This window comes from Atractosteus spatula (genome assembly GCF_055471065.1).
Source record: "Atractosteus spatula isolate fAtrSpa1 chromosome 10 unlocalized genomic scaffold, fAtrSpa1.hap1 SUPER_10_unloc_3, whole genome shotgun sequence".
Lineage (NCBI taxonomy): Eukaryota > Metazoa > Chordata > Actinopteri > Semionotiformes > Lepisosteidae > Atractosteus > Atractosteus spatula.
This window is the reverse complement of record NW_028296623.1, coordinates 100,379-161,326: the sequence shown is the minus strand read 5'-3', so window position 1 is coordinate 161,326 and position 60,948 is coordinate 100,379. Positions and strand designations below refer to the sequence as shown.

General features: G+C 38.4%; 1 protein-coding gene and 1 non-coding gene across 2 annotated transcripts; one reads left to right on the top strand and one right to left on the bottom strand.

Annotated features, from left to right (window-relative positions):
* Positions 1 to 10,874: 10,874 nt before the first annotated feature.
* trnaa-agc (transfer RNA alanine (anticodon AGC)) lies at positions 10,875 to 10,947 on the bottom strand. Its single transcript has one exon. It is a non-coding gene; the product is annotated as a tRNA-Ala (tRNA).
* Positions 10,948 to 14,113: 3,166 nt separating this feature from the next.
* Positions 14,114 to 45,447, top strand: LOC148812183 (guanylate-binding protein 5-like). The gene is made up of 8 exons (XM_088908643.1): positions 14,114 to 14,185; positions 25,647 to 26,069; positions 27,052 to 27,300; positions 27,941 to 28,071; positions 29,936 to 30,228; positions 31,279 to 31,450; positions 39,489 to 39,568; positions 44,636 to 45,447. Exons 2-8 carry the CDS (start codon positions 25,660 to 25,662, stop codon positions 45,389 to 45,391), a joined length of 2,091 nt encoding a protein of 696 aa, XP_088764769.1. The 5' UTR covers positions 14,114 to 14,185; positions 25,647 to 25,659; the 3' UTR covers positions 45,392 to 45,447.
* The last annotated feature ends 15,501 nt before the right edge of the window (positions 45,448 to 60,948 follow it).

Here is a 60,948-nt window from a genome sequence, read left to right as displayed (position 1 = left end):
GGATCCATTTCTAAGAATGGTGACTCACATATCCCCATGCTCACCTTTGGCTCAACCACACAAACTATGACGTTAATCATCTGCTTTTGCTCCAAGGGTTTATGTTACTAGGCTCTCTCCTGGGGATCCTTGTGTTCAAACATTGCCCTTTCTGTGGATGATCCGTGACAAACAGAATTCTAATAACTCACAGCTCAGATTCTGACTGGGCAGACTGTCATTGCCTGGTGTGAATGTGTGCATATCTGTTTCTGTACATGTTCTGTGGCCTGCTGTACAGTACATCACAAATGAAAGGGAAATGGAAAACTAAAATAAGACTCAAGTGTTTTATCTTTCATTAACAGTTTTTCATTAGTATCTGTGCTAGATCCTGTCATCGACTGCTTACCACGACAGGCTCTAGCACAGGATAGTAGCTAATACTGCACAATGTTGTTTATTCAAGGGCTGATCTTCTGTACTTTTTCTTTCACTTTTCATTTCCTAGAAACTCAGTGCTGCCAGGAATATTCTGAGAACAAAATCAATCTGAGTGAAAATCTAAGCAGAGGAAGATTGTTTTACAATCAATTGTTTGTCATGCCCTCTGTAGCCAGAGGGTTCTCCTTCTCTGTCCTGTCCCTAGTTTCCTGTGCTTTGCTCTCCTTCCGCTGTCTCTCTTTCTGGGGCTATATATTTCCGGGTCACTTATTCTGCTTCGCTCAGCATTGACCTTCGGATGTTCTGAGACCTGCCTAGCACCAGGTCGCCGCTCCGTCCATGACCTGAGGGCATAGGTTTCTTTACGGCACTCCAGAACTCTTTGCACGGCTGACCCCGGCTAACCCCCGTTCCGCCGCTTCACATGGGGTCTTTTTCGCTCTCCTGCCTCTCCACGGTTTGTCCCTTCTGACTTCTGTGACAATAGTTAATTTAAATAACAAATATGTTTAGAAACAGCTGGGTGAGACTAAAGTGTTACTGTTATTCCTCTTAAACTTCATTTAATAATACAATTAGTCAGCATGTGTAGGCTGCAAAGGAACAAGTAAAGGTTTATTCCAATGCTGAAAAGAGAAGAAACTAAACACAAAGTTTCAGCTGTGGAGCCTTCTTCGGGTGTAAGAAAGATAGGGCAGACAGCCAAAACATTGTGTTTCCACAGCCGGCGTTGTGTTTGCTTTCTTTTGAGTATGGAATAAAACTTTACATGCTTGGTTAATAATTTTTGTTTTTTTCTTGAACAACCTAATTTGGAGTCAATTTGCCTGTGAAAATGTTCTAGATTTATTTTGAACCATTCACTTCCTGCACTTTGTTTCTGTGCTCCAAACTTACTTACTGACAGACTTAGACTAGCAGACAAACAGGTTGCTGCTTCTAAAATTCAAAAAACTTTTCATCTAAAGCAACTTCCAATATCTGAGTAATCCGAGTACAGTACCTTACTCATTAATACAACAGCAATGACTGTTCTGTAAATTGATCATTTGTGGTTACTGTCTAACTTTCATAATCAAAGGACTGCTGCAAATAAGAAATAATTTTCTAGCACAGTTACAGTGACATTTTGCTACCAAGGCATACATTGGCACAAATCTACCAGACCACAGACAAAGAAAAAGAGTTGCTTATTTTTAATCATTCCCACACAAAGTTCCAAACAAATCTATTTTCCTATCCTCATCTAGTTAATATAGTAGCACTTTTAACCCTTAACCCTTCAATATGATTCACTTGTTTAAATGAGGCTCACAAAGTGTCCTGGAACACCACCCCTGTCCATGTTACCTTAACATGGATTAAATGCTTAAATTCTGTGGTAAAAATGCTAAATATACAGTGCTAATGAACTAGCACAGCATCTGTGCTAGTGGGCAGTAGCACTGCCCACTAGCACATCATCCAATCAGTTTTAGTGAGATTAAATAACCTTTTTTGGTTAGCATTGGCATTACCTCCTCCTCTTCTTTCTTCTTTCTTTCACTTTGTTTTTATCTGCCCTACTCTGCACAGTATAAAACATGGGACATTCCCACAGATGAATAATTCATGAGTTTCTCAGTTTCCGGTTGTCAGTTTCACTTTCTTTTTGTCATGTATCCATCCTCAAAAAACATGATACAGACTGTATTTTGCTCTTTAAGATAATCAATGTAACGGTCATTTTAAGTAACATACTGTACTGCTGTTGACAAGAACAACAAACATCAACCAAAACACAAAAGAAAACCCTGCATATTCTGTCTCAGTTTAGCTAATAGACTTTCGGGACTGCTGTCCAATCACCAACAATTTCTAAGGTGAGCTTTAGCTACAGTAATGTCCAATAGGCCTCTGTTTTATAGTTTTTGTAGGATTCAGTTATAAAATCTTATTTCCTGTGGCAAACTATATCCTGTGGTGGTTCCCTGTGGTGTGTGTGACTTTGTCAAGAAAGTCACACATTTCATCCCATGTCATTTTAAAAAAAAATCTTTAAAATATATGAAAAATGGGTGAATACCTCTTCTCTAACTCAAGTGTTTTCCTGACAGAATCCTTTTTTTCTCAGGTAAGAAATAATGGGATTAAACCACTTAAGAGACATTCCAGGAGAAATTTCTATTAGATGTTACGAAGACACAGATCCTCTTCTCCACTCAGTCTGCCTGAGCTGTTAAATCGCCATTGCCGCATAAATAGCAAGAAGTAATCGGAGCAGAATGATGGCAGGGCCACTCATAATAGGAGAAAGAAAGATACAACTGCTCTATTAAACAACTACATCTCTCTTTCCCTTAAATGTTGCGCGAGAAAACAATTAGAAAAAAAAAGGAAGAAAAACATGCTTGTGAAAAGCTTCCAACTGAAAATGTTGTTTTTATTGACCAGAGCAAAATGTATTTTCTCTTTTGGTTTTGTTTTGCTCATGCGTGCATATTTACCATTTTCGATATATAATGCTGTAAAGGTTTATACTGTATGTGTTTGTTCTGTATTTGAACTTAAAAGTTGGAAAAAAAATTCTCACTGCTCAATCCAGGAATGAGAAAATCTCTGAATCTCAGGGAACATTTAGGGCACAAGAAGTGACCATTTCATAGACAATAACAATGGGAAACAACCCCTTTAGATAATAGACAGTGTATATCTGGAAAAACAAAAATTTACATAACATTTTTTTTACAGCTAAGAAAGACTGGAATAACACCTGTGTGATAGCAATGTGGAACAATTGTACAGTGTTTCATCAGTACTGCAGAAAGTGCATCTCTATCTCTGCTTCTCCTGCTGGCAGTGGGAGCACAATTTGTGCTCTCTGGACAGTCAGGTCTGTCTGTGACCAGTTTCTGTGTCCAGACTGTGGTCACTGAGCCTGTCCTGTCTGAGCAGTCAGGTTTGTGTGTGTCCAGTTTCCATGGCTAGGCTGTGGTCACTGGTTCTGTGTTCTCTGGGTAGCCTGGTCTGCCCAAATACATGTCAATCATCATATTTTATTTTTTTGCAGACATTTTCTATAGCATATCTTAAGTTCAGATATTAAGTTTAATAACATTTCGGAATATTAATATTAAGTGTCCAAATAGTTTTGCAAGGCACCATACTCACAAAATTTCCTACACAACCTAATAAATGTCTGCTACAGTACATTTTTTCAGTCCTTTGTAAAGCAACTCTTCAGGTCTCCTATCGCAAATGATAGACAATTAGCAGCAAAGGGGAAATTTTACTTTCACTTTCCATTTCCTGTAAGCAATGTGTTGTCAGCAATATTCTGAGAACAAAATGAACTGGAGTGAAAAGGTCTGTATTTACATGTTACAGGTTGCAATTATGGAAGGAAGATTCTTTTACAGAGTGAAAACAGACTAATCCAAGGTTATTAGCACTATCAAAATTCTTTCTGGAGACAGATGAGAAGAAAACTGGAAGTCTGTATATTGTTATATAACAGCAGAAATTATCAGGTAAGTCATAATGAGAGAGGTGAATCCCCCCTAACTGACTATCAAGGCGGCCAGCTGCTGTGCATTTTCACTTGTAAAGTGTCACCTCTAAAGTGTCCCATTTGGTCCCCACAGATCAATACTAGCAGACAGCCTGATTCCAGCCGGGATTCAGTCACTGTCTCCCAGACATGCTCCCTCATTGTTTCCACCAGCAATGGATTTAATTACTTCAGCAAATCATCAGCAACTCAGCAAGAAATCCCAGCAGTGGATTTCACTGCTTCAGCAAATCATTTTCACTAGTAAATAACTCAATTCATTGGGGTTTACTGGGAGAGTCTTACACTGGGAAATGCTATATATTGATGATTAATATCTATCACTATGGAAGTGTAGGGGTTTTGTGCATTTACCGAGACAATTAATAATTGTAGCAGTAAGTCACAAAATGATTCTTTGATGGCTATTAGAAAACTGACCTTGCGGAAGAACTCGGCAACGCACATGTAACGAAAGCGTTCTTTCAGTTGCCCTATGCAGACAACACGATCCGGGGTGGAGTGAAGAGAACACAGGAAAAAAAGGCAGGCAGGAGACGGGAATGAAAACGGGGGGCGTGTCCAAAGTGCGCAGGTGTCCAGGGGGGGTGAGTCCGGGGCAAACAATCCAAAACAGATTCAAAATGGGAAAATCCAAGACGAAGGCAAAAGGTCCAAAGCCGGGCGGTACAAACGAGACTGACGATTAAAACCAGAGCCGGGGTCAGGACCGGCAGGGGAAATGGGAACGGGAACAGGAACAGGAACTTAAAACCATAACGGAGCCAGGCGCATCCAGATCCCGGGCTCGCACGATGCGGGAATCAATGCAGAGCCCCGAACTGAGTGGGCATCTGGCTTTTAAGGGGGGCTGGAAGGAAGCTGAAACGGGGCAGGTCCACAAAATCAAGTCCGAAGTGAAAGAACCGGAGCGCCCTTCAGGGGGAGGGACTACAATCGTGACAGCACACACATGAACACTAATAAACAACAATACTTTTATTAATACATAAAATGTGCATATAAACATAACAGATCTTATAGTGAGGGTTAGCAGAATACAAAAGGTGTATATTCAATAACGAAGAGTTACAAACCAAGAGGGACATACATTCAGTATACCATTCTTTTAGACTGTTTCGTAAATGAGCTTTGATTACAACTTTTACACTAGATACTCGCAAGGAAGTACGTCACTCATAGGAATTAAATTGATATCAACTCAGGTTGAGGTAACAATTGAATTCTCGAGCTGTAATGCAGAATGTTGAATACTCATCCAGTCTGTGTGGATTCAGATCTCCAGCAGACACAAGGGAACAGCGACAGGCTGTTGCTGCATCCAATTGGCGTCCTCCGGCCCTGTGCCAGGCAGTCCTGGTTCGGCGTGAGGTGTGGAAGAAGGAAGGGGAGATTCTTGCTGCTGCGCGCAGGCAGTGGGCTCTCTGAAGACCAGCTAGTTAGTCCCGGCTGAACTAGCAGAGCTTGTGCACATAGAAAGTGACTGTGGGTCCAAGCAAGTCACATTCTTTAGACGGGAAGAAGACCAGTTTGTTCCCGATGTAGCGCTAGTCCTGAATCCTGAGATTCAGTTGTCGACAGTTCTGATCGTTCTGATTGAGGTGGAGGATGAGTAACAATGACCTCTGACCTTAGGGTTGTAAACCTTGGGATGTGACTCTCCCATGGAATCTCCCAGACAGTAAGGTGCCAGAGATGACCATTTATTAGGGTGGCTGGTGAATCTCAGCCTTGGGAGCTGTTCCTTATCAGGAAACTCTATCAGCTAGAAAAGCACCTCAAATGTGAACCAGATGGAATGGCCTCTCTGTATCCAGCTGCACTGAGATGAGGGAGAGAGGGACTGGCAAGGGAGCAGCAAACTTAATTCCTGTATTTTAAATAAGCCTTGTCGCTACAGAAGTATCCTTAGAAGAAAAACATCTTCTATGATAGTGGTACAGTCCATCACGCCCCTCCTATAGCCTTTCAAAGAGAAAAAAAACTGACAACAAAGTATGTCTATTTGTGGTAATCAACCAGGTCTTACAAACGTTCTAAACCCTTCAACCTCCTTTCATTGCAAATGATTTCTACATGTTAGAAGGTTAATTTTGGCTTCTGATATTATGGTGGATTAAGAGTCCTGGAATCTTTGTAGAAGGACAAAGATGAAAGAAAGGGCAGTGTAATCATGGCCGAGAGAAGGCAAATGTTGGACTATCTGCTTGGAGTGAATGGAGCAAGACGTAGACAACTCCTTGAGCAGAACCTGCTTCATCCTTCAGACTGGGGTTTCTGAAGATTCACAATCCAATGGGACAACGACCCCAAGCATATAGCCAAGACAGTACTGGAGTAGCTTCAGAACAAGTGAGTAAATGTTCTTCAGTGGTCCAGCCATAGACAAGACTTGAATTCCATTGACAATCTGTAGAAGTACTTGATTCCAGTTCACCCATCCAACCTGACAGAGCTCGAGCAAAACTGCAAGTAAGACTGGCCGAGCATTCTGAACTCTAGATGTGCAAGACTGACACAGGAAGACTAAAAGTTGTCATTGCTGCAAAAGGTGCAAAGCACAGAGTATCAACTGAATGACAAGAATGACAGGTGGATACTTCAGTAAGCCAAATATTTGTTTGTCTTTTCTTACACAAATGAAAACTTTTTGCTCCCTTTAAAATGTTGCAGCTGTCGTGTGCATCACCAGAAAATCAATTTCTAAGCATTAAAAATCTTGCTATCCTTCTGATCATTAAAGTGTCATTGCCCCAGCACTGTATAGTCTTACTTTGGACGCCTGTCTGAAGTTGGATCCATTTCTAAGAATGGTGACTCACATATCCCCATGCTCACCTTTGGCTCAACCACACAAACTATGACGTTAATCATCTGCTTTTGCTCCAAGGGTTTATGTTACTAGGCTCTCTCCTGGGGATCCTTGTGTTCAAACATTGCCCTTTCTGTGGATGATCCGTGACAAACAGAATTCTAATAACTCACAGCTCAGATTCTGACTGGGCAGACTGTCATTGCCTGGTGTGAATGTGTGCATATCTGTTTCTGTACATGTTCTGTGGCCTGCTGTACAGTACATCACAAATGAAAGGGAAATGGAAAACTAAAATAAGACTCAAGTGTTTTATCTTTCATTAACAGTTTTTCATTAGTATCTGTGCTAGATCCTGTCATCGACTGCTTACCACGACAGGCTCTAGCACAGGATAGTAGCTAATACTGCACAATGTTGTTTATTCAAGGGCTGATCTTCTGTACTTTTTCTTTCACTTTTCATTTCCTAGAAACTCAGTGCTGCCAGGAATATTCTGAGAACAAAATCAATCTGAGTGAAAATCTAAGCAGAGGAAGATTGTTTTACAGAGTCAACAAGGTCTAATTCAAGGTCATCAGCACTAACAACATTCTCTCTGGAGACAGGTGAGAAGAAAGTTGAAAGTGTGTATTGTTACACAACAGCAGAGACTCTGAGTTATGCTATCATGAGAGTGGTGATGGATTTTTTTCATTGCTTATTTTTGCAGGTTCTGTACATTTGAACTTTCAAAGTGACTAAAGTAAAGGAGTTTTCCCTTTTTACCACATAATTCCCACACACTAACAGAGAGTCTAATTCCAGCCAGGTTTCAATCACTGTCTCTCAGGCATCCCAGCAGTGGATTTCATGACTTCAGAAAGCCATCTTCACCAGTGGAGAACTCAATGCTCTGAGGTTTACTGGCAGAGTCTCACACTGGGTAATGTTATATGTTGATAAATAATGTCCTATGGAATTCTACTATTGATAAATTCTACTATGGTACTGCGATGTGTCCTGAAAAAATCTTCTATGATAGTGGTACAGTCCATCACACCCCACCTACAGCCTTTAAAAGAGAAAAAAAAACTGACAACAACAAAGTAAGTCTGTGGTGTAATCAACTAGGTCTTGCAAACATACTTAACCTCTTCCAGCTACCAACATTACAAATGCTGTTTACACATTAGATGGTTATTTTTGGCTTCTGATATTATGGTGGAAAAAGAGCCCTGGAATCTTTGTAGAAGGACAAAAGATGGAAAGAAAGGGCAGTGCAACCATGGCCAAGAGAAGGGAAATGTTGGGGAGAGCTTTTTTCATACACTTTTTATCAGTTTTTCCAGCCCAACAAAGATCAACATATATGAGCATCTGCCTTCCTTCCAAGCATACAGAAATTTCAGTGAATTAAATATTGGCATATGAAAATACACAAAAATATGCAATCACACATATGCAGTTTGAGCAAACATAAGACAATAACCAAGTACCACAAACTACTAGGCATCTAGTATTATTAGCAGTTCAGGTGGGGAGCTGTGTCAGCATGTTTTAGGCTGCAAAGGAACAAGTAATAGGTCTATTCCATGCTTAAAAGAGAAGAAAGAAAACACAACATTTCAGCCGTGGAGCCCTCAAACCTGAAGAAGGCTCCACGGCCGAAACATTGTGTTTTCTTTCTTCTCTTTTCATCTAGTGTCATTAGCCTTTTAACAGTTCCTATCAAAATAAAATAGAAATGGATAACATTCTAGGGAGAGTTTGAAATACCAAGGTACAATTTAAACCATATTTCTTCCTCTACAACCACAATATTTTGGAGAGATCGCTGAACCTCACTGTTCTGGCATGTCCGTTAGCCTCCGTCCTGCTTCAGCAATGAATGCAGCGGGGCACATTCTGAGGGAGATGAGGTCAATCAGGTTGCAGGAAAACCACGCTATGCTTTTTTTTTTTTAGATCCTGAAAAGGACAGAGGGGCCATGTATATGTGTGCAGCTGGATATGTAATTGCAGGTGGCGTAGCAAATTCTGCTGAAGCCCCACTGCCTGGTGTGGACGGTAGCTGTGCATGTTGCAGCAGAATTGTGCATGTGAGATCAAGGGGGCATGTCATGTGTTTCAGCACTTCACTCCCTTCAGTAGCACATGATTCCCTGAGTCCAAAAAATTTGTAAGTTCTTTAGATGACCTGTGGACCGATCTTTCACGATGAAGAATTCCTTAAGAAGAATAGATCTCGGCCCACCATCCCAATGCCTCCATCTCACAACAGCAACCTCCCACTGCCCTTAGTCTGCAAGGCCGTCCTTTCAAGTGCGATGACGATGCCGGGACCTTCGTTGCCTATTGTACGAGCTGAACTTTTGTGCTCATCAATTCAATGCTCTTTCCATCAACTCATCTTGTCTTTTGATGCTTCGTGTTTTGCGCTCCTTTGACCATCGGCATATCGGGTGACTGCAAACACTGAAGTTCTTGCTTACGGAGTGTGGAGCATTGTTTTGAAGTGATCGCTGTTCTGTCATGCTGACGCCGAGTGAATCTTTCTTTGGCAACATGGGCAGGCTGACAGCAGCGCGAGCGAAAGTAATGGCAAATTTCTTGACTTATTTCTGAATGTGAATGTTCTTTAGTCACGCATTCCAGACGTGGTTATGAGCGACCAGTTGCCGCAAGTGTTTGTCTCACCAATACATTTTTGGTCTGTTTCTGTTGCGAGTCCGTCTTTCAGAACTCACCTAGCACAAGTCTCTCTGGCTGAAGTGGCCTCTCTGCTTCAGCATCGTGCCCTCACTCAGCCATTAAAAACGTCACTCGGACTTCTGACATGCTGACATGAAACGTCAGGAGAGAATGGCGGAGACGCTTAAGCCAGAGAGAAGATGAAAAGGGGGCGTGGCTGCGAAACGCTTGACAGCTGCACGACGCTCTCCATGCAAGGCGTGACCACAGGCTAAAGGACACCTTTCGGCACATTAAGCTCTAAGCACACACCTGGAGGATGCGGGAATCAATCCCGCTACCTCTCGCATGCAAAGCGAGCGCTGTACCACGCAAGCTAACCCCCCTCGCTGGGGCTCATGCCTCGGTGTCGCCTAGTGCCGCTTGTTCCCCTCTTACCGGGCGCAGTTCACTGCCCTTCGTCTGCAAGGCAGTCGTGTAATTGCGGCATTCTTGACTAATTGATGAAGGTCTGACTGGACGAGCGAATGACGCCTCTCCCCCGTCCTCAAGTTTGCTGACAGATTGAAATGACAAGTGCTGCTGTGGCTCATTGGTCTAGTGATATGATTCTTGCTTAGGGTATGAGAGGTCCCGGGTTCAACTCCCGGGCGCGCCCTTGTGTGCTCCTTTCCTCCTCGTCCACAAATCTGGGAACTGATATCCACATCACTTCGCAGTGTCTGCTTATGGCAAACAATGGAATGTGACTAATGACTGAACGAGCCTGGTGAATTCTCATCACGTGGCACAATGAGAGTGTGCAGTCAGCCGTCCAAGGCGGCAACCTCATTGCTCGTTCAAAAGAACACGTCCTGAGAACTCATCACCACTATGTCGTAGATGAGGACCGCGATTGCTTGTTGTCATGCGTCCTTACTTGGGAAATGCAGAAGCAAAAACTGCCCTCTCTCAGCCACCGAAACGTGTGCGGCTCGCCTTGCGCTCTCTGCGCCTCGCATATTTGTGGAGCTGTCTGCTCTTCTTTCTGTTGAAGTACTCAAGTTACGGGGTGTCCTGCAGCCTATGATGTTCTCACTGAGAGCTTTCAAGATTTGAAGGAAAACTACGAGCTTGATGGCTCAAGTCGAACGAATGTGATTGTTAAGCAATCGATGATCAAAAGCACGTCTTCTAACAATCTGTGAGAGTATTATCAGCACTGTTTTCACTCGGATATACTTTTCACTTGCTAAGCTGACAAATTGGACGAGAAAATGCTGGAGACACACTCAGTGCAGACTGAGGTTGGGAAGGAGGTGTGGCCCTTCAACGCTTGACAACTGAAGCACATTCTCTCCGCAACGGAGGAGCACCTGTCAGAAGTTGCAGAGGCTAAACGAGAGCACCGGGCTCCTGGAGCTCCAAACTCAGACCTGGAGGATGCGGGAATCAATCCCGCTACCTCTCGCATGCTAAGCGAGCGCTCTACCATTTGAGCTAATCCCCCTCGCTTCATGCTTCTCGGCATCATGTCTTACCGCCTCTGCCCCTCTTGCCGGGCACCGCCCACTGCCCTTGGTCTTGTAGTGGTTTGATGGGTTTACTGAGACAATTATTAATTGTAGCAGTAATCACGAGGTTGTTCGTTGGGGCTTTTAGAAAATCAATCGTCAGAACAACTAACAACGCACACACACGGGTTCAATACACGAGATACATTTATTAATATAAACTGTGCACCAAACATATACTAGTCTGCCTGGATACGAGCGGCAGACCTTACTGTGAGGGTTATCAATATACAAGGTATATAATCTCGAAGAGATGCCAACACAAAGAGATACACAACAGAGAATATATGTCAATATATATCGTTCGGTTACCAAATCGCTAATCAGTGTTATTACCCACTGTTACTCTAAACTCGGAAGTAAATACATTACTCATGAATTAAATTGATAACAACTTGTGTTGAGGTACAATTGAATTCTCGAGACGCAATGTAGAACATGGGGTTTACTTATCCACTGTGTATGGATGTGGAATCTCCCGGCACGAACACCAAACCAGCTGACAGGCTCTGTTGCAGCCTCTGTTGCAGCGGTTGTCCAATGGGCGTTGTCCTGGCGTCCTCTGGCTACCGGCCAACCAGTCGAGGAGCAGCTTGGAGTAGGACGGGCAGAGGAATCTGACTGCGGCGTGCAGGGCAGTCGTTGCTCCGAGGGGATCTACCAGCAGTCCGGCTGGCTAGTAGAAAGTCTCTATGCACAGAGTGTGACCGCGAGTCCTCACAAGTCACTCTTTTGCCTGGGAAGAAGCTGGTTCGTTCCCGGTCCAGCGCTGCTTCTGAATAAGCTATTCCGGTTGTCGACGAGGGTCCAACTGTAGGCTGCCGTTGATCAAGCGGAGCATTCCCGTTGGTAGAATTCTGAGTACGTACGGGATCCTCGGCCTCGCGCTTAGAACAAAGTCCAAGTCCCTTTGCAGACAACAGCAGTTGTCACGTGATTGTCTCTGAGGATGCGCGAAAATGGCCAAGGAGAGCCCCGATCTGAGCTTGCGCTCCCTTTTTGACCAAGACCCAGATGTGTGCTGATTGGTTGAGAGTTTGGCGGGCATTGGAGACCCACGTGGTATTACCACACCCTGCCAGTCCCTGATTGGTTGGTCAAGGTGAGATATAAGTCACTTACTCTTGACACTTAAGAATGCAGTCCAGATGTCCATTTGGCACTCCCTAGACTGATAGGTGCCAATGGATGACCATTGATCATGATAGCCAGGCTTAGCTAAGTGCATCCCCGTCTGGGAGCTTGTTCCTTATCAATAGAAAACATCCTAAATCAGCCTGCATGAATACTTTCTCTGTGGCTGCACCACAGAGATGGAGGGTGAGATGGGGCCTCCCTTAGGACAGCATACCAACACTTAATTCTGTCTTATTAACAAGCATTGCCGCTACACCTCCATAGTGGGTTTTTATCACTTCAGTTAGCAGTGACCATGACAATAAGGCTGAGCTTCACCTCTGTAATTATTACAGTAGTACTGAGGTGTTAACTATTTTAATTAGCAGTCCAGGACAGCTTAAACTTTCACTTTATCCTGTCTGTCCGTTATTTCTAACGGCCCAGGTCTCAGCTCAGATAGCTTAGCTTACCCAGCACCTGAGACCCCAGAGTCTCCTCTCCATTACAGATGAGTCAGAGCGGTTCTCAGGTGAGACTCACTACAGCACCAACACCCACCTGAACAATCCAGTCACACTGAAAACCTGCAGGCATTAATATGTGGACCTACACAATTCACAGGAATAGGAGACTCACTTGCTGAAAGAAAACTCCATACTGTTATGCCACGGCCCCGGAGGACTCATCATTCCACCTCACATTCCAACACAGTTCCCAATTTGCCCATTTACCCCTGCCTACTTAATGCTTCTTCACACTCTCCCCTGGGCTCATATGAGGGTTTTTCCTGGTTAGAGCTACTTCTATTTTTACTACGACTTACTACTTGGTTTTTGGCTTCCTGACCCTGGTTTGTTCTCTGACTACGTCTCCTGGTTTTGGTTTTTGTACGTTTTGTTGGGTACAAAAAAAAACCATTCTGGTTTCTACTCTCGGCTTCCTCATGGCTCCACATCTGGTTTTGTACTTTTGCACCAGCTTGTTTAATACGGCTTTCGGACCTCGGATTGTTATATCGACTACATCTCTGGAGATCGTTATGGTTTTCTGCATAGGGCTCTGCTATTTCGTAACAAGCAGTGGTTTAGAGGACGCACTGTGAAATTATTTGCAGGGCCTTTTCCATTCTTAGCTAGGGTCCTCCCTATGTCCTGCTGTCAACTGTGTGGTTATCCTTGATGCTACAGGAAAGGACCTTTCTGAGGCGGCTTGGCTGCGTTTAGTCAGGGTCTCTAGGAGTCAGGGCTCTGACGGGAGTTAGCTGATTGCAATTGTAATTTAAGTATTTTTCTGTGTAAAGAAATGTACGGTACACAGGGTTAAAACAATTACATCATGTCAGACAGGAGGTATGCTAGAGGTCACAGAAGAGACGAGACTGGCTGTTGCTGATACAGTATGTCTCCAGCTACAGATAAAGACTTGACTTGTTCAGACATTGTCCTCATTGGTGGTTATAGAGCACTGTGTGGTTAGTTTCTGAGAATAAAATAATCTTGTCTGTATGGACAGGATAAAGTCAAAGTAAACTGACATATTTTGTGTACTGCACATTTCTACGGGGCCTATCTCTATAGACATTTCCACAGTATCTCCAAACTTCCTCCTCACCACTGGGCAAGAGCGCTACACTAGTTTAACCCATCAATCCCAATCCAACAATATTTAGACAGGTTTATGAACTGCACCTTAGACCCTTTAATATAACCAGATTATGTGAGTTGTTTCAATTGCAGGTGCTTTATGGAAACAATTCAATTAACATACAAAGTAGTCTAAAACCTGTTATGATTAACTGTTTAGTGCTTATATTTCAAAGTTTTATATTAGAAAAATGTAGTAGTCTCTATAGGAAGTTTTCTTTCTCTGGGATTTCCGCGAGTAGTTTATCAGTATGAAAAGTTGAAAGTGAAAGGAGGGATAGTTACTTACTCCCTGTTCTAGTCATGATAAAACTCGAAAGTGAAAGGAAATGTGTGTCTATAAAACTCCAGCGCGGTAATCTCCTTCACCACCTTACAGATTCGCACCACAGAGGAGGACCGGAGGATACAGGTGAGATGATCATTTGTTTCGATCAGTCACAATCTCAAACTCAGCACAGCCTTCAGACAAGGAGGTATCGTGTGGCGCAGATTGCTGGCATGTTAGATTTCTGCTTTAAATACATCTGAACTAATAATAGTTTTGAAACTAATAGAAAGATCTCCCACTCTGGACCTGTTTCAAGTACAAGAAATGAGATTAGTTTGGAGTCTAGGCTTTTTTTGTTACTGACAGGAGATTTAAACGTAACTATCGAAAACTCCAGGGTAAAGGGCGCCGGACAGGATAGAGCTGTACAGCTTGGAACTGTCTCCTCCTCCTGTTCAGATACAGCTGTAGGAACGGTTTTAAACAGAATCGCATTATACAGAACGCTGAGTTCACCGTGTTTAACAATATGCAGCGATCGAATGGATTAACCCAAGTGTCTCCAACCTACGGTATCTTTATCCGGCCCGAGAACAGAGGAAAGCATCACCACTGCATGCTTACGCGCAAGTGTTAAATTAAATAACCTTTACCTCAGGTTCACGTTTGTTGTGCGTGAGTTTTCTTGCATTGTTTATTTTACATCGAAATGTCACGAGCTAAGTGGAGAAACGTTGACGAAGAGTGCCGTATTATTAATAAGAAAACTATTTCGTGATTGAAAGCAATAACAAAGCGTTGTGCTTAATACGCAGAGAAACCGTCGCTGTTCTCAAGGAATATAATATCCGAAGGCATTACGATACGAAGCACAGAAATACTCAGATGTGATTGGCAAAATGCTTTCAGATAAAGTAGAAGCACTGAAGAAAAACTTAATTTATCAGCGTGAAATATTTAAAAAAGCGATCACAACAATCAGAATCCATTGTAAGGGCGAGTTTCAAAATAGCACGTCATAGCTAAGGCAGGGAAACTATTTACTGATGGGCAGCATATACAAAGAAAAAGTTGCTTTGCTCGAACAAATATGCCTGTCATCTAATACAACTGCTCGTCGCACAGAAGACCCGGGAAAAAACGATTATTTTGCACTGTATTCATCATCATTCATCAGCAGGCTTTGTGCGGTAAAAAATTACAATTATCTGAAGTAATGGATAGTGACAGTGAATTTTATATGACAGTCCTCCCTTAATCGTCGTCAGTTTAAAAACGTCCTATCTGAAATCGAGAGTGAATATCTGGACGTTCCGTACCACTGAGGGGTTCGCTGGATCAGCAAAGCCAAGTACTAGAGATTTAGTGAATTACGCACAGAATTCGATATTTTCATGACTCAAAGGACACGACCTATTCTATAATTTCAGATTTGTTTCAGATTCTATAATTTCAGATTTGTTTTCACTCGTAAAATCCTTCAGACAAAAATTCTTCAGACAATAATTCTTTTTGGACAAACAAGTGGCAGCAAACAATTTTGTTCAGTTCGCAACTTGTGAAAAGTAAATGAAAGAAATGAATGTGCCGAACCTTTTCCGATTCCGTTCGCTTTACATGTGATTTCACATTTGAAGCAGCAATTTCAGGACCGTTTTCAAGATTTTAACAGTATCTCACAGAACCTAAGATTGTTCAAGAACCCTTTTGCAAGTGAAGTTGAAGATCTTCAGCCTGAGTTGCCGCTCGAAGTAATTGACTTTGCTGCGAATAACTTGTATAGGGATCTGTTTAAGGAAAATGATTTGTTAAACATATAAATCACTGCCTGAAAGGTGTTTTAAGAACATTCCACGAGCAACTTTTCTAACGTTTTCTGTCTTCTGCCTCCACATTTTGTGTGAACAAACATTTACAAAGATGAAATATGTAAAATCCAAATGTTGAACATAACTTTCTGATGAGCACCTTAAGCAGATTTTGATTCGGGGGCGACTAAGTTTGAACCAGAATTTGAGGACATTCTGTCACTGAAGCAATTCCAAATATCGCATTAAATTTGCACACATGTATGTGAATATTTCTTCTAGTTCTATTTGTTCATTTGAATATTACAATATAAGGGGTTTCATTTAATTTATTATAAGTGTAAATTGTGTTGTTTATTACGTATTCCTCCATCATAAAATACCTACCCTCCCAGTGTCTGGCCATCTGGCCTTTCTTCCGAAGCAAATGTGGCCCTCGAGGAAATTAAAATCTGATTAGGACTGAAAATCTTTTTTTCCAGTCAGTCACCACATATCTGACAGCAACAAGCATTTTGAAATAAAGTCACGATTTATCCTTGTTTTGATGATCAAGCGTGTTTACATCGGATAACAAGTTAAAGAGAATCGCAGACAGGATCCGCCACCGCGCAAGACCATGCTGTCACTGCATGATACAGGTGTGAGAGGAGTGAGCAATCGAGTGAAAATCTAGAACCCAACTCAGAGAGCCTCTGTACCGCAGAGGTGCTTTGGTCTGAAAACAAATAGTTTCCCCCTTCAAATTGGCTTAGCTGAGCTTAATTAAGTGTAAAAGGGGAAAAATACGCGTTGTAGTACTTTAAGGTAGTGCAAAGGGGTAGTAAAAACTGTGCAAAGGGGTCTTCTCAGTTAGTAAAGCACACATTTCCACTGAACTCATCTTTTAAATTGTCGAGGATCTAAAGACTTCCTTAAACCAATTTTAAAGACATAGATGGATGAAAATCGTCATTTATAGTGAAATTTAGATAATCATTTTTTTAATGACTTCCCTGAATGTGTAATAAACATCACTCTATGAAGAACAATAGTGCAGAATGTTCACAAAATGGCACAAGCAGAGCATCGTTAAACATCGTTCAACCTTTTAATCTTAATGTTTTAAGCATAAAAGAATCTCTTCCTGCACCTTTTACATTATAGAGAAAGCGAGATTATTCGTTAAACAGATTCAAGAACTCCCGTTCTAATTTCATTTTCAAATACTTTGAAACAATACAAAATCCATAGAAGTGTCTCCACCCACATTTACGTTAGAGAAATGGGTATCTGTTTGCTTTAAATTAGACATTTTATCATTTCTGATTTCTCCTCTTATCGGAGAAGCTACAGATATAAAAATATTTAACCTAACTGACTAACACAAATGCATTTTTTTGTGGTTAAAAGCAACATATAATATAGCTGATTTATTGTGCACACCAGATCATCGTTGTAGAACTGAGCTGTGGTCAGGACCAGAGGGGAACCGCACAGAAATTGAATCGTACTGACCGATTCCGGCACAAAGGTGAGCGAAGGAAATCACTCCTAATACCGATTGCAGAGGACTTGGCAGCTGAAATTAGTCGCTATCTCTGCACTAAAATATATCCTCTGTTGCAACAAACACAAACAGCTGCTGCCGTCTAGAGGTTACTACACTAACCAAGTTAGTACAGTGCTAAGCGGATCGCAAGGGAAAGTTCTGAATGACGGAGAAACGCATTACTGAAATAATATCGTTAATATGAACTTAATTTAAACATTAGTGGCTGTTAATATACTGTATTGAAATATAAAACTGAAATTGTATTCCAGTCTTGAAGCAAGTGTCATCATTTTGATAATTTGTGATAGATTTCTGGGAGACATACTGTGACGTAGATTAATATTCTATGGAGTGAAGTGAACTAAAATCTAGGCAAATACACCTTAGTAAATGGGACTCCTATAATGTTTTTGCTTTCTTCTAGTTCTGCTTCTAATAGTCCCACTAATCCTATGTTTGCCTTTGTATTTCATATACATAAATGTAGCTGTCAAAATCTCGACATTGAATAGTTTGGAAGCACAGATAGAATAGATTAGTAACGATGGCACAAGTGCCCAGAAATGCAAAGGTGTTTATTGTGAGGATGTATCTTTCGACCTTTTCGGCTCATGATTACAAGACAGGCCGCTGTGTCAAGATCATTCAATTTCAACGAACTTTCAGATTTAGCACGCTCTGCTTAAGCTCCGGAGTACTTAATGCGGTACTATCAGGAGATCATTTCCAGCTCTGAGTTCAGATGCAACGAAAACTGCTGGGGACCAAAAAAAGCTGGGGACCAAATGAACTTGTGTTTAGTACGGTGCTGAGGGTTCAGCATCGTTGTTGTTCAAATTAGCAAGAACTGCCGGTGCTCTGAATCAGAGCTTTTCAATTAGTCTGTTCAGTGCGTTAATATGTCAGCCATAATTATTCATTTATCTATCTTGTGTTAGTATATAACTGAATGTTCTTGGCAATTTAATGTTAATTTGAATTTAAGAACGGCATTTATATTGAAATAAACCAGAGAAGGTAACTGCTTATGAGATACTCAATTGCATTTAATCACAAACGAACAAACTATAATAGCAGCTGCGTGTTAAGCTTGAACATGTTTTATAGCAGTTTTTATTTCCATTGATAAGTTATACTGATTCATACAGAGATCCTTCAGACAAATAAAGCAAACACATTGCTATTTCGGTGTTATAATAGGCATAAGCTACTTTTGTGTCTGCAATAATTTTAACGTAAATGTTATGCAACTTCAGGGGCTGCATTTGTTGTAATGTTTGTTGTACAACTCATCTACATTAAGAGTTTTTAATTAAAATAAAGGCGCGTAGTGCATTTTCCTTACAGCTGAGTGAAAACAAATGTTACACAAAGCATCATCTAATGTCGAACAGCGTTAGTCATTTTATTTTTTAAATAGAATTAACATCAATATGTGGATTTGATCTACAAAAACAAGTTACATTTACAGCTCTAAAAAGAAAAACTTAGAGCTCTGTAACAGATCTTTTCAGTTAATTGCTGTTCCTCTGATCTTGAAATTTTAAAACCACCTTTTCCTTGCCTTTCATGTGGTCTGTGTGTGTACTATTCCATTAACAGCACCGTCACTGAGGCATGTGCGGTCTTGCTCAACCCTGTTACCGACTGGATGGGTCTCCTGTTCGTCTCCAAATCTTTCCGCACATTTCAACACCATTATTGTTGGACCACAGCCACAGATACGAGAAAGGACACTGTTCCAAAGAATTGTCTTAGATTATCACTTTTAATAATATGTTTTTTTTCTTTAACTTACCCATACCTTTGCCTATACAGTACAACTTATTCTTTGCATCCCCAATATCCCTGCTTTCCCTGAGAAACACAAGTGAAGACTCAAATCGCAAAGAAAAATACAACAAATCTATTCAATTAACTCCCAGATGTAACAGAACACATGTAAGAATTACACTACATTTCAATTTGTATTTCCTTGATTTCAGTTCTCTTCCCTCCCCTGGTTATCTGAAAAATTAACTATCACATACAAAAGGGTTAGTGTTAGGTTAAACATGCATTATCTGTAGTACAGCTACTGATAAAGATAGATATTAAACTTCATTATTAACAGATTACACTTTTATTAATAAATACTTGTATTGATAAATAATTGTTGTGTCTGGAAAGCAATTTTAGGTAAATTTTACAATAAATGTCAAGCTAAAGATGCTAAGTTCATCATTTAGTGAAGGTATCATTTCCACTATGTTCAGGAAAGTTCTAATGGGATCCAGTGCTTAGTCCGCTACTGAGTTGCTTAAAACCTGTGAAGAGGTGGTTTAAATTAATCTACTACTACAATAATATCTAGAGGGCAGCAGTTGTTACTTTGGGTTCATTGCAATTCAGGACAGGTTCAGAATGGAGCTGTGGACAAATTTCAGCCATGTTCATTGCATTTGATCTTAAGTTTGCTCACTAGTTTTGCACAGGCTGAACTCCAGTTGGTTCGCTGCTTTGGGGTCGATGCAATTGGTCCCTTGAGTTATGCCACCAGGAGAAATTATTTCCAGATTTGTGTTTCTTTTGTAAAACCCAAAGCACTGGAAACATTTTGCTGAGATTAAGTTAAAAATAAGGATATTAAATTATCAAAACATTAAACAAGTGAGATCCCATGTAAGTAGATAAAGTCTCAAAACCGTCCTGTTTTATTGTTAATTACAGTTAAACCAGTAAATCTGAGATACTGAAGTTTGGAAATATGCAGTACATACTACAATGTTGACAGATAAAATTGTATTATTCAAAGTTTAAGGCTGTTTTAAATGCACAGTGGAAACAAACGTAATGAGACTGAAACAGAGCCCTTTCTGTATTTGTGACAGTGTGTCCCTTACTATGAAAATTAAAACAAGCAGCTATGCAGTTGTTGGACATGTTAATATATCTTGTTGAATGGAGAGTGCAATTCTTATATTGAATTTCTCTGTGCAACTGTCTGGTGCTACAGCTGCCTGTCAGTTCCCAGGTGAGTGAGTCACTGTTCATATGTCCTGAGCTTTTGAAGGAGGAGAAGTCTTTAGGAAAAATCCTCCTGCTGAGTTTTATTCATATTGATAAACTGCGAGTCTCTGCAGTGCTGGGTTTGAGAAGTCGTCTGTTACAGGCAGAAATGACCTCTGGGGGGCTAGGCCTTTAACTGGTTTTACACATAGACTGTTGATTCACATGGTTTAAGTTCCATTCACACAAGCCTGACAAGCAGCTTTGCCACTTCCACAGCCCTGGGCCTTCAGCACTCCTTCAGAATGAGTCCCCAGTCTCACTCACTTCCTTCTCTCCCCTTCCGACTTGTACTTGAACTTGAACTTGAACTTTATTGCCATATGTAACCGGTACTGATACAATGGAATTCTTACTTACAGAAAGTCTCTCGATTGTAAAACAAGTGTAAAAAACAAAACAAAGTGCAAACAGTGCATCAAGACAATATACAAACAAACAATAGACAATGTGCAAGTAAACATGTAGACAGTTTGAATGTACACAATACAGACGTTTAAACAATGCCTGGAGATGTGCAATAGATAAGAAATCATAAAGAGGTAGATGGTGATAGTGTAGGTGTGGTCCGAGGGGGATGGCTAAATGTGTTCGCCAGTCTCACTGCTTGTGGGTAGAAGCTATTGAGGAATCTGGTGGTCAGTGTCCGTATGCTCTTATATCTCTTGCCTGAGGGCAGTGGGGTGAAGAGCTCATGCCCAGGGTGGTGACTGTCCTCTGTGATGGCCAGAATTCTACCACAGCAGCGGTCCTCATAGAGCTGTTTAATCTCGGTGAGACCGCAGCCGATGATCTTCTGGGCCATATTGACCATTCTCTGCAGTGCCTAAGCAGCTGTACAACTTTATCCCTGTAAGTGGACTCGTCATCATCACTGATCAGTCCTATTATAGTGGTGGTATCTGCAAACTTAATGATGCGGTTGTCGCTGTGTCTTGCTGTGCAGTCGTGAGTGGACAGGGAGTACAACCTTGGACTCAGACAGCAGCCTTGTGGGGTTCCAGTGCTCAGGGTGAGTGGTGTTGATGTTTTATTGCCTATCCGCACCACCTGTGGTCTCTTGATAAGAAAGTCCAGCAGCCAGTTGCAGACAGAGTTGCACAGACCTAATCCCCTGAGCTTTGTCACCAGTTGACTGGGTATGATGGAATTGAATGCTTGAGGCACTGCAGACATTTCTCCAGGAGAAATGTCAACCTCCTTTGTGGTCTGGGGAACTCACACACATAGCCACCAGCTTTCACAACCTTCACACTATACCCCTTAGTCCACTACAGTGGATTCCTCCTACTCTACACACTATTTCTTTACTTACTATCAAAAGAATCCGTGGGGTCAGAGTGCAGGGTCAGTCATTTATATAGCACCACTGGAGCAGCTGGGGTTAAGGGCCTTGCTTAGGGGCCCAACAGAGCAGGAATCCTCTTCCTGCCACCGGATACGAACGGGCAACCTTCCAGCCATAGGTGCAGATCCTTAGCCACAGAGACACCACACTACCCAAATTAATTAACATTCCTACATGGCAGAGTCACAGTGGAGCCTGTGTAACATATTTTCTTGAGAAGAGGAAGGTAGGCAGTCCTTTTCCTCACAGTGAGGATAGTTTTACATGGGTCAGCTTTGCTGTTATTATCAGGAAAAGACAGGTGTGGAAACATGCTCACAAGCGAGTCATGAACATGCAATGTATACACATTGGATAATATGAGCACATATCTTCTAGACAATTGCTGGAAATAATAAAAACATTAAGAAAGAAACGCAAAACAAAATGTTAGATTATACATCTATTAGAGCAGAATGCAAATCAGGGAATGTTATATTAGTTTCAATTTAAGCTGTCAACCAGGCCTCAACTGTCTGAACTTACAAAATTAATACAGAATGTTTCAGGGGACATTATTCCATCTGGAAATGGCCTCTGGACATATGACAAACAGGAGTACTAAAAGGTTAAAATCACACAATATAGTAATAGTAAGGCCTCATTTGGTATACTGTGTACACTTTTGGTCACCACACTAAAACAACAACAATATATATATATATTTCTGTTAGAATTAGGTCTGATAACTACCAGATACAGTTTGGGACTCAGGAGAATGTCCTACACTGACAGACTGAAGGACCAAAGCCTTTATGTCTTGAACAGAGAAGATCAAGGGGATTTGATAAAGTATTCAATATCCTCAAAGGCACTGACAAATTCATCACAATTAAATACAAATTAGAAGACACAAGTGAGGACTACATGGAACTATATGTAAAGCTGAGAACAGGAAGCTGTGCATCAGATGGTTTTGGAGGGTTGCCTGAATCTTCAGTAAATCATGTACAGCACATGTGACCAAAGCTTAGGCACTGCTGTAAGCACTTTCCAGCACAAGTCCAAAACCATGTGTCCTAGGTTACTGAAACACCAATAGAAGGATAAAACAGGTCTTGTGATCTGGTGTTTATCACCACACCAACCCTTAGATGACCATATCCTCTGAAAACACAGCCAGTTTAATGTGATAATTAACACTGTGCTGAACATTCCAAATTCAAGATAAAGGTGAGGTTGATCTGTGTGAATTCAAATCCAGATTCCTTCAGTTTATTAAAACAGATGAGTTTATTAGAAATACAATTAATACAACAAAGGCCTTTGGAAAGTAAAGTGGAAATGGTTGGAAATAGAGAATTTGAAAAGTGCAAGTTGCTAAGTTATAGAGTAGTGTTAACAAAGTCAAATTCTAATTTGAGGCAGAAGGCATCATGTTACATTAAGTCTTTATCAAGATAAACCAAACACAAAGTTAATAAATATATATATTAAGGAACAGTGCAAACTAAAAAAGCTTTGCGTCTGTATTGCTTATGTCTTGGATAGCGGGGAAGTAGGCATCATCTGGTGCGGATTTGTTAAGTAGAAGACTGCTGTGACTCTGCTCAGAAGCTGATCCAGAGTTGCTGTGGAGCTCAAGTAGATGGGCTGCTGGCTGGAGAGGGTGGAGCAGCGGATCAGACTTTACTCCTCTTGTCTAGCTGAGCTCTTTGTTACTTCTTCTCCCTTGTCTGTTGACTTCCTTTAGACTTGACATCCACTAGTAGGACCTAACGTCTTCTAAAACTTCCAGACTTCCAAAGTGTGGCCCTTGGCTTGCTCTATTGATTAGCCTCAGACAAAGACATACCAGAGTCTTTTCTTCCAGGGTTCTGGTTGGCCAGTTCAAACCTGTGATTTGCATATCTCTCCTTCAGAAATTTTTATTGCTTCTAACAGGAAAGACAGGATAAAATATCCAATAATTGAGAAAACTCAAAACTTCTTCTGAGTAAAACTTACAAATTTAATATTAGATTATTAGATTTCTGACCTACTCATGCTTTGCCCATTCATTTGATACCAAACAAGTACAGCCTGTTTATTTCTGAAATGATAATGATGAATTATATTGTATTTTAATTTAATAATTTAGGTTTAAGCTTTCGTAAGGGAATGAAACATGTGGCAACACATCCAGTACTTAATATAGTCTTTTATCAATACAGAATGAAGGATGCAATTTTAATAGGTCAAAATTCTGACTTGCTTTACAAGCAATTGGAGAGGATTGTATCCTCATGTATTCACTAGACTCAAACCTGGACCCTCAATCGATGTTGATGGATCAGAATAATCTGAAAAATCCTTTCAGTAATGCTTGTTGTAACCAGGATTCCGATTGTTCCATCTATTTAATTATAAATTGCCCTTTAATTTAAGACCATACAAGTGATACAGTAGTTACAGGCATTTGCTCAGATATCCATTGTTTCTCTTAGTTTAATGCAGTTGGTTCTGTTTCTTTTAAATGTGATAAATAAAATATCTATTTATGGATGATTTTAAGGTATGTTTGGGCAGTTCCTTTAAAATGAATCTTAAAAAAAGTTCTTCTTGCATTTCTTACTAAGTAGTGGCCCTTAAATTATGGCCTCGTGTCAGGTGTTGGGAAATCACCTCTCTTGACTTGAGAATCACTAGCCCTGTTTTGTTTATGGCTAAATGGTTTTATGTCTGTTTCAGTACAATTCTTATCTCTCCTTGAGAGAGGTTCACAGTCCTTCTAGCCTTTGTAGAAACACAAAGTATAATATAATAACCCCATTATTCAGAGATGCAGGCATGCAGACTTGTTAGCAAAGTTTGGAACAAGCTAGACAGTAATATGGTTAAATTTAACAGCCTGTGTGACATTGTGTGGGTTTTAGCGACACCTTTCACCGGTTTCAGGCTCAATATCCCAGACAGAAGTAGAAAGTCAGCGTGTAGTCGCTCCATATTTAGCTTTTCGGAAGGTTTTTAGGGCAAATGTTAAAACTCAGTTAAGGATTTTATTTCTCTGAAGTAGAGAAGAGAGGATTTTCTGAGCTGAGGGCTCATGGTCCTGGCATGAATGCTTAAGTAGCCACTTGAGCCTTTAATATAATGCTCCTAATTAAAGGTGATGATGATTAGAGAGATATTCACTTGGCTGTTAGGGAAGAGTGATATTGGTTTTCTCGTGTGGGGCCCTCTGGTGGTGATTAGAGATTTGGGAGGTGATTTGGGAGGTGAATTTATTTTGTTTTCTATGTGACACCTGTCTTTATTTTTCAAGAAACAGCTGAATGAGTCCCCAGATCAATTAACTAACTACCAAATGGGAAAATTAGCCAAATGGCATTTTTCATATTTATATTGCTCTAATCGAGTATAACCATAGGCAAACCAGTTTTCCCACAGGTCACATTTTTATGCCATCCAGTCAGAGCTGACTTCATGGTTTCAAATAATCTTGCATAAATCAGAACTCTGTCTACTCCCTTAAGTTATTTGTGATCACAAAATAATGAATGTTGCCTAGCTGCTGTTGAATCAGGAGTTAGTCCCCAACTTATAACACTGTTCCATTATATAATCACTTCCAAGTTATGACTTTGACTTATAATGCAAATTTCAGAATCAATTTGTATTGCTGGTTCAAGGAATTGTGATAATGTGTAAGACTAATCAATATACATTAACTGTTGACAGCTATAGTACGTATATATGTTTTTACAGTCAATTTGTTGTGGCACAGGTATCCTGAATGAATTAATAAGAATCAGAACCTATAGAATTTTTACAAAATTCACATAGTATAAAATAGTGAAAAATGAGTTAATGTATTCTTAAGTTAGTTTTCTCTTATTTTACCAGGAGCAGAATAGGCATGATGGCAACTCCACAGATATTCATTGAGATCCAGAATGATAAAGTTGTACTCAATGAGAGGGCAGCTGAAGTTCTGTCAGGAATGACAGGTGTTGCAGAGGTGATTGGCATTGTGGGTAAGCACAGGACTGGAAAGTCTTACCTGCTGTCTCGGTTCTTTAACCAAGACCAAGGATTCAAAGTTGGACATGGAGTGGAAGGATGTACCAAAGGCATTTGGATGTGGTCCAGACCACACCCTTTCCACACAAATGCCTGTCTCCTGCTTCTGGATACTGAGGGATTGGATGACTGTGAAAATAGGCTCATAACTGATAAGACTATATTTTTACTGACAACACTGCTGTCCAGCAGTATAATCTTCAACATCAAAGGATGTATAGACAGAAGCGCTATTGAAGAAATTCTGTATCCTTGGGAAGAAAACATTTTAAACTATACAACAATATAAATTACTAAAAAAGAAATCTTGAGCTTTACATAATCCTCCAATTTCATGAGCAGATTTAGTTTTCAGTTTAAAGTGAATTCTGGGGTGAGCTGTGGTGATCTTTGTTTATGCTGATTTGTGTCACCCATGATGCCCAGTACTGTTACTGTACCAGCTGTGTGGAGTTGTCTAATTGGAGAATTAGTTAATATCATTGCTGGGTCACTTCACTTCACCCCTTTCAGTACTGAACCACAAGTACATATGTGCAGTCAGAGTGTTAATGAAGTCTGCTGTAAAATATTTTTTATAATCTTATGACAGCTTCTAATCATATGAAACTGAAACTGAAACAATCTAATTATCTAGAACTGTAAAAGTCCAACAAAAGCCAAAATAAAAGCCAAAATCAGATTTCTGGAGCATTTCAACAGGACATTACAGGAAAAAAAGGACAATGAAGACTTATATTGGAATTTAAAACAAATATCAAAATTATTGTTTCTGACTAACAAAGAGATTATAAATAAGAAAATATTATTATCCATGTTAAAACCAGGTGGTGCATTGGCACTGTGATTATCATTGCAGCCTTGCAGCACTGGGCCCTTGGTGTAATTCTTGGGGTGCTCTCTGCATACTCTTTGCATGGGTTTCCTCCAGGTGCTTAACCAAGTGGTTTGGTAGAGTTGGCCCTGGTGTGAGTGTGTGCCCTGCGATGGATTGATGTCCTGTCCAGGGTGTATCCTGCCTTTTGCACATTGATTCCTGGGTAGGATCCAGCTCCCCTGGGACTCTGAAATGGACAAGTGCTTATTGTAAGTGATGCAGTGTTAAGAATTTTTCAAATAGGAACTGTTCAGTGATTTAAAAATATCAGCAATGTTAAACTCTATTTTTTAATTAAAGGCCATTATCAATGTGACGTCATAGATTTTTTTTTCCTGAAACCCAGTACAGCTGCCTCTTACAGGTTGTACATCAGATGTCTTTCGTCAGTGAGGAGAAAAATAAGTCACTTAAAGATTACCTTCCGAACTTGTTCTATATGCTGATAAGAGATTTCCAGTTTGAAGAATTTGATCATGATAAGTTTAAGGACAAGTTTCTGAATGCCTTGGATAAAGAAACAAAGACAAAATATAAGGAAGTCTTTGACAAAACAGAAATTCATATTCTGCCACAACCAGCTCTTGGGAAAGCGCTCAAGTAAGTATACTTTTTATTTATATATAATAATATAATAAACTATTCAGGAATTGCCAAGCACTTAAACATTCTGTTCTTGTTATTGAAAGTTTGCTGTGCTTTATATAATTTCTCCTTTCCAGTGTGTGTACAGTATTTGAAAGGAAGGGTCAAATATCATCTGTACTCAACAGACTCTGCTTACTTCTGTCTGTAATTTCCTCTCAAACTCAAACCTTCTGTTTTTGTTGTCCCCTCACATCCTTGCTAATGTATTAGGATTTGTTTTGGTGAGGAAAAAACAAATGAGGCACAATCTATTCATAGATCATCTTTTCTTCCTTATTTGGTTTTCACCTCTGCTAAACAGTTTTGTTTTCTGTCACTTAGTCTTACCCCTGTACCCCTATTATTTTGATTTGCCTGACATCATAATATGATATTAATTATCACTCTAATTATTATAATAATTATAACATTCTACTGTTCCTAAAATCCTATTCTATCTTACCTGATGGATCCACATTTTAAGAAGTAAACTATAATTTATAAATTTAAGTAAACTATAATTTCTATTTACATTTCTTTATTATATGTAAGTTTGGTAATAAGAGCATGCTTACTTAAGTGTTTTTAACATATGTACTTGATTCCTCTTCAGAAACCTCCCGGAAATGAAAGATGAAGATTTAGACCATGACTTTCTAACATCACTCAACACCTTTGTGACCACTGTTCGTGATAAACAGTCTGCTCCCAAGGCAGTGAAAAGTCACGTCTGCACACCAGGAGGTAAAGCCTTCACAAGCAGCTCTGTTAAATGACAGTGGATATTCAGTTATGCGACTGTTGTCAATTACATCTCTTGATTTTCTTGTTCAAATTCTAAAAATGGAATGAGCTGACGTAAAAAAGCACTTTTTTAGCACTTTGGCTTTACACTTTGGACAGTACACCTGGCTGAGGAACTGACAGTGCTGGTCGGAGATTAGTGTTGCCACCTTACTGAAGAAGGATGAGCCAGGGGACCTGCTGCAAAGGATGTTGGGGTGGAGGGAGGGGTCTGTTACATTGGCACATTGAAAATGTCTCCATTTTCATCCTTTGTTTTAGCATATTTATGGGACAAATTAACCTCTTTTATACTGGGAGGTAATAAAATATCATACATGGTTTTGGTTCCCCAGAATTATATAGTGTATTCAAGAGTGATCATTAAATGAGTAAACTAAGATGTCAATGCATAGAGAGACTTGGCTGAAGCCATGTTCCCAGGCTATAGGGCGAGGAAACTTTAAGCCCAGTTCAGAGAAGAGTGAGGGGCTGGTGCAGAGGTGGAGACAGGGGGAGGAATGAATTCATGAGCAAGGAGGAGAAAACCTTTACGTTTACAGTATATACACTGATATACACTGATCATTGTGTCAGTGCTGGTGCACATTAAATAAATAATAGTAAGGAAAAATCGTCACATTTTGTAGCAATAATGTTTTGTGATTGTATGTATGATTCTTCTTCTTATATTACCTTGAAGAAACTAGAATTTAAAATGCTGTCCTCATCAGAATTCAAAGAACAAATAATTAAATTGCAGATTTCTAATTGCAGTTTCATTTTTATTCCTCAGTTTCTGGTGAAAGATGTGATATTTTCCCTGAAAATACTTATTTGCTTTGTTACATTTTCGTGCAGAAATGTGTTTTTTTTTTAAATAGGGACAACCAATGAATTTTTACGTCATTAATGTTTCAAATAATTCTGAATGTTATCACTGCAATTGTTGCAACACTAATGTGTTTCATTACTGTATATTGATAGTAATAATATGAAAAGTGTGTTAATGAAAGAATGTGTATTTTTTAATTAAGGAAATTACTTCAGGAATGCTCACAAATTAGAGCAGCTGAGGGAAAATCCATCTTTGTTTTTAATGTTGTAAACGACATTAAAAACTAATTTTATTAATTTCTGAAAAATCAGTTAACCAAATGTAAAAACTTGTCTCAGCACTTATTTTACTGCTGAGAAATATAAGAATATTAGATATATTCTTATATATATAAGATATAAGAAGAATATAATATATATAAGATATAAGAAGTGAGATATAAGCAATCTTCTGGGAAGAAGTCAAAATGTAATCTCACCCCCTTCACCAGGTGGAAGAAGATTTCCCAGAGAGAAAGAAATGCTTCTGTAATATCAAAAAAGTCCATGTGGCCACTGACAGCAGCACCTGGAGGACACAAAGATTCTCCAGTATTGGACTCATTCAGTGAAGAAAGGAAACTCAGCCCCTTGGTCTTTAATTTCTTTTGACATGTTGCCCCAACTTTATGTCTGGGAATGTCAATCAGATGTGTCTCTTAATGCCTCAAAGTGCAAATATGGATCTCACACAAAGCATTATAAATATTAATGTTTACTGCCCTGTAATATTATTAAATATTTTTAAAATCCAGGAAATATTACAAAGAACTTTTCATTATTTTATTAAGTGTTTGAGGCATTAAAAGCATTACAGGTGCTGTCAGTTCCAGTAATTACTGGTTGTATTTTTATGGTTTTTTAGTATAAATATACACATTTTGTTTGTTCTCATTTGCTTAATCTCAACATATCACCACCTGACATTACTCTTTTCCCCTCTGTGAAGCTGTTGTGGAGCTGGCTCGCTCCTACATCAACATGCTGAACAAACAAGACAATGTCTGTCTGACAGTAGCTGCTCTGGAAATGAATGAGGCCTGGATAAACAAAACATTTCTATTAGCAAAAGATAACATGGAAAATATTGTAACAGAGATGGAAGTTCACCTTCCACACAATGAAGATGCACTGTGCAAAGACTACAATGAAAAATGTGACAAAGTAATTGAGGAGTTCATGAAAAAGCTGGAATATACCAGTGGCATGAATCAAAAGGAAGAAAAGAAGAAGGAGTTACAGGTAAATCTAAAAAATAAAGTTTGTCAGTAAATACTAAATACTAAATTAAAATATCAGTAGAGAATGAATACTGTACTTGATTTCATTGTTAAATAGTTCTAACTTGTTTACTTTGTTTATAAAAAGCATACACATTTGCTACATATAAATATCAATAAGGCTGAAATGCTAATATTTTCTGAAAACCTGAATATCTCCCATCTTCCTAAATAATTTTTTAATCTAGTGAAAATAATTACACTGTTTATTGAAGAGCAATGAAAGTATAAGTGTCTAGGTTTTACATTAATAGCTCCTTCATTGCATACATGAATATTAATTAGTCAGCAGATAGGTGTGTTATATGTTCTTTGGGATAGCAAAATACTGAGCTCAAAGCACAGATGACCGATGTTAACGAGTTCCTTAAAAATCTGTATAAAAAGCCAAAATACATGGGTTTTTTATGCAAGAATGGTGAAGGTTTGCCCTGCTTGAGTAAAACAAATTGCCTGGTTAACAACAAGACTCATTCATGCCATCAGTAGTCCAGGAAAAAAAAACAGACAACCACAGAGGTATTTACTGATCTTTAGGAAGTGATGTAATAGAGAATTAGAGTACCAGAGGTGAAGGAGACATTGGTTGCTCCATTTTAAAATCAACTGTGTCACATTAAGGAACAGCAATGCATTGCAACACATTCACCAATATTTCCCAAGTAACATTCGCCTCCTAAATTAATTTTCATCATGCCATGCTGTGTGTTGTATCACATTTCACAAAAGTTTTTCAAATTGTTTTATCATTAACAGAAAAAGAATACATAGATGCACAAGTTTGATAATAAAATAAAGGGAAAAGTGACATTATGGTTTTGTATGCCTTAGTAGATATGGTCTAGTGCAGAAAAAGGAAAGAACAAAGTGTATATCTTCATTGAAGCAGCAAACATATTGTTAATTGAAACTTTAGGAAAAGCACTTTAGGAAACCTGTAATTATTGTTTATATTCCCTTTTCTTTGCTTATTAAAACATGAATTTCCATCAAATTTTACCATTCCACTTAGAAACTGAAAGACCAATGGCTGAATGAACTTTGTAAAAAGAATTGCATGAAAAGATTTACGAATCTAAAGGATAAATACACTAGAGGTCTTCAGAATCACAAAGACAAAGAAATATTTAATGAAACAATGAAGAGCATAAAGAAGATCAGAGAAGAATACTTCAGGTTTCACAGTAAGTTAAATTGTCGGCTCAATTTAATTGAAAACAATACTTTTAAAGTTGTTTTATCAATTGTTACAGTTTACTTCTGTTTTTTTAAGAACATTTCAGTACACAAAGAATGAGCTCCCATGGTGCTCTTAGTTTTTGGCCTGACGTGCTTTGTGCACTTGAGTGTTTAAACTCAGTGTTTAAACTTGTTTCCACAAGGCTGTACCTTTAAACTGTTGCTTGGTATGACTGCGGACCAGCAATTGACTTTAAGTTGTCTTGTGTCTTCCACAAACGCAGCAGAAAGTTAATTCTCTGCTCAAGGATCGTGGTATATTTATATGATACAGTATACAGTATATACAGAAGCAGCCATTCAAGGTTCACAGTACAAACCCGTACCGCACGCAACTAACCACAAGCATATGCCGCGGTAAGTGATTGGCTGTCCAAAAATACAGACAGGGGCACTCGTGGTGCATTGGTCAGTAGTGAAAAGATTTAATCATTTAATCTCTTTACTGTGCACATTTTAATCTGCTTAGTATTGAATATTTATATGGAATTTTACCACTAAAGGGAAATTTTAGTAGCTGAGCATAAAAAGAAGAGGAACATAACGCATCTGAAGGTCATAAACGATATTAATTTAGGAACATAAACATATTACTGTATGCAAACTGTACTGTATATGGCTGGTCTTGGTATTTTAAAGAAAAAATACACACCAGTATTCCATTTCTCCCTAAACATTTTAAGCATCAAAGTCTTACAGTACATGTGGTTATTTTGAAACGTTTTTACTTGCTCCTTCTGACCATATTACTGTACATTTATATACTTTGTGAAAAATTGATCTTTTTAACCTTTGCTAATACGCTCGTTATCGAATAAACAAAAGCATACTTTTAGAATTGGATAAATAGGGAATAAAAAATGGATTTGTGTATCTAAATAAATTAATAACGGTATAACTATAGTTCTATATTGATATGTGTATTGCTGTTTCAGTGGATGTCTTATGATTCGCCTTGGTGGCGTAACAGCTTAAGTGACTGATGTATAAGCATGAGGTTGGATGTTTCAATCCAGCAAACTCTGTGAGTTTTCTTTTAACAAATAAACATTTCTTTGAAAAACTTAAATAGCAAATATTATGGACACTACAGTATATTGACATTTTTTATATTGCTAAATATCACATGTTCGTACTGTATGTACACAGCGGTACCACAGGTTGTAGGGCGTAAATCCACATGAGCCCGAAAGCCCTACATTAACGTTGTGCATTTGCCTGGCGCTGCGCGGTTTACATCTCTCTCTGCAGGAGTGCTGGCTGTGCCGAATTAAACCGGTTTCACTGTTTTTTTCAAAGTAGGATAGGACGAGTCTTCCAGCAAAAGACACTCCACCTTCCCCCACGGACACATGTTTTCTTAGTAAAACAGGTTCACAGTGCGAAGCTGTGTCAGTCTTATGTGTAAAGAAAATCGGTTTGAACACCATGGGGGCTGTTTTTAATAAGCTGCTGAGTAAAGAATAGGAATTTTCCTGCTGTCAGCAGTATTGTGTATATAGTTTTTTTGTACAGGCTGTGAAAAGTTTCACAAAAAGAGGTCTTTAAAATTAGGCTGGTCAAATGATTATTTTAATTCTTAAAAAATAAATAAAAAACAAGATATAATGATGTGTTCCTACTTAGACATTGCACGACTTTAAAAGCTTAAAAAACAGGTTTCGATAGTTAATAACCACTTGATTTTTCTTCCTCGTGATCAGCTTAGAATCTCTGTTTACACTGTAAGGTTTTTACTACTTAATTAAACGTTTAAAATACACGAATTTCATAAAAACAACACACGTATCGAATAAAAAAAAATATTCTGTTATCTTCCTGGTATGTAGAACAGATCAGCAGGTTTTTTTCCCCCTATCAGAGGCTCTGAAAACAGTGTTCTGCCCACTGCACTGTGTCAGAGGGAGAGGTAGCATTGGAAAGGAGAAAGCGCGGAGCTCAATAATGCACAATGGCTGTGAAGCACCAATTGCGTTCATAACTTAGTGTTTAAAATTAAACAACGTAAATAATTTTCTTTGACTTCTAAGTCCCTTTATTATCATCAAGCACAGGTTTCTTCTTCGATACCATCGTTAGACAAAGCAGGAACTTATTGTACATTACATGTGGAAAGATTACAGATTACAGATTTTAATCGTCTTTAATTTTGTTATACATTTTAGAAAAGTTTCATCTACGCATACACCACAAAACTATTTTCGATTGTATTTCTGAATGCTATGTATAAAAAACTTTTGAATGGCTGCATCTGTATTACAGACATTTACAACAAAGACATATCATAAAACATTTACATATATTGTTAAGTTATTACTTTAAATATATACTTTAAATTACTGTAAATATATTACTTTATTTTATATAACACCTTTACAACTGGCATCTCAAAGCAATACAGGATTCTGGCTATCAAATTCTGAACATATTGGAGATTGCTCAGTGTGGAGTTAAATAACCTAGTGAACAGGTTGTGCATCTATTAATTGTATTGAAAAAAGCCTTTCTTGATTTCTCTAGTTCCTAGTTTCTCTATGTTCCCTTTAAAATAAACGATTATCCCACAATGCTGTGTACTACATGGCCGGTAGGGAAACTAAAGGGAAACTTTAGTAGCTGAGCATAAAAAGAAGAGAAGCATAAAGCGTGTGATGGTCATAAACTATATTAATTTAGGAACTGCATCAGAGATATTTTTTTAACTGCACTACATTGGGGAGAATCAGTATAGCTTACATTTATATAGAATGTATAGAAATACATTTTTCCTGCATCAAAGTTTAACTCGTTCAGAGTGCCCTACATTACAGACCCAGTGCTGCAAGGTAGCAATGCTAACCACTTCACCACCGTTAAAAATGGATGGATATCTTAGTTATCTTTCTAATTCACAGGTTTGCATGCATAATTTAATTTTGAGAGCCACTGAGACATCTGGTACTACTGTTGTATTTATGAAAAAAAACATACAAAAAGCATACTAACAACTGTGCCATCCTATTCCTTAGTTAACAAATTTTATTTTTATAAACAGTTAACATTTTTAGCAAAATATTTTGAATTATATTTACCCTATTTTTTCTTTAATTTTGTATTTAACTTATTTTATGATAGAAAGATTAAATGTATATTTGAACAATAAAAATATGGTATTACAAGATGTGGGGAAAAGTGCAACAATTTATTACAGTGCTAAATTTAATATTATTGATTACTAATAGTTTATGCTAACACCTAACTTTCTTAAGTAGATGTATTAAAAACAGGTGGGTAGCTGCGTCAGCATGCGTAGGCTGCAAAGGAACAAGTAATAGGTTTATTCCATGCTGAAAAAAAGAAGAAAGAGAACACAACGTTTCGGCCGTGGAGCCTTCTTCAGGTATTAAAAACAGGTTTGCCCAGCCTAAGAGGTGGGGTCAGCTGACACTCCTCCATACACTCAAGTGAAAAATTAATAATGCCAATGTAAACGTCAAATTCTCTCTCGCTTTGGCGAATGAGAATTCTGTCTGGCATTGCCAGATTTTGAAAAAATAAAAGTATTTTAATCAAGATGGGGGCAAGGAAGTCTTATCTATGACACCCTCCCTTATAAAATTAATGTGAAACAAACAAAAACTAAAAATAAGATACAATCTACAGACATTCACAACATAGACATATCATAAAACATTTACATATATTGTTAAATTATTACTTTAAATATATACATTGAGTTACTGAAACAGCTCGTTAATAAAATGGTCGCAATTTTGTTCTTATTTGGAGGCAGGGATATTCTGACAACAATTGATTTAAAGACGATCTGTCAAAGTGCAATGAAATACAATGTTGTTGTTGTTGTTATTGCTGTTTTTATCCTGTAAAGCGCTTTGAGAAGCCACCTTGAAAGGTGCTATATAAAGGCGCTATATAAGGGTGCTGATTCTTATGGAATGTGTTTCTTTCTTCTTTTTTTCAGCATGGAATAAACCTATTACTTGATTCTAATGGAAGCCCGATTCCACCAGGGATTAAAAAAAAAACACACACTCTCTTGTTTCAAGCACCATGTCTCTTCCCGATAAAAAGAGGAAACTTTTTACACTTTAACTCTTCAGTTCACAGCTAAATTTCACCAGAGCCACTCACTAATAGTTTATGCCAACACCTAACTTTCTTAACACACAGCGGTCCCCCCAGGTTCCAGTTAGTGCGTGATTACGCATCAGTGAAAAACCGGAGGTTTAAATAAAAAGAATTAGCTCACTGATAGTTTTATGTGGAGGCTGTGAACATTTTCACAAGTCATGGTCTTCAAAGTGCATTTGTTTTGAAGGCTTTCTGTGTTTCCCTTCCAAATATATGGACAGAAGAATATTCGAGCGTGGTCAAATAAATGGCTTAAAAACAACATAGTGAAGGCTGTGAGTTATGTGAGTCAGATTAAGAATGAATAAAAGCATTTTATTAAAAACGCGTTTGCGTTTGTCTGGGTGCTGTAAGAAAACACATTCCATAAGAATCAGCGCCTTTATATAGCGCCTTTAAAGGTGGCTTCTCAAAGCGCTTTACAGGATGAAAACAACAATAACAACAACAACAATATTGTATTTCATTGCACATTGACAGATCGTCTTTAAATTAATTGTTGATTTAAAGTTTGACAGTAAATGTTTATATTGTAACGCATACAGCCTCCATTTCTTTATTAAATTTTTAAAAATTGTTTGCGCAGTCTAAGGGGGGGGGTCTGCTCTCATTGACAGCTGACACTCCTCCATACACTTAAGTGAAAAATTAATAATGCCAATGTAAACATAGTATTTACAATTTGTTGATAATAAAAATGTTAAGTTCTCTAAAGCTTTCTCAGTCAAGTACGATAGTTTACCCATGGAGCTGTGTAAGCATGCGAAGGCAGCAAAATATCAGCTAAATTTGAAGATGTGACACCGAAAATATTATTAATAACCTTTTAAATCTGAAGGGAGATCTAAACGGACCCCCACACGATCAGAGGGCAAGACGGTGATTATTCATTGTTATTAAAAAATGACTTAGATTCGAACATGTTGTGATATTTAGAAATATAAAAAAGTCAGTTAATTGTCCATAATATTGCTGTTTTATTTTTTCAAAGAAATGTTTGTTAAAAGAAAATTCATAGCACTAGCTGGATTCAAACAGCCTACCTCTCACTTAGAAGTCAGGCACTTAGACCATCACACCACTCACATGATGAGTGGAAAATTAAATCTTTTCGTTTTCAAAGAATGTGGACCAGGGTAATACTTTGAGTTTACAGCTTGTCCAAGGTCATCCATTATTAATACTATTAGTATTATCTTTGGTAAAGACTTTGATGGCGACAGCTCAAACGCTGTACATGAGAGGTTGAGCTTTATTAGCTCCAGCTTGCGGAAATTCCAGATACTATTATTTTACTTGCGGTGCCATGCGGTATTATGCAAGAATATACGGTATTAATACAGTATTATACGGTAACGAGTTATACTGCGACAAGCGTTATAACGCAGTATCGCCCGCTTGTTTTGAATGGCTGCTTCTGTAACTCCACCTGGCGGTTTTATAAGGTGATTCCGGATACTATTAACATAATCTAATTTCCAAGAGGTAAAATGCGGTATGACGTGAAATGACTTGTTATGACGCTTGTTTGATGCAACATGCCCACTGCGTTGTACCGCAGTGTACCCCGCTTATTTTGAATGGCTGTATCTGTAGGACAAAATATTTAATCTCCGCATCAAAGCATGAAAAATGATGTTGGAAGGCTTTAATATTGGATAAATTGAAAGCACTGGTCAGTTGAATTTACAGATTCCCTCTTGCATTATTTTAAGAGCTCATCTCACATTGATTGAAACACTTGTGTGTGTGTTTTTTTTTTAAGTATGAATACTTATTCAATCAGTTATTTTCTGGTTTATATCCATAATTCATTTGGCAGGATCTGTAGAATTGGCTACACTTCGATATTATAAAGTATTTTGTGCAGATCAATGGCATAAAATCCCAATTAAATACTCAATGATTCCATATTGTAACCCAATAATACATAAATATATCCAACGGGAGTGAATACTTTTGATAGATAATGTATTAATTATATAAATAATGAGGCAGCAGCAGAGTGAATTCTGAGGTTTACAGAAATATTTGGGCCATTATTTTGAAGAAATTACTTCCATCACCACCATCAGAATGACAGTGACCTGAAACACACCATCCCAGCAAACCTCGAGTTATCTCAGACAGTCCAAGTCAAATCCAATTGAGCAGCATTTAATATAATGGGGGGGGGGGGGGAATAGAAAGAATGGACAAAACTATCCTGTTTTGCTCATTAAAACATCTTATTAAAGCATCTCAAGTGATTACGTTTTTAACTTAAAGTGGATGTGTCTCGGTACTTATGGTGACTTGAAATCAATGGAACACAAAGTAAGTTGTTGTTATAATCTGATCAAACGTATGCATAACTTACCCAGAAATAACATATGGATGATTTACCAGGAATAAAATAACTCCCCAGCGTTATGCAAGATTTACATAAATCCAACATTATGTAAAATCCTGACCTGGGCGAAATAAAGACTTATTAAATATGAATTTTCTTTTAGCTTTATTTACACATTTTAACAGACAGCCTCCAAGTAAAAACCAAATGCTCCTACCTTCTGAAAGTACAAACTGAAAACCTTGAAAAATGGGCTGAATTATTCTAATTATTTCCATAATCTTAGATGTAGAAGTCAGACATGTTGGTCTGTAATCACACTTGGGTCAGTTTCTTCACTCTTCTTGTGGCTGGGCTCTATACTGGCAGTGAGCCTGACTGGAGCAGCTGTTGGCTCATCAGAACCCCTTCACTGCAGAACATTATTGTGCTCTTCTGCCATGCCTTCCTGATTTTCTTGTTGAATAACCTCATGCCTTACAGGAGAGTCAGGGCAAGCTATAGGATCACCTTATATTCTGCATTTTATTGAATACTCTGGTGAGATTCTGCCTTGTTAGAGTATTCATTAATTTTAATTGATTAAAAAAACAATATAATCATCTCTTACAGGTGGTTAGTAATTTTTAAGTTAAAAAAAAGTTTCCTTAACTCAGTATATCTTGAGGAGAAGGGGACACAGAATCTCAGTCTGGTTACCAAAAAAAAAATTGTTCAAATATTTAGTTTGTTAGTTTACAGTTTTCTTTCCTACTGATGGCAGAGCTGAAATCCGATGGAAGTAGATCCCAGACACAGTCCAATGTTCTAAGCAAGCCTTCCTTCAAGCCAATTGAAAACCAGTTCAAGAGGCTTACACATTAAGCACTAATACCTTCAACACTGTGCTATGGTTTACCTGTTCTAGAGAATTACCTTTATCAGTTCATGTGATATGAATGTCATGAATGTGAACTCAACAATCTTTCCTTTCTGGTGTGAGATAATAGCAATTTATTTAGGTTCTAGGACTCACAGAATACAAAGAGATTTCACTTCTGACAGCTTAGTCTTTCCTGTTGTACATGCAAAGATGTTCTTTCTATCCAAGATCCAAAACTGTATGAGATGTATCCGATTTGTTTGACTTTTAGTGCTGTCCTAAAATTATACAATCATTATTTTCATTTGAACTAACCTTTCATTTTTTTAATAATCCTGTCCTGTTGTATATTGAATCGACAAAACACTGTGATTAATGAATACAAAGTTTTGCTATTTTTTACTGGTGCTTGTACTGTATTACAGGGGTTGTCATGCATTAAGATTCCAAAACAAAAAAATTTAAAATTTCTGAAATTCTCACTGAACTTAATGAACATAAAAGGTATCAGTCATTCACTTGAGAACTATACATGTGTTTATAAAGACACATTTTCTAAAGATTGTGTACATCTTTAAACATTGATATTCACAGGCTACGTTTTTTGTTAATGTGCTTTATGCTGTTGGAGTAAAGCACTTAAAATGTTTTCATTTAGGGTCTGATGATATAAGCAAGACTGTGTTTTCTGAACTTGGCACCCTTCACCTGGACCCTTTGCTTAAAGACTCCTTGAAGGTAAATGTCATTAAATTAAAAACTTCTTATTGAATTGTTTGGTCCACCGGTTTACTGAAAGACCTATTACAGAATAGTGGTACTATTGATACAGATGCAGCCATTCAAAATGGCGGTACAAACCCGCAGTACGGTAATCTACCCACAAGCCACCGCAGGGCACCGTAGGGCACCACGATAAGTGATTGGGTGGCCAAAATGACCGACAGGGGCACTCGTGGTGCATTGGTTGGTAGTGAAAAGATTTAATCATTTAATGTCTTTACTGTGCACATTTTTATCAGCTTAGTTTTGAATATTTATATGGAATTTTACCACTAAAGGGAAATTTTAGTAGCTGAGCACAAGAAGAAGAGGAGCATAATGCATCTGAAGGTCATAAACGATATTAATTTAGGAACATAAACTTTACTGTATGTACGTAAACTGTACTGTGTATGGCTGGTCTTGGTAGTTTAAAGAAAAAATACACACCAGTCTTCCATTTCTCCCTAAACATTTTAAGCATGAAAGTTTTATGAAACGGTACCCAAATCTGCGATTGCTGTATAGGATGAATTTTAATCTTAAAAAATTATTTAACACGAAAATTAAGCTGTTTACATCTTCCGCCTGAGAACAGTCACCCGTTGCTACCCAACGCAGAAACACAGCCACTAACTAGCAAAGAGAGGACATTAGCTAGCCAATATGATAAAGAAATAAATGATTATTTTGTTTATTTCTTTTGCACATTTATTTGAACATTTCCATCGATTGTACTAGCACTTGGAAACTGTCCAATCCCTAGTTCATCAGGCATTTTCTTTTACGCTGCGGGCATTCTCCCGGTCTGGTGCCGGTCTGTGTCTTCTAGGATATAATGCCAGGGAACTCTTGTTTTTATGTCCACTATAACAAACAATCTCCTTTGCTTTAACCGAGCATCTAACCCCTCTGATTGGAGAAAAAAGATGTGCTGGTTTGCTATACATACTGTACCAGGAAGATGATTTCTTTCTATTCGAAACGTGTATTTTAAAAGTTTAAGAAGTAAAAACCTTACAGCGTACACAGATTTCTAAACTGATCAGGATCGTTATCTTTGTCTTATCCATAATAATGTTCACCGCTCTGTCCAGCAAATTAGTAATAAACTTTATTTTATATAGCGTTTTAAACGAATAAGTAATTAGATTGCTCATAAACCTAATCACTTTTTCTACATAAACACAGCGTAATTGCTCTCTGAAAATGCTTTTTCTTTTTATTAAGGCTCAGATTTCAACTATAGATCGTATTATTATAAACTTTCTTGGAAAAATGTATTTTATGTAAACCATGTTTGCTATTAATTCATTTAGGGCTAGAATATGTTCATTGTCTTCCAATCGAGTCGAGTTGACATTAGAAGCTTGCCACGCCCGGACTGTTACACCAACTCATTAGCATGTTAAAGCGATTTCATTGAGGAGCCTAGCTTTCTTAACTAGTAAGTACTGTACTTCCTTGGTTTTGGAGGGGGAGGTGTCTTTCGCTGGAAATCCCGCCCCCTTCTACTTTGAAAATACCTGTGAAACCGGTTTAATTCGTCACAGCCAGCACTCCCGCAGAGAGGGGGGTTGTACTCGTTAATGTCTTAGCCGGAACACATCATTATATCTCATTTTGTATTTCTATAAAAAAATCGTTTGCCCAGCCTAACACTATTATTGTTATTGTTTTTATCCTGTAAAGCGCTTTAAGGAGCACAGCTTTCTCACCACTTAGATTACTTTTTGATACCATCCTTACACAAAGCAGAAACTTCTTGTATTTTCCGATGACATACAAGTGGAAAGATTACAGATTTTAATCGTCTTTTTTCTGAACCAGGGAAAATCTGATCATGTTTCTCTATAACAATAATAAGCAAAGACTGTATTAAAAGTATACTAGTGACAAACTTCATTGCATTTTGAAAACCAAGTAATAACTTAACTATATGTGCAAACGTTTTATGATATGTCGCTGTTGTGAATGTCTGTGGAGTGTATCTTATTTGCTTGTCTGTCCTGGGTCTCTCGCTCGCCCTCCCCCCTCTCTCCCTCAATTCAATTCAATTCAAGGTGCTTTATTAGCATGACAGATGGATACAATCAGTGTTGGGTATTTACTTTGCTTTGAGATGCCACTTTTAAAGGTGATATATAAAATCAAGGCTTTAACTTTCTCTAACTCCGCAAGTCTGAGTTCTCGTCTGTCCTATCCGAATTTGAAAGTATTACAATATGTATCTTTATAGCAGGTGTACAGCCTTTTAGTATAGATTACACATTTCTAAAATGTATTTAAAAAATAAGAACGATTACAATGTAATCTTTCCATGTTTGATCCCAAGATCCCAAGAAAAATAAATCTAAACGGGGAGAAAGCTATGCTGAAAGTTTATTAAGATACTTAGAAGACAAAGATATCAATTTATGTTGCATTTGTCTGATTGTGAATCAAAAAACACATATATTTAAACCCGCGTTTGCGATTTAAATCAATATAAATGTTTATATTGTAACGCCTAGGTGACTATTCATTGTTATTAAAATGACTTAAATTCGATCATGTTGTGATATTTAGAAATATAAATTTGTTTGGTGCGAGTGAGGTCTTATTTAATCTCTGACGCAGGGAAACGTTTCATTTTTTCAAAGAAATGTTTGTTAAAGGATATTCATGGCTCCAGTGGGATTTGATCACAGACCATATGACATGGGAGTCAGGAACCTAACCAACTGCGCCACCGGCAAGGTCACATACCAAGTGCTGAAAAAGCACTACAGAAACATTATCAACAGACAATGTACAGCATGTATTATTCTTGTGTTGCGGTACATGAATATAATTATATCGTTATTAATTTCTTTAGATACGCGATTCCATATTATATTCCCTTTTAATCAAATTCTAAAAGTATGCTTGTTGACTCCGGTATCACGTTAGTTAAAGACTTCGATGCTTAAAATGTTTAGGCAGAAATGGAATACTGGTGTGTATTTTTTCTTTAAAGTACCAAGACCAGCCATATACTGTATGTTTATGTTCCAAAATGAATATCGTTTATGGCCTTCACATGCGTTACAGTATGCTCCTATTCTTTTTATGCTCAGCTACTAAGATTTCCCTTCAGTGGTAAAATTCCATATAAATATTCAATACTAAAACGGACACCATAAAGACGTTTACTGTAAATCTTTCTACGACAGACCAACGGACCACGAGTGCCCCTGTCGGTCAACCAATCACGTACCGCGGTACCGCGCGTCATCGTGCGTCACAATGCGCAACGCCGTAGTCAATTACCTCCGGTACGTGTCTGTACCGCGCACTTTGAATGGCTGCATCTGTATGTTTTCTTTAAAGTACCGAGACCAGCCATATACTGTATGTTTAAGTTCCAAAATTAATATCGTTTATGGCCTTCACACGCATTACAGTATGCTCCTATTCTTTTTATGCTCAGGTACTAAGATTTCCTTTCAGTGGTAAAATTCCATATAAATATTCAATACTTAAACGGGCACAGTAAAGACATTAAATATACATATACATACTGTATACAGTACAGTTTGCATACGGTAATATGTTTATGTTCCTAAATCAATCTCTTTTATGAGCATGTGAAAGGCATGGTGAATCGATTCTCAAAAATTACTGTACTTTGCATGATTGGAAACAAATGCGTGATTGCGAAATGCTGTGGTATTACTTTTACAAAGACGGTCAATGAAAAAAAGAATGTGGACCAGGGCAATACTTTGAGTTTACAGCTTGTCCAAGGTCATTCATTATTAATACTATTAGTAATATCTTCGTTAAAGATTTTGATGGCCACAGCTCAAACATGAGAGGTTGGGCTTTATTAGCTCCACCATGCGGAAATTCCGGATAGTATTATTTTGCTTGCGGTATTATAGGAGAATTTACGGTAACTCGCGGTAGACTGCGTAAAGCGCACCGCAAAATAATGCGGTATCGCCAGCGCATTTTAAATGGCTGCATCTGTATATAAATCACAACGTCTTTCACTAGTACAAACTTATGTGCAAAAATTGCTTAGGAAAATAAGATGCACAACATAAAGCATTGGAGAAATGCAAGAACACATTAAGAAACAGTCTCATGACTTAAATAATCTCCTAATTTTGCAGTGCAGTTTTTCAGGGTTGAACCTAATTTACTCTCCAACTTTTTTGGAAAAAAGCTAAATATTTTAGAGGCCACAGCACACCATATTTATATATTAGTGTAATAAAAAAATTGATATGCTTTTGTATAAGACGGTTTAGTCATAACAGATATAATAGGTCATGATTGTAAACATTTAACTCACAAAGCAAAACAAATATCTGAATTTCACATTAATTAATCTGTGGAAGAATGTCAATACTTTTCTGAGGATGAATTAACAGACATAAACTGTTACACTAAGGAGAAATCAACTGAATGGATCTACTATCACTATCTTACCATCATCACAGATTCACTGAATAATACTTTAGGTTCTTGTCATTTTTTCCAAAACTGTAATTTATGATGTTTTAAATGAACACAACAGATCTGGTAATTGCATCTTAACGTAAAACATTTGAAAACACATAAAACTAAATCAGTATAAATATTTTATTTTTTTATTATGATAGCAGTTGGTACGCTATCAAAAAACTAAATAAACTGCATTTACCTTATTAATCACAAATTGGAAAAAAAATTTAAACCTGAAGGCACATGAAATCTGGTAGATATTTTCTGGATGTGGGTAAATAACGCAATGAGAAACCTAAATATAGTCTGATCAAGGACCATTGATCACAGGACCATTTTCAGGGTCCTGTCTTGTGTGTCGAAGTACATGAGATATCAAAATGGTACAAATAAGATACAATGTTTTATTATGTAGTAATGTTCAAATGTAATGTTCTGTAAATGTATACTAATTGTATAATATATAATATCTAAAATAATTCTGATTCTTCTAGAGGTTGTATACAACAGTGTTCCTTTATGTTTAGTACAATGCATTGTTTTTTTTCTAATTTCTGTGTCTTTCAACAGACATTCACATATTACACAGTCCTTCTGTACCACAAAAAGAAGACAGAAATTGACAACTTTGTGGGATCTATGAAAACCCTGGCAGAGGGCATTGAAAAAACCCACAAGGGCACTGCAGTAGGCAGCATTGTGGGAGCTGGTGTTGGAATTGCAGGATCAGCTGCTACTATTGGTGGGATACTACTTGCTCCTTTTACTGCTGGTGCCTCTTTAGCACTTACAGTTGGAGGGGTTGCTGCAGGAGTAAGCGGTGGTGCCACTGTCCTAACCTCAGATCTCACTAAGTACTTTGTTACCAAGAACAAGACAGACGATGCTAAAAAAATTCAGGAAGAAATACAGAAACACATGAGGGAGCTCCAAAACATAATTGAATATGTTGGCCAAATGATGAAAGTATTTAGAGAAGATCATGCTTCTTACATTGAAAATATGGCAAATAATATGCTGTGTCAGTGCTTCCAGGCTGTGAACTTACTTGGGCCTTTAGATGACATTATAGCTGCGGGGGCCAACGTTGCAGGCCGCGTTGTCAGAGTGGCTGGTGGAATTCTTGCCGCAGCCACCATGATTTTTGATATCATAATCATTAAAAATAAAGCAAAGGAATTCAAAGATGGTTCTGAAATTGCTAAACAAATAAATCATTTGATAACAGACGTTGAAAAGGATCTCAATCAAATTGATGAGCACATACAAAAGTTTGAAAAACTAAGTAGTACAATATGCTGTGATAATTTTGAAGATCTTGCTTGACCTATCAAAAACAATGATTAAAAGAAATTACAAAAGGAGTAAGAGATCAACCACACAAATTAAGAAAAAAAACACAAATCGAAAAGTACAGGAAATAATGCAGTAGAACTTCAAAATACTGTAGTATCCACAGCATTGATCCACCCAAATTCCATGTAGAAGTAAAACAATCTTAAAGCATATTTGGTTCACAGTAAGATTCAGTTTCTAAAAGACACTTTGTCATGAAAGATGTCAATATCCACCAATGCAAATACGTTAATCGATGCACAGCAATCATCATTTTCTATTCACTGAACCTTTATGAATACTGTAAATAAATGAGTAAATTATTGCATTAAATGTATCAAATGCTACTAAATTGGAAAACAACACAATGCATTCAATTCAATGACTGTAAAATAAATGCAAATCATTCAAATTAATACTACAGCATTTCCAGAAATTTAAAAAATGATAATCAGACAAGCGAAGACATCAAAAGAAGAGACACGGTGTACGATACAAATGCTACAAAAGAAAGAAATGAGACTCTGGAAACTGTGTGAATGGATAATCTATTGTGAATCATGATGACACCATGCACAGAACCTTTAAACAACACTGCACTGTAGTCAGAAGGCTGCCTACACATCTGAAAGAGGACTTGCTATTACACAAAAAATTGTAGTCATTTAAGTCTGATAAAATCTTAATACAAATTGAAATTAATATTTAATATTCTCCTGTGTAATGACATTCAGAAATACTTCAGTCATGTATTTTGGATACATACTAGCTGAACACAAGTTTAAAATTGTGTATTGAATATTGTTCCATTTCTGTTTAACCTAATTCATATGTCTGTGAATAGAACATGCTTTATTTCTGTAGCCTAGACAGATCGCTGTGACTGAATGTATACTGTTTTCCTCTGTAACATGTTTAATATGTTTTTTAATAAGATATAAATGTGGGAGGTGGGAATGTAAACCAAGATACCCAGCCATGTTGTTAAAGTGGATTCATTGGATATTTTCAGGAAACAGCTGGATGGAATCCTCAGATTATCTGTTTTTGATTATTGTTTGATGTTGTTAAATAAAGAACTATCTTTGAAATTAATAACAAAAGTATATGTGCTTTTTGCTGAATAGTTAATTCACTTGTACAACATTAAATACAGTGCTCAAGCTGATTTTGACATTTCATCAAATACAACTAGAATGTGGTTTTGTTTATTATTTTAATTATAATTTTGCCATTGAGACATATTTTAAAAAAGGCATCTTCGTCTCTTACTGTCTCTTCTTGTAAAAAAAAACACTTTCTTCTATATAATAACTTCCATTTTGTCTCAATCTTGTTCTAGTGTACTTCAAATCACCTTTTATAGATTGCAACTGGGAGTAATGTTCTAATAAAGGCTAAATATACAGATAACATACTTTGTATAACCATGTGAGATGTAAGGATACAGATGCAGCCATTCAAAATGCACGGTAGAACCCCGTACCATGTGAAATTATCTACAGTTATACCGCAGTACGTGATTGGCTGGCCAAAATGACCGACAGGCGGCACTCATGATGCATTGCTTGTCAGTGAAACGATTGCTTCATTTAATCTCTTAACTATGCATGTTTTAATCTGCTTAATATTGAATATTAATACGGAATTTTACAATTGAATGGGGAATTTCAGTAGCTGAGCATAAAAAGAAAAGGAGCATAACGTGTCTTAAGGACATAAACGATATTTATTTAGGAATATAAACATATTATGTATACTGTAAATGGCTGGTATTGGTAGTCATGCATGATTACTTTCTAAACATTTTAAGCAGTTCATCTCAGATGCATTTCCCGGTAGTGCAGTGGATTTGTCAATTGACGGTCTGTCTAGATGAACTGGGTTCAATACCTGCTTACTACACAAGTTTTTCTTCTAACAAATACTTTTTAAAAAATGAAATAGCAAATATAATGCACACTGTATTAAAATGTTTTTTTTTGTATATATATTATAACATATTCAATGTTAAATTATATTAATAATGGAATAAAAATGTGAATAAGGAAACGTGAATACTGTCAACTGTTCAACCAGTTTAATTCAAAACATTTTATTCAGTGGGGCAATTTAACAGACGCCTCAAGTCTTAACACGAAATCATATAGATTGTAATTAAAATCGAGAATAACAAAGCGGTACCTGGTTGCATTTTTAGAAACCTTAGTTTGAATAAACCAGATCCCAGGTGCAAGTGACTTCATAACGCGAGAAGGCATTATGCTATATTTTTTATGCATCAGTTGAAGCCTTCTGAAGTCTCTCAAAAACATAAAAATGTAACATAATATTGTGTGGCATGATGGGCAACTGATTCTTTTAATTTTAAAGAAAATCAAAACTAAGAAAAAACGTGTCTGCCTAAAACAGACACTGCATGATTTTAAAATCTAAATAGCTAAAAACACAAAATCCACTAAAAATGGGTGATTTTCCTTGTGATCAGATTAGAATCTTTGTGTTAGCTGTAATTTTTAAAAATTTTTAATTAAACATTTTAAACACTTTAATTTTGTAAACGCAACACACATTTCATACAGATACAGTACAATCACATTCTCATTTCTTCCCATGGTATGAAGAAACTTAGCAGGTCGCTGAGAAAATAGTGCACCCACTGAGCTCAGTCAGAGAAGAGGTGGTGCTGTAAGAAGACTGTTCTGCAGCTTGCAGTGTTTATGGCACTGAGTGTGTCTGCCTTTAAAACATAGAAAAGGAATGTCAATCATTTAGTTTAACTTGAAATCTTTTAATTATCATTAAACATAGCTTTCTTACCAGTTAGTTTTATATTTGAAACCATCGTTAAACAAAACATTGTTGTACTTTCTAATGACATTACACATGGAAAGATGATACAGTTTAATCATTTTTATTTTTTTAAATACATTTTAGAAGAGTTTAATCTACACGGATATCACAGACTATTTTGGATTGTATTTCTGAATGTTAAGTCACAGTTCAATATTTTATATACATCTAAAAGTCAGGCATCAGGTGCATAACTATTAGTAATCAATAATTAGTATTAAAATTCTCACTGTGACAAATTGTTGCACTTCCGCATCTTGTAAAAACATTAATTTGCAAAACTGTGTTCAAATATACATTAAATCCGACTATAAAAACAAGTAAAATATTAACTTATAAAATAAAAAAGAAGGTAAAATATAATTTAAAATTAAACCAGGGTTAATTTTTTTTCTGTCTCTTGCTACTCTCTCTCACCCACTATGATTCAGACACAGAATGGTTAAAAATGGGAACAGGTCAGGCAGGCAGAGGGAAGGGGGAGGGGGGAGAAGGGAGGCGTCTTCCCACCTTTATGACTAAACTGCCAAAGAGAAAAGGCTTGAGAGACATACAGAGCCGAAAAAGTTTGGTGCCGTCTTCTCTGCTTTAAAGGTACACTCCTTGTGGAAGAATTTTCACCTCGGATATTTGCCCACCAGCTGACACACAGAACCAAACTGAATACAAAATGTACTTGCAAGAATAGCGATTACAAACATTAAAAAAACATACTTGCTTTACACTGTTATACTGTACAGTGTAATAAAACAGTCTATGGTCACTACACTGTGAGTAATGCTGTTCACTAAACCTCTTTCCCACAATTTCACAGGGCAAGGTCACATAGCTCATTCAAAACTGGATATAATTTTATCTTGCAAAAATTGTGATATTTGTCAACATATTTACTAAAACTATCCATCTCAGCAATCTCACTATGTTAGTCTCACTGTACCCCCCAGTGCTCACTCAATGTTCACACTCCCAGTAAAATAAAAAAAACGTTTTCCACATTATCACCTCGCACCAGGGGGGAAGGAAAAGTGCCCGCTGTCATTTTTTTTCACTGACAGACGAAGTTGATTAAAAATCATTCAAAAGGGAGTGGTGTGTTAACACAAACTCTGCTTAACAGAGCCGCTTGTAAGAGAAAGGTGACTTTCTTCTAAACTAAATAAAGCTACAGTACAGACAGATTTTAAATTCTTCAAGCAAAATTAGCTGTTCGTCAAAATCTGCTATTTTGCAAGCAGTACACGACTTCTCAAAAGGTACCTTTTGTCTCTCATGCAAACTCAACACAGATATATTTTTTATAATTCCAAAATTTGAATGGTATGCCTCAGGGACTCATTTTAGTATTGTAGCAAATACGGTTTGCGCAGGAAAAACAAAATACCTTCCCCCCCTCCCAGATGGGTCTCGCCTCCTGCTGTTCCAAAGCTGTATGGTTTCAAAGTATGTGTGAAATATCTCGTCTTACTCCAGTTATTAATCCGATCTATTTTTACTAATCCGGCTATGGAAAAAATATGGCCAAAAGGATCGCTGCAAAGGTTACATTCCAAGCTGAAAAGACAAGACTCAACATGTCGTCTCTAACTCTTCAGTTTACAGTTCATTGATGGTCGTTCATTATTAATATTGTAACAAACGGCAGGCATACAGATGGTACAAGCCGGTTGCAGCCACTAGTACTGAAGGAGGTTTTCTGTAGCTCAGCTGAAAAAACCTTCTGTTAAGCAACACAGGAGACCTGGGTTTGAGCCCATGTGTTGAAGGGTGAACTGGGGCAGGAGCACTGAAGGCACAAGCCCAAGAATCTGAATTTGTTATAATGTTATTAATAATATATTCTGTATTGCATTTAAATTGGAATGTTTTTACAAATATATATAACCTTTGTCCCTCCTTTAACTTAAAGAATTGCATGAAGAAATCCTAAATCACAAAACCATAACTTTTAATAATTAATCCAGATACACACACTCACACCAACAACATGCTATAATAGTGGACTATTTTTATATATTCGGCTATGTAAGAAACAAAGTAATTCTCTGATCGCGCTTTGAACCGTCTGGGTGCAGCTCACTACATTACCACTACAAGGACAATAGAAGTTTTTTTTTAAAAGAAACAAATGTCAAACTGTTTCCAAAATGTCCACTTGTAATACTTTAGCTGCTTAGTTATACGATTCCATATTAATATAACAATCAAGTAATCAAGTGATGTTAAATCACTACAACATTTATTTTTTTACAATAACAGAAACTGGTGTTCTTACTATGTATTCTTAGAAAAGGATAAAACGTTATAACTTTTTATGAAGTACAGAATATAAGATTAATAATGTTAGAACAAACACATTAAAACCAGAACCCATGTAAGTTACCAAGTTAAAGACTTTGATGCTGATACGTCCCAGTGTGTTTTTGTTATGTTCCACACTGCTGACCTTTGATTGTTCTCCCTCCCCCATTGGCCCACCATTACACCACTGTTTCAGTATGATGTCATCATCAATCAGCTTCTCAGCCAATCAGAGTGCATCTTATTCAGTATAAAACATGGTGGCTTTCAGAAGGAAGAGGCCTTTCGTTTGACTTCAATTCCGCTTGGCTTTGGTTATCGCTTCACTTTTGATTTTGCTTTGGCTTTGTTGGTTTGTTGGTTTCTGTTTGTTTCTTTGTACTTTCGTTTGTTTGTGTGTTTATCCTTGTTTTGCCATTACCTTGCCCTAACGTGTTATATGTTCACCTTTTGTGTTCCTTTGTACCCTGTTCCTGTTGATTACTCTCGTTTTCCCTTATTTGTATTCCTAGTTCACTCATGTTTTTGTGTGAACTTTTGTGTATAAGGTTAGTTTAGGTTGTTGAGTACATTCTACACACTTAGTTGATTTTGTATTAGTAACACTAGTTTAGTACGGGTGAGTTCTGTTTGTCTTGTATGGTTTTGGGCAGACAGTGGAGGTTAACTAGGGTGTTGAAGACGCCGAAGACCGTGTGTTTTGGGTTTTCTTTTGTAGTCAGGTTAGCTTTCCCTCACTTTCCTAACCAGCTCCATTTTGTTTGTTATTTTCTCTTCTTTGGCACCACTCTAGTTCCTGACCCCTATGTGTTATTGTCTTATTTCATACCAGTCACTTATTCAACTTAAAATCATCACTTTTTTACCGACCCTTAATATCAAGCTTCCTAGTCCCTCACCAGAACCCACCTGCTTCCAAAAATTATCCTAAATGTTACACCCCTTTACCCCTAGACATTTGGGGTTGTAACAGATGCATAAAATATTCAAGCATAATTAAAATATTTCTGATGAAGGTGGAGGGTTGTGTACTTTTGTCCTACTTAGCAATCTTGCTTTAATAAAATATTCAGACTTTTAAATGTATAATGATTAACATGCTGTAATACACAGTTTAAAATTATTAAAACTCTAAAGAGTATACAACTCATTAATTGGAAAAAGATTTTCCCTAAGCACCAACTGGGATTCGAAAGAGGGCGTTTTCTTGCAACAGACCAAATGCTGTACATGAGAAGTTAAGCTTTATTAGCTTTACCTGGCAGTTTTACAAGGTGCTTCCAGATACTATTATCATATTTCAGTTAACATGCGGTATGATGTGGTATATTGCACCATGCCCCCCCAGGTTTTAACACAGCATATCTCACGTTTTTGAATGTCTGGATCTGTATGTAACCATTTGAGAAAAAGGAATAGGAAGCATACATTATAACTTATAGCTCATATATATCTCTTAAAAGGTAGTATAATAGTAGAATGGTCAACACTGTTATTTTACAGTTTTGGAAATATAGAGAAATACATGACTGTGGTGCCTATTCTGTTCCTATACTTATCAGGCACAACAGCGCTCCAAGACTGCATAATTTTTTCCTGCGTCACACCTCCACCTACTGACAAATTCCAGTACTGCAGCTTGCAGTTTCTAACAAAAGCATAAGGACTTGGCATCTTTCTACCTTTAACCATCTCATTTGTATCTATTTTTTTTCCTGTGTTACAACGCTTTTAGATATTTAATGGTGAAAATCATGCTTGGACTCTATGGAAAAAAAGCATGTTTGTATGTTCATTGTTTGTGATTGGCTTCTCAAAAGTTGAGCTAATTGACAGCCAACACACGCCATCATGAAGACTCCTTTAAAAGTGATACCAAGCTTCATTTTCAATTTGCCTCCTTTACCTTCAATGGCAGCACTGAAACTAAGAGAATGATAAGAAATGGCTTTTATCTGGCACTTTCATGTCCAATGAGCTCAATATGTTTTCCTCTTCGAAAAGAGGAAAGAGGAAAATGACCCTCGCATATGGAGAAAGATGATTATCTTGAGCATACCCCCTCATTGGCAGTTGCGTGCCAAGGTGGCCAAGTGGTTAAGGTGATGCACAAATACAGGTTGAAACACGGGGTTTTGGTTGTGGATCCATCTCCATATTGGGGAAGGGAACAGTAAAATAGTAATGAAATACAAGAGAAGAAACTGAAAGAATTGTGCTCACTGGAAATTAGGAAAGAACGAGATGGTTGGACAAGTAAAACAGTTTGTCTAACAATCTGAAACAACATTTTTGGTGTCAATCAGCACAAAGATTTCTCGTCACGTGCCTTCGAATGTACAATTTGTATGGTCGTTGAATGACATTGGTTTCTTCAAAAGTCAAGTTGATTGACAGTGGAGAGCTAGCCGATGCACATCTTCAAGGAGACTCTCTGTAAGGCAATTACACATTTCATTTTCAAGTCGCCTCCTTTACATGCAATAGCAGCACCGACACTAAGAGAAAAGATGAGAAATGGCTTTTATCAAGCAATTACAGCATTTGTTTGACCAAGAATCTCTGTGTTCTGAACTGGCTCCTGGAGAAGTACAGAACAGTAGGATACAAGGTTTGTTGAAATAATTAGAGTGTCTGATGAGTTCCTGTAATTATTACAGTATTTTTATAACATTAAATACATCTGGTGCATCATAGTTCATATTGCAGGGAAAACACCAACACCTTTTCTACCTTTTGGACTGAATGAAAACATACATTGACTACATAACCTAATGCAATTGAGCTCTTCAAAATGTTGTAGTCTAAGGAATAGTAAAAACACAATGCATCGATTTGGGTGAGAATATCAGAAGAGGAAAACCGCATTCAAGGTTCATTTTCAACAGCAAAAAAAGCAGTCAAATGGAGTTTTTAAATGAACGTTCAGGAGGAATGAAGACAGCCGGGGTCATTAAACTTAGCTGGTGCAAAACAAAAGTCTGTGCTCTGCCCTGTGCTATTTACACTTGTATTTCGATTATTGCTGACTGTGCTGTTGAGTCTAAGGCCTCAGGTCCATGCCCTTCCCCCATTCCCTTCCTCTCTATTTAATTTCATTTCCACACTCTCCTCTGTCTCTGCCTCCGGCATCCAACGTGGCCAAAGTTCTACTTGCTTGGTGACTTCGGCACCAGTTTCTTCTGTTTATGCCCCTGTTGTACCTGCTGCTGTCCCCATGGCCCCGAGTTCATCCAGCAAACTACCTTCAGCATAGCTAGCAAGTAGCCTGCACCCTTCTTTACCCCCTGGCATCCAAGACAACTTGGTTGCCACCTCTGCTCATCCTCCAGCCCAACCTAAGACTCAAGCTTCTCTACAACATCCTTTGAGTTCTTTCACCCAAGCCACTGAGCTTCAGGACCCCTATCTAACCCCACCTAGCACAATCTTCTTTCTGCTCTTTTTTCCTCCTTTTCTTCCCCTATCCCCGGCATCCAACCTGGCATCAGTCATCTCATGCCTTTGGCCCCGGATTTCAATCTCTCTGCCCACTCTACTAATAGTGCCTCAGCCTCTTACCTCAGCCCCAACCTGCGGGCGTCCTATTAAATATTTTGTCTCTCCTATCCCCTGCCATCCAACATAGCTCAGTGGCAGCTCCAACTGTTCAACCCCTACCTTCTACTTCATCTATTCCATCATTCTCTCCCACACCACCTGCTGGTCATGCTCCTGCTTCCATCTCTCCTGCCTCATTCCCCCTTAACAGAGATTTTTTTTCTCCGAACAGCTTTTCCTCTTTCAGCTCCTCCTAATACACTGGTGTTTCGTCCTCCTTCCATTCCTCTCTTACTCCAGCAGCAAATTTTAAAAGAAATTTGGGAACCAGATGCATACTTGAAACCTTGTACAATACCTCGTTATTCAGAACTCTCATTCTTCTCAATCATCCTTTCCATCACTATCTCCAGGTGGCACTGGGCCATCCTGTCCTGTCAGGGATTGCTCCTCACACTCTTGGCTCTTACTGGACTGCCTGGAAAAGTTTCCAATCCTTTCACCTCTAAACAAACAAAGTTTCTATCTTTCGATATTCTCACCCTTTTATCTGCCATTATAGAAACTTGCTCAAAATGCAGGTATCCACTACTAAGGCATACCTCCATCCAGTTCTTCCACAAACTCCTTTTTGGCATGACTTGTCCATCTCTTATTCACCCTCAAATCACTCTCTTTCTAAAATGCTTCCAACGATCCGAGAAACCCCTTCCAAATCAATGCACACCATTTACCTAAGACATCCTGGCATCCTGCATTTATGTTCTCAGATCTGATTATCACACACCCTGGGTTGACAGCACACTCGAATCTTTACTCATGCTAGCATTCTTCAGCTTCCTGAGATGCTCTGAATTTACTGCTACTTCTGCATCCTTTGATCCTTCTTCCAAGCCTTGTTTATCTAAGATCAATAACTTATCTCCCAATACGTTAACCTTCTATCTCAAGAAAAGCAAAACTGATCAGTTAGGGTCTAGCACCCTTACATATTATTTCAAAATCCATTCTTACATCAGCCCATATGAGTCTCTATCCCATTATGTGCAACTTCACACCAGAGCTTTGCCTACTGATCCTCTGTTTGTGAATGAGAAGGGACCCGTGGCTGGTTTCTCCATCACAATGTACACCTGCTGGATTTCCTGATTAATTCTCTGGCTTCAGGGCCTCTTCCTCAGCTGCTTGACAAGGCATCCCAGAGTATCTTATCAAACAACTCGGCCGCTGGTCCTCAGAAGCCCATCATGCATATATTAAAACCAATCCTGATATCCTAAAACAAGCATTTTCTCTCCTCAGATGAACTTAGGTCAATGTCCATTGTTTTTTCTGCACTGGTGGTTGGGGTCCCACTTGGTTCATTTATGGGAGGTTGGCCATCAGCTAAGAGTCTTCACATCTCATTAAACAATTCTACTTTCTCTCAATCTTTGGCTGTCATTCCTTGTGAATTGTTTTAGGGATCTCACCCAGCCATTTGTTTAGTCCAGATGCCTCCTGTGAGCTGTCTTTTTTATTGTCTCACCCAGGTCTTCTCTCCAAGACAAGAGGTGTCGGGTCTGTGCTGACTGGAGGTTGGTATTGACTGGCCAGTGTCTCTATGAGTCTCTATGAGTGTGGGCACACTAAGGGTTCCAAGCAACCTTAACATTGCTACTGTAGATGCTGTAATCAGCTACAAAAGCTAAATTTTACTGCATTTAGTGGTCACCATCTCTTATATGCTGGCCGGACAAGAGACCTCCTACTGACACAGACACAGACAGAGCAGTCCAAGACACTCCAGGTTGGATTGGACTGTCATCTTTGGAAGATGCGGTAACAGGAGACAAAACAGATCATAGAACACATTGAGGGAGTGTTTGTACTGCTTAGCTGTTGACACTGACTGACTCTCCCAGATATCGAGAAGAGAGCACTGGCTTCTGTCTAGAAAGCAGATCAATTCATTTTAACTAGTCAGTCAGATCTAATGAGCTTTACTGCCCTTAACAAAACTGGACACTTTTCATCTCACTTCCTCCAGCTCCCCCCTGGGGCTATAACCCATATTAGTGTTCATGACCTTCAGGCCCCTCTGGTTCCCAGTAGAACCAGGAGATGGGGGGATTGTGTTTCTTTACATTGTCTGCTGTTGTAAAACAAGTTATCGCTTGGGTTTAAAGACCCTCCCTCTAATCTGGTGTGGCTCCTATATTTACCCCTTATTCTCAGGACTGACCCTGTAGCTCAGCTGGGTTCTTAAAAGCTCAATCAACAGTCTTCTAGATCAGCTAAACTGCAGGAGGCTGGATTTCACACTGGGGTATAACAGACCCTGGTGTGAGAGTGAAACGGGGGAGGGGAAGGGATGTGCTCCTGTAGAGCTCTAGCCCTCCTGACCTGCCGTCTTTCCTCTCCCAGTTACTCCTACCACAGTTTATAAACTCCAGCAGTGCTCTACTTGCTCTTGTTCAAATTCCATTTTGGTATTTAAACAAAATGGTTGGTTAGGTGTATTCTTGATACACCACAAGGGGGAGCTCTTCCTTCAACTCACTTAGCCACTCACTTAGCCACTGACGGAGACTCGTAAACTCATAAACCTTTACAGAGATTACGTGACGGAAGTCAGTAATGAGCTCAGTCAGACCCACTTTAATACTTTCACGCCCCTTAACCGCAATTCACATTAACCACATTTGACATGCTTCCATTAATCATTATTCTACTTCCTATACCCTTATATAATAACCTTACCCAAGTGAGGAACCTGGTTGAAAGCCCTATTTTTTGTAGTACTCTAAACATATACTCATAAGAGATACAATCGTAAGCTTTCTCAAAATCCAAGTTTAGGACAGCTAATCTAATATTCCTCTCTCTCACATAACCTATGGTATCTCTAATCAGTATCAGGCTGTCCGTGATCCTCCTCCCTGCCACACCACAAGCTTGATCTGGATGAATGACTTCCCCCCCAGGACAGATTTTAGTCGAAGCGTTAAACACTTGGAGAGCAGTTTAAGATCACAATTCAATAAAGTTATCGGTCGCCAATTTGCCAGGTCTGTGCGATCATTCTTTTTGAAAAGTAAGATCACAACTCCCGTCTTAAAGCTGTCCGGCAGTTCTTCTAAAAACTCAAATTCTTTAAAAATGGTTAAAAGATCCAATGCTAAAATATCCCAAAAGGCCCTGTAAAACTCAATGGGTAGACCATCCAACCCTGGAGTCTTACCCGTTTTGAAGGTCTTCAAACTTTCCATTAACTCTTCAACAGAAAGGCCTTTTGATAACACAGTATCGTCTTTTACACTTTTTGGAATGACTTGCACAAATTTTTCTAACAAATCCTTAGACACTTGTTTCTTTCCAAACAACTCCCCATAGAAATCCTCAGCTACAGTCAACATGTCTTCCATACTAGTTTTCAAAACCCCCTCTCGTCCCTTCAATGTAGACATTAGTCCCCTCCCTACGACCCTTTTCTTGAAAAAGAATCTTGTACATTTTTCACCTTCTTCAAGCTCTTTCACTTTGCTTTGAAACATGATTTTTTTCATCTTTTCTCTAGAGAGATTTAAAAGCTCATTCTTTAATTTCCTCACTGAAGTCCCACCCCTCTTCTAATAACTTAACATACCTCTGCAATCTCTTTTGTAATCCGTTTTCAACCCTTCGTATCCTAGCCTGTTTTCTCCTCCCCATCTCTATGAAGAATGCTTTTGTACGCTCCTTCACCTCCTCCCACCACTGTGCTCTTGTGCCAAACAGGTCGTACAAAGACTGCCATTCCTTATATCTTTCCCTGAACCTGCTCCTCACTTCCTCATCCTCCAGAAGTGAAATATTCAGCTTCCACACACCCTTCCCCACAGTAACAACCGTTGGAATAGCAAGTGTACATGACAGTAAACAATGGTCAGAGAAAAAAACAGGGGTTAAGCCTGCAGTTGTGCAAGTAAAATCACGTATCAAAACAAAATCTATGCGTGAGGCTTGGGTCCCATTAGACTTGTGCCATGTGAAACCTGCCCTCCCCTGACTATGAAGTTTGAGGGCATCTTTCAGTTTAAAATCTTTACATACCGTTTGCAATAATATTGATGATTTATCAAATTGGACCTGTTTCTCACCCCTCATTCTGCCTTCTCTTTCTAAAAGGCAATTAAAATCCCCAGCTAAAACCAGTGGTTCCCATCCCAATAAATATTCTCTCAATTCCTGAATTAGGACATATCTGTCGTGTGGGCAACTCGGACAATACACATTTAAAATTTTAAATTTGACATTCATGAAACCCAGATACACCACCAGTGCTCTCCCTGGTTTCACTACAAGGTACTGATGTACCTCTGCCATCTTATTTTTAATTAAAACAGCTATACCATCAGATTTATTCTCATTGGACCCACTCCAAATTGATGGGCCCAATGTCCACAGTTCTTCCATATCCTTATAGCTGTTTTTAAAAGTAATCCACACTCCTGTAACAACATAATATCAGCATTTACCTTACTCACAAGTGATAGTATAGTCCTTGCCCTTAACTTGGAGTGAATGCTTCTCACATTTATGGACACAATGTTCAGAGCCATACTTAAAGTTAGACCAGGGAAGACTAAAAACTCTGGCTAGAATCGTTCAGTCTGTGACACCTACTATACAGGCCTTTTTCTTTTTCCATTTGCTCTCCTTGCCTCCTCCTCCACCACCCCCGCCATCAATAGGATGGTTCTCCACCTGCCCTCCTTGAGTCTCTAGTTCTAAAGCTGGATCAGTAGGATTGGAGAGAACTAATCCCATGGGAGAACCTGCCATCTGAGGACTCTGAAAATGATCTTCCCTCACTTTTCCCACTCGGAGTTAGATCACTTTCTAAATCAGATGTCTCAGCAGACCTTTTAGACTGCACCCTCTGTTCTATACATTCCATTTGAGCGCTTTCAGTCTCCACGGGTGGCAGACGATCAGGAGAGATGCTACCACTCAATTCAGAGTCCACCTCACTTTCCACATCATTATCATTCTCTTCTACCTGAGCCTCATCTCCTTCACTCCATTCTGAACCCTCGCTCTCTTTTCCACTACTTTCTTCAACGTCAACCACATCCAGTTCCTGATCCAGAACCACTGCTCCAGCCCTAAATGCCTCTTCAAACTCTTCCTGTTTTTGCATCGGTCTTCCCAGTTTTGTTCTATTTGCAAAGGAATTTGGACAGTCTTTAAACACATGACCTTCACACTCACAGAGATTGCATTTCCTCACGCTTGTACATTCAGTATATGCATGTCCAATTTCCTTGCACTTACCACACACCACCTTTGTACAGGCATCCACAAAGTGACCCAGCTCCCCACACCTCCTGCACAGTTTTGGCTGCCCTTGGTAGAACACAAGGCCTCTATGTTCACCTAATCCAATCAAAGAAGGAATGTGTTTAAATCCACCATAACCATTTTTGTCTTCATGCAACGAAATAGGTACTCTCCATGCACAGTTCCAGATCCCATCATCATCCAAGACTTTGAGGCTCACCTTTCACTAAACAATACTTAGACAACCATGTCACAATATCTTCCTTCATCACCATCTCATTAAACATGCAAACAATCACAGTCCTATTAGAAAGATCTGTCAGCGTCTGCCATTCAAACATTCTAATCAGGCCCACATCTTTTTTCTCTTCTATTCTTCTCCAAAATTCTTCCAATAACTTTGCCGATTTGAAACTAATGTCAAAACCAATTCCCTTCGGCAAAGTAATTAAGCAATTGACATCTAATGCCTTAACCTTTAACTCTTTCTGTAACACCTTCCTTGAAAAGTCTAACCGTGAAATATCACCCGAGTGAGCCGAGCCCTCACCACACTTGTACACCAAACGCGCGCAAAAGTAACGGCGCATGCCGACCCTACAGGCCGCCATGGCCGTTACAAATGTGTCAAAAACAAACAACAACCAAACCCTATTCCCTTAATCTTATACTCGTACAAAAACTCTACTCTCAACTTCTGGGCTTTAACCCTATAATTCTCCAACACTGGCAGGAGACTCTCTGTGTCCGGGCTCAGCGGTTATATAGGACAAGACTCGGCGCGCAACAGGTGCGGCTCATTGCTCTGCGCTCCCCGTGCGGAATGCGCGTCTCTTCCCTCCTGACTCGTCACACCGCCTACATACTCTACAGCGGGGAAAAAAAACTCCCCTTTACTGTCTTCATACATCCCTCTTAAATCCCAGAAACACCGAAACTCCTCGGCGTTTTTGTGAGTCAGTACTGGGTTTTTCTGTTCGAGGTTACAAGCAGAAACAAAAAAAGCGTTGAAAGCAGGAAGTTAGTTCTGCTCGTAGGCAATAACGTGTAAAAATAACTTTTCTGATTCCTAAAACCTAATAAAATCCATGTAAGTCTTCCTTTCGTTCCCAATGCACATTACTGAATATAAACCAGTCAAGTTCAGGTACTTTTCTGATTCATCTGAATAGTTCTGGCGCAGCAGTTACAACAAAGATACTTACAAACTATTTTTTTTTTCCTTACGAGCTCTTGCCGTTTTTAAATTGAATATTTTTTTCAATTCGCTAAGTCACAAGAAACACCAACAACACTCATCGTAAGCATCTGACCAATCACATTCCTGAATTTTAAACCCATTTAGTATTTATTTTTAAAATTGTTTTATATTTCTTTTACACCTGTTTTACGTATTCTTGCTGCTGTCCTTTTACAGCCACTTGGACAGACCGCTCTGAGACATCTGCCTTCAGTAAGCGCTGAGCCTTCTCTCAGCACAAATTGCCTCTTTTACATAGCAGCCCCGACACTGAGAAACGAAGAGTAATGCCTTTTATCTGGCATTTTTCATG

Excerpts from the sequence above, each read along its gene's own strand:
- LOC148812183 (XM_088908643.1), top strand. The coding sequence starts at position 25,660 with ATGATGGCAACTCCACAGATATTCATTGAGATCCAGAATGATAAAGTT. Across the intron at positions 31,451-39,488 it reads AGAATACTTCAGGTTTCACA|GGTCTGATGATATAAGCAAG; the intron begins GTAAGTTAAATT and ends GTTTTCATTTAG. Across the intron at positions 39,569-44,635 it reads TGCTTAAAGACTCCTTGAAG|ACATTCACATATTACACAGT; the intron begins GTAAATGTCATT and ends GTCTTTCAACAG.